The following is a 72,089-nucleotide window of genomic DNA, read 5'->3' on the forward strand; positions in this document are numbered from 1 at the left end:
CCGAACACTAACCAAAAGGGGAAAGATAATGATCGTGAAAGAGCAAATTTCAGGGCAACTGGTTTTCACTATTATTTGTTTTCCTTGTCTTTATGTTTCTTCGCCATAGCAGATATTGCTATTTGAGCATTTTCTCACGTTCTGAAGCACAGAGACCATAAGAATGACACTACCAATCAAAGTTCTGATATTTAAACATGACAAAATAATTTGAACAAGCAATAGCTAATATTGATGCAGGTGCATTGTTTACTAAGCATAAAATGACTAGAAATTCCATCATGTATTTTTTTTTTTAAAGTGAACTTGTTGTACTTAGATGACTGAATAACTAGTAGCAAATATCATTTTACGATATCCATAAAACCATAACGAAAGAATTTTAAAATGCTAGTTCCCATTCTTTTGTTTTACTTAAAGTAAAAAACTATTGATTAATGGAAATTGTGAAATGGGAAAATTTGAATAGCTTCTTACGGTCCGAATCTCGGTGGTGGTTTCTCTCCACTGCAAGATCAAAGAGGTTCCCCAAAACAAAGGCAAGCCGATCACATGCTGTGTCCAGAAGAGGAGCAAGCCACGACCGGGCAGCAGCGCGTGCAATCTCTGCAGCTGCTTCTGTAACTCCTCTACTCCCACCACGGCCAGCATGGGCAAGTAATATATTTGCCACCTATAGCTCGGGATATCAAATTTAATATTCTAACATCTATTCCAATATAAATTGAAAAATAAAAAATAAAAAATTGTTGTTGAAGTAAACATACCTTCTCCCTTGATACTGGGGGGCATTTGATAGAATACGTAGCACAGTGAAATTCATGCATAACTCTTTCAAAAGCCGCTCCTCCATACAGGCGAAGGCTTGCATTGGGAGGTCTTATATTGGCTGTAACGCCAGGCCAGCTCCCAATACCACTATCTGACTGTTCCTCTTCTGTTGTTTTCCCCAATTGCTCTGGGGCAGGATCAGCTGCTCCATCAATCAATGCTCCCTTCAGCAATCGTACAAGAGAAACCATGTGTGCTATTAGTATTAGTTCAAAATCTCGAAATACATGTCCACAAGGAATAAAGTATGAAGTCAACAAATCAATATTTCATAAGCTTGAAGAGCAAAGTAAGTTAAATATTAAAACATAAAATTTTACACACCACATGATTGCAGATGGAAGCAGCATGCAACATTGCAGATCTCCGAAGATGTGCAACATCAGAAGTAGCCTCTAATTTGGAGTCCATTCTAGCCAATTCAGAAGTGACTTCGCTGCAGCGCTGTTCAAGCAAAGCTAAAGTCACCGGTGCTGCTTCTTTGTATCGTTTTTGAAGCTCAGATTCCAAATAATCTCTGAGACAAGCAAAACCAATATGGGACCTGAACTTTTCTTCATCAAATCCCCCCTTAACACCCTCACGCAGATGGCGTAATATTTCTAGGTCCACCTGAGATATTTGCCTGCGGAATTCATCATTTGAAACTGTGTTCCTTTCCTTCGGCAGGGCCACAAAAAATGGTCTAGTATTCTCTCCAAGGTAACCACTTGCAGTCAAATAACGATCAACTTCCCAGCGGTCACTAAACTCCTGAAGTCAATTTTTTTATACTCAAAATCATAAAATTTAAATTGTGCATTGTAAAAATATCAAAAGTGACAAATCAAATCATGTGACAATATGGACATAACGTTTCCAATACCATTTCGTTAATGTTTCCACATAATTGAGTAATTAAGTTGGCATTCAGTAAAGCATATCATCCTTTGTTCTGCTAAGCAATTCTTACATTACAACAACCAGAATCAGGAATTTTAAACTTTCAGTCGATTAAAGAACACATAGAAGTACCAACGATTGATAAAATGTATTCTACATTTCCTTTTATATATTGAAAAGTAGTGCATTTTATACCTTGAGCCGGTTATCAAATTTGGAGACAACAATTACTGTCCGTCTAAATGTTGGGTCAATTTCACGAATGGCATCCAACCACAAAGACGAGCACCATTCCACACTACTCTGCTGAAGGAATAAGACGATACGATGGGGTGGGCTAGCCAATGACTTCACCATTGACAGAATTTCATCCGGCGTGTTCTCTGGTTCGCCCTTCTTTGCCTACCAATGCAGTTTCAAAATTATTACTTCAAATGCAAATAGAAAAGCTATAAAGTTACAGATATTTCAAAACTTCCTTCACCAAATCTTCATTCTCTATCTGCTTACCTTGAGAACAAAGCCCGGTGTATCAATAATGGTGAGATTCGGGCAGTGAGCATACTCAGCTCTCATCACAATAGGTTTAGAAGAAACTGCAGCTTTTGTCTTCTTCAGAAGTGCTTCAGTCCGGGACTTTATAAGATCTGCAATGGCAGAAGCCAAAACAACAGGGCTTCCATATTCTTCAGAATCCTCATCCTGTTTAGGTTAAAATATCTCAATATCTTGTGTATATGAAGCCAGTGAAACTGTGGGTGTGTGGGTGAGCATCTGTAGACCCAAAATAGAACAATTGGCTAAAGCAGAAATTCCGAAAAGGTTCCCTAAAACCAATTGATTCGATGTGAGAAAGAACCTGAAAGCGGCATCGGGGGTCCAATGCGGTTGGGTCATGCACCATTTGGAGGATGAGAGGCCTTCGGGTGCCCATTTCGACCTCGCGAACATTGAATCGGAACCCTAGAAGGGCTTCGAGGAGGGAGCTCTTGCCATCGGACTGGCCGCCGATGGCTACGATCTCGGGGATCGGGAGCTTCTCTCCGAAGGCAACTGCGGCTGCCTGAAGGCGATTGAAGGCTTCGAATCGGGTCTTGAAATCTGAGGCCGATCGGTTCCACATTGATGAGTCTGTTGATTGTTGGTGCTGCCTTCTGGAAACGGAGGAAGAAGACTTGGTTTTTTCGGATGGGGTTTTGGTGGGTGTGGTCATGAAGGTGTTTGTGGCCGCCATTGGAGACAAGACAAACAACTCTCTCAGTGCAGAGAGAGAGAGAGAGAGAGAGGGAAAGAGAAGGGTCGAATTTGAATTTGAATTTCAATTTCACGGTCAAGAATGGAAAGTGTAATTAAGCCGTTAGGAAATATATATTAATGGGTTTGGGCCAACTTCGGAAGATGCAACGGCCCATGAGGATTTAGGGGTGATGGTTCATAAACATTGAGCCTGGGCCTATTTCAGAATTCGCAACAGCCCATAATGAAAAAATTAGGGCAAATTACAAACAGCCCATCGAGGTTTGGTGAAAATATAGATTCTCTCCTGAGGTTTGAGAAATTACATCCCGCCTCCTGATATTTATATTTTCATAACAAATTGCCCCCTGAGGTTTTTATTTTCATACAGATTTCCCCCCTAATTTTTCCTAATTTGTTATGAAAATTTGACCCTCAGGGGACAATTTGTAATTTCTCAAATCTCAGGGAGGAATCTATATTTTTACCAAATCTCGAGGGGGTGTTTGTAATTTGCCCAAAAAATTATCATGACTCTCTAATGAAAAAAAGGACAGAAATATCTCATGTTAATTTGCTCGGCCCGTTTGTTTCTAGTATTAGATGGTGAGACTGGGAATTTGACACCAGTAGTGAGGTGAGATTTAAAAAAAAAGGTTAATTATGCTAATAATTTCTAGAAAAATGCTTGGGACTTCTAATTTAGAGGTACCACTAGTGGTGTGGCAGTGGGTCCCACCCACTGCCACTGTCAGTCATATGTCTTGATTTTTTTATTTTTTTTCCCTTTTTCACCTCATTAGAGGTGTGTTTAAAGGTGTGTTTTTAGAGGTCTCTAGCATTATTGTAATTTCTATAGTTTAGGTTTCGTGTCATTTTGGTTTTTGATTTTTTAATTGTTACACATTTGATTTTAAATTTTGAATCTTGTTCTAAATAAGGATAATGAAAAATATTATTACTTAATTTCAAAGGCAAAATAGTCAATTTGATAAAATATAAACTAATTTAATAAAAATAAATGTCAAAAAAAATTAAAAAAATTATTTCTACCCACAAAAGATAAAATTATGTAAGATTGATAAATCTTTTAAACATTTATTTATTTATTTATTTATTTTACCAAATTAATCTTTATTATGTGTTTGGATGATGATTATGTAATGAGTGGTTATTAGAATTTTAATGTGTAATCGATATATTTAATATATGAAATGTTTTTAATTTTGAATTTTTTTGATTTAATTGATTAGTTTAATAATGATATCAAAATTGTCGCCATATTTGACTTTTGAAAAAAAAATATAAACTAATTTAATGAAATAAAAATAATCACCCATTACGTGATTATCATCCAAACACATAATAAAAATTAATTTGGTAAAATAAATAAATAAATAAATAAATAAATGTCTAAAATATATATTAATTTTATCTTTAGTGTGTAGAAATAATTTTAAAAAATTCAAAAATATTTTTTTGATATTTATTTTTTTCAAATTAGTTTATATTTTATCAAATTGATTATTTTGCCCTTGAAATTAAGCAATGGTATCTTCAATTGTCCTTATTTAAAATAAGATTCAAAATTCATGGTCAAATATGTCGAGGCTTTTCCCAAACTAGGCCTAGATACTAACTTATTTACCAAACTAAGCCTAGTTTAGCCGAATTTCCCAAAATAAGCTGAAGCGTTTTTACAAAACACGTTTTCAACATATTTCTGGGTCAGGTGGACAAAATAAACAAAATCATAAAAGTGTGATTAGAAAACACGACTTTAATTAAGAAAACGTTGTTGCTATTAGCATTTTCAGGCTTAAAACAGAAAGCGTGATTTGTAACCACGTTTTTAAAGAAATATTTACTTTTAACAAAAAAACGTGATTTGAAAGCATGTTTTTAGCTGGAATAGCTAACACCCTTTTTACTATTATTATTATTATTATTTTGATTAAAATCACTAACACCCTGTTTACTATTAGCTGAAAGAATTTTCTTCTTCTTTTTTAATTTTTAATTTTTAATTTTTAATTTTTATTTTTGTCCATCATCGATCTCTTTTATTTATGATTGTTTATACATAAAATTTATGATAATTTATTATTGTTTAAAAATTTTATGTATAAATTATTTATGAGTGGTGGAATTCAATTTATGATAATTTATTTATAATTATTTATGATTATTTATACATAAATTTTTTTAAAAAAATAAACAGCATGAATTGTTTAAAAAATAAATTATCTAATTTCACCATGTGAAACATTTAGTTAAACATTTGGGGTCCCTAATATTACTCAAAAAAAAAAAGATAACCTTTGACATAGTGCACAAAGTAATTATCCCGAGACTAAGATTTTAGACTAGGATTTTACCATTGAATCAATGATCACCGCTTATGATTTTAAAAATATAAAAGCAAAAAAAAATATGAAAAAATATAAATTAAATATTTGCTTAATTTACATTATTATTTTGTTTTTTTTTTAATTTTTATTTAAATTTATAATTCAAATATAATTTAAAAGAGATTGATGATAAACAAAAATAAAAACAAGAAATAAAAAATTAAAAATTAAAAAAGAAAAAGAAAAGAACGTGGTTCTTTTAGCAAATAGTAAACAGGGTGTTGGTAATTTCAATCAAAATAATAATAATAATAGTAAACAGGGTGTTAGCTATTTTAGCTAAAAACGTGGTTCCAAATCACGTTTTTTTTTTGTGTTAAAAGTAAATATCTCTTTAAAAGTGTGGTTACAAATCACGCTTTCTGTTTTAAGCCTGAAAACGCTAATAACAACAGCGTTTTCTTAATTAAAGTTGTGTTTTCTAACCATGCTTTTATGATTTTGTTTATTTTGTCCGCTTGGGTCAAAAACATGTTGAAAACGTATTTTGTAAAAACGCTTTAGCTTATTTTGAAAAATTTGGCCAAACTAGGCTTAGTTTGGGAAACAAGTAAGTACCTAGGCTTAGTTTGGGAAAAGCCTCAAATATATCACAATTAAAAAGTCAGGGATTAAAGTGGCATAAGTTTCAAACTATAGGGACTGTTAGTATAATTTGCCCTTTAAAAAATTGTGTTTATTTTGGAAAGTGACCATGAGATTAAAAGTTTTATGGGACTATGAAAGGCCTTGAATGGGGGACTAGTAGTGGCTTAGGAGAGGTGGGTGGTATTCAAAAATAAATTTCTTGGGACTATGGGTTAATTGACTATTTTACTTTTGTTTTTCTTACTAAATTTGTTATAATACTTGGAATAAGGCTCATAATATGGCTCATGTAATATTAAGCACAAATAATTGAGTAAAATTTTATTGATAGTTGGATTCATTAATATTATAATAAAAAAGAAATAAAAAAAAAAGAATAACATTGAGTAAAAAAAATTGATAGTTGAATTTTTTTAATATTTAAAAAAAAAAGTAGAATAACATTGAATCAAAATTTATTTATTCTTGGTATAAGCCTAAATTTTATAATAATGCAAATGGTATTTGTGGAATTTTACATGATTAATCCCTCTCCTATCTCTCAAAACAAACATGAACTATTACTATTCCACTAGTTATCAAACAAAAATAATTTTTCTTAATCCCCTCACTAATAGTCCCTCCACTAACAATCTCTTCCATTCTATCTCTGAAAACAAATGGGCCCTTAATATAATATGTTAGGTTAACACAGATAGAATCGTTTGTTTTTAGAGGTAGGTTGGGTAAAATTTGTTAGTAAGGGGATTATTAATGAGAGGACTGCTAGTAAGGGAACTAAGAAAAATTGTATTTATTTGATAAACAATGGACTACCAATAGTTCCTGTTTATTTTGAGAGATAAGAGTGTGATTAACTATGTAAAATTTCACAAATACTCTTTTTGCATTACTATTAAATTTGGGCTTATATCAACTAATAAATGCATTACATATTTTAATATTAAAAATATATTTTATAAATATATATATTTTGGGTACTATTTTATTTTTTTAATATATTTTTTTCCTATAAATATTATTATACTATTATATTTTTATATTAAATTATTTTGATATAAATAATGGTGGAGTAAAAAATGGTAGAATAATTAAAAAAAAAATGATAGAAAAAAAGATCATACTAATCAAGTAGAATGAGTAAATTATGTAGGATAATAGAGGACAAAATAGTAAATCTCTCTCTAATCCCAAGGGATTGTTTTTCTAATATCACTTCAGGAGACTACTAATTTCATTCGCGGAAGTTTATCATAGTCCCACTATATTATGAATCTGCCTTCCTATTTTACAAACAAACACGATATTAATAAGCCTCACATCTATCTTAATTAAAATCTCATATCCTATAACCCAAAATAAATGGACCCACATGGGAGCGATGTTTCTTCATAAACCCCAACTCGAAAACTCTCCCTAGAAATTTATAAGTATAGCCATTTGAGCTCCGCTGAAGTTCTGACTTGGATTAAACCTAGTTAAAATGACTTTCTAGTTTGATTTCATTTTTTTCCACTTTATGAAGAAACAAGTAATCCAAAACTTGATCATATTTTAAAATTAATTAATTTTTTGGTCAAATTCAAACAATTTTTTTCTCAATTCGATAAACATACATATTATAAGAAAACAAAGTTAGTCGAACTCAATTTGTATTCAATTCGTTAAAAATTTATTTAAGATTAAATTAGAGACCTACTATTTATTTTTACTTTTTTTCTTTGACTCCGCACTTTTTTAAACCCCCACCCAACTAAATGACTCCCCTCCATTTCTTTTTGAACCCTCACCTTAATTCCAACTATACCCTCTCCCTAACCCCCCTTCAATCCAACCACTACCAGCTCTAACCACACCCTCATTTGCCATCCCCACTCCGATGACCAACCCATTGCCCTAACTCCTCTTAACTCCGGCTAGCATTGTTGCCGATAACACCAATGTATTCAAGGTTAGCCTATATTCACCAAATCCCAATAAAAAATGGAGTATTATTTTTCAACAATATGATTAATGAACCAAGCAAAAGGACTTGAACCTAAAGAAGATTAGATTTAGTGAATTGATTAGCGTGAATTAGACTGGAATTGAACAAGCAGTGAGGGTACAAGAAAGCCGTAACCCGTCTCAACTTCGATCGCGATGGCTACCGCAAGTTTTGATCGGCGAAGTGAGTATTGATGTTTCTACGAACAACCATGGCTTTTCTCTCCGATTCTTCTATTTCCTTTGCCCCTTTCTTCTCTCTAGATTTGGATCGAGATGGTTAGGTCGCGACAACAAGAGGCGAGCAAGGGTGACAGCATGGCTGGGTCGCAATGGCAAAAGGTGATGGGGAGGTTGTCGTTGAAGGAAGGGGGTAACTAGGGTTAGGTTTAGATCTAGAATTAGGGTTTCAGGAGAAGATGAGAAAGAACAAAAAGAAGGTATGGCTGCAATGATGACGGTTGTTGGGGGTGAAGGGAAGGTAGATGGTGGTTGCCGGAGGTGGAAAATTAGGGTTTGGGAAATTAGGGTAAGGGATGAGGGTAGAAATGAAATTTTATCTTTGGACAAAATTGGAATTAAAAAAATAAAAGAGGAGGATCCAAAAAAATAAGATATGTGTAAATACTAGCTCTCTTAAATTATTATGTAAACAAACTAATATTCAACCTATTTTAAAGATCATTAGATTTTTAAATTAAATTTAAATCAGTTATTACTCGATTCACTCAACTCACTCCTAAACATATCCCAACAGAATTTTCATTTAGGGCTATTGGTGCCATTTTGTGTGGACTATGTCTGTTTTGTTTTTTCATTGGCTTTGTTCTCTCAATCCTTAAAAACTCTTTCGTAACGTGAATACAAAGCAATTCGATTGTATTTCTCTTATCTTTATGGTCGGATACTATGACCTCAAGAAATTCTATTTTCACACATATATTTATCTTTGTGCACACACTTAATGAAATATTATTTTAATGACAATGATATCTTAAAGCATAATTATTATAATGGACATCAAAATACACCTACAATATTATATCCAAAAAAAATTTGTACACATCTTTCAGTGGTGCGTTTGGTAGGAGCATAAACAAGAGTGGTGGTCGGTGGCTTCATAGAGAGAGACGGAGTTGGAGAAGGAGTCACCACTGACTTCGGAGGCGATGCTACAAGAGACTTCACCAGTGATGGTCTTGGAGCTTGAGCGAATATAGATTCGGCCACCATAGCAAACATCAACACCAACACTAACACTAGGACTCGTGAGTAAGCCATTCTTGTCAATTCATTCTCTCTTCTCAAAAGATAGAAAAGAATAGAAATATAATCGACGAAGGTTCAACTATAAGAGAGAAGTGTTTTTAGAGAATTTTTTAGATAGAGAAACAAAGATTGGATTTGATATGAAGCCATAGAGAAACGCAATATATATAGTTCAGGTCCGGTGTATATCCTACTACGGAAGATGCACTAAATAAAATCCTTTCGTTGACGGTTCCAGAAGATCGTAGGAACAGTTTTCGGATTGAGATTGGAAGCGTGAGTTGGTGACGAGGTAGGTCCAATTCTAGCGATGGTCAAAGATTATACTCAATCGGCTCATTCGATTGGCTATGAAGTCTCCGTAAATTCCACACATCGACGAGGACTCTCCGATTGTACTTTTGTTAGCAAGGACTCGGACGGAGTACCGATGGTGGTGAGTGCGCCGTCAGAAGAGAATTTAGCTTCTGAAGTCGTTGGACGAAGCTAAGAGACTACGTGGATCGACTTGCATCAATTTCGTCTTGCACGGTGTCATTTCGTAGCTTCGGTAGGTTTTTCATTGATAGTAGTCGGCAGAGCAACATAGTAGTCACCGTTGATGAGGACTTGGCGGCTAATATTTGATTTTAAACCATGTTCATAGTTGTGTTAAAGTGGGTGAAGGGTTAAAGGTATGTAGAAGGAGGGTGTAGGTGGTGTGTGTACGTGATATGAGTTAGAGTATAATTGGAACATTAAGTGTATGGAATGAGAAGAATAACCAAAAACTAAATTAATAAGTATGTACACTGAGAAATGATGTACACTGAGATAAGTAGGTGTATGGAAATAGAATTTTCCTATGACCTCTTCTTAAGAAACCATTTATTACTTTTTTATCACATAGCTGGGTTAAGGATTAGAAAGGGAGAGCACAAATGACCCATTTGTCCCAATTTTTTTTTTCTTTTTCATGAAAAAAAAAAAAAAAAAAAAAACAACAACAACATTGTAAACATCACTTTTTTTTTTTTTTTTTGGGTACTAAACTTACCTTTTTATTTTTTTTCCTGAAAAGAGAACATTTGACTTTTACGATTTTATATCACTTTGATACATGACAAAATGTTATATTTTCATTATTATCTTGACAATTATTTTCAAATGAAGATCAATCACATAAGCAGTGATACAAAATAATAGTAATAAATTAAAAAATTAGTGACTATTACATTTTTATTTTTTGAAAGGAAGAGGCACTACAAGAATTTACACATTTGGCGACCACTTTTGCCGACCAAAAAAATTTTAGTCGCAAAAAAATGACATTTGGCGACTAAATATTAATTAGTCGCGAATGACCATTGTTTTTGGCGACCAAATATTATTGGTCGCAGAAGGTTATATTTTGGCGACCAAAAAATGAGTTGGTCGCAGAAAGTGGTATACTTTTCCCGACTAACTACAAATTTGGTCGCAGAAGGTCACATATTTTTTGGCGACCAAATTTTTGGTCGCCAAAAATTTATTTTCAGCAACCAAAAAAAATTAGTCGCCAAATTTGTATTTTTAGCGACCAATATTTTAGTCGCCGTTGATTGAGATTTGGCGACTAAAAAAGTTTGTCGGCGAAGGTACTTTTTCTGCGACTAATTTGGTCTTTTGGTCGCCAAAAGTTTGGGAGGGAAATTTGAACAATCAGGAGGGGGGAAATGAAATTTTTTGGCGACCAAAAAAATTTGGTCGCCAATCAAAAAATGACGTCGTTTTGTACCTGCAAAACAGAAAAAAATAAATAAATAAAGGCAAATCCAGTGAGTAGCCTTTGTGTATGTGAGGCCGATTTGAACCCTTCACTACTACAAAAATAGTTAAAGATCACACTTTAATAAAAAAAAATATCTCACTTTTATTGAAAGTGTGATAAAAAAAATTAGATTGATATTTTAATCACACTTAATTTGATTTAGTGTGATAATATTTATTTTTTATGTCACTTTTCAATTAAGTGTGATTATATATATATATATATATATATTTTATCACACCTTCTAATTAAAAGTGTGATTATATATACACTATTACTTTTTAATCACACTTTTTAAATAAGTGTGATTATATATATATTTTTTAATCACATATTCTAATTAAAGTGTGATTATTTATATATTTTTTAATCACACCTTCTAATTAAAGTGTGATTATATATACGCTACTACTTTTAATCACACTTTTTCAATGAGTGTGATTATATATATATTTTTTAATTACACATTCTAATTAAAGTGTGATTATTTATATATTTTTTAATCACACCTTCTAATTAAAGTGTGATTATATATACATTACTACTTTTTAATCACACTTTTTAAATTAGTGTGATTATATATACATATATATATATATATATATATATTTTAATCACACATTCTGATTAAAGTGTGATTATTTATATATTTTTTAATCACACCTTCTAATTAAAGTGTGATTATATATACATTACTACTTTTTAATCACACTTTTTAAATTAGTGTGATTATATATATATTTTTTAATTACAGTGTGATTATTTATATATTTTTTAATCACACCTTTTAATTAAATTGTGATTATATATACATTATTACTTTTTAATCATACTTTTTAAATAAGTATGATTATATATATATATATATATTTAATCACACTCCCCAAATATGTGTGTTTGCATAAAATACTCCAATTTGATTTGTATATAAAATATACAATTCCCATTTTTTTTTTTAAAAAAAAAAGCCCCAATACCAAAACACAAATTATAAAAAAAAAATTCAAAATACATTTAACTCTTTGGCTACTTCTAATCAAAAGAAAAGTATAAGGTTAGGGTTCATCACAAGGCACAAGAGAGAGAGAGAGAGAGAATCAAAAGAAAAGTATAAGGTTAGGGTTCATCACAAGGCACAAGAGAGAGAGAGAGATAGAGTGCATTCAATACTGTTGGGGGCAGAGTGCTTCTTACGGTCGCCGTTTTCGGAGACCTCTCTCTTATCACCCTAAACCAACACTACAAGAAAATGTGACTTTTGGAGACAGCACAACTTCCCGTCTCAAAAAATATGACTTTTTGAGACGGCACAACTTGCCGTCGCCAAAAAAATGTGACTTTTTGATATGGCACAACTTGCCGTCGCAAAAAAATAGAGTATTTGCGACGGCAGAAATTGCTGTCACAAAAAAAAAAAAGAGTATTTGCGACGATACCAGCTGCAGTTGCAAAAAAAAAAAAAAAAGGAGAGTTTTTTGCGATTGTAATACGTACCATTGCAAAAAAAAAAAAAAAAGTTAAAATATATATATATATATATATATATTGTGGCTTTGAGACGGCTTAATATATATATAGTCATAAAATGGTTTAAATAAATGCAACGGTATTTTTCTGTTACAAAAAATAAAAATAAAAATAAAAAAGACGTTGCCTTACTCTTTTGAACATTTCTCTTTTCACCTATTTTTTCATCTTTCTATCTCTCTGTCTCTCTTCTCTTTCTCTCTTCTCTTTCTCTCTCTCACTCATAACTCTTCTCTGTCTGTTTGTCTCTCTCTATGTGTCTCTGTCTCTCTTATCTCTCTCTCTCTCTCACTCATCACTCTTCTCTGTCTGTCTGTCTCTTTCTTTCTCTCTATGTCTTTGTCTCTCTTCTCTTTCTCTCTCTCACTCATCACTCTTCTCTGTCTGTCTCTCTATCTGTCTCTCGTCCATCTTTCTTCTCTTTATCTCTCTTCTCTCTCTGTCTCTCTTCTCTCTCTCTTCTCTTTATCTCTCTCGCTCATCTATCTCTGTCTCTCTCTCGTTTATCTCTTTTCGCTTTTTTTTTCTCTCTCTCTCTTTCTCTCTGTCTATATCTTTTCATCCATTTTTTCATATTCCTTTTTCTCTTCTCTTTCTCTCTCACACTCATCACTCTTCTCTCTCTATCTGTTTGTCTATCTGTCTCTCACTCTCTCTCTGTGTCTCTCACTCATCTATCTCTTCTCTCATCTCTTTTCTCTCTCTGTCTCTTTTGCTCATCTCTCTTCTCTTTATCTCTCTCGTTCATCTCTCTTCTCTTTATCTTTCTCTCTGTCTCTCTCGTTCATCTCTCTTATCTTTATGTCTCCCTCGCTCATCTCTCTTCTCTCTATCTCTCTCTGTCTCTCTCGTCCATCTCTCTTTTCTCTATGTCTCTTTTCTGTCTCTCACTCTCACTCTCTTTCTCTTTTTCTCTCTCTCTCTCTCCCACTATGTTTGCGTTGCTCACTCTCTCACTCCAGTCTTCTCTATTTACTGAGCTCCCTCTCGATTTATCGATCCACTACAAGAAAATGCACTTTTAGCGACCACTTTGTCTCTCTCTTGCTCATCACTCTGTCTCTCTCTCTCTCTCCTCTATCTCTCTCTTACTCATTTCTCTCTCTCACCACCCATCTCCTCTACCACCTTCACCACTACTGCAAACGTCATTCCACTACCACCACTATTTCCACTGTCGCTACTTCACCTTTACGACTACCATTACTACTACTATCGCCACCACTCCACTACCACCACTACTGTCACTACTACTACCATTACTTCTCTTTTACCCCTGCCACTCCATTTACACTACCACTACCACTACCACAACTTCACCACTAATCTCTTTCGCCATCACCATTACCATCACCATCATCTCTTATCCACCACCTTCACCACTACTGCCGCTCATTTTCATCTACCAAAAAAAATTAGTTTATGATTTTTAGTAATAAAAAAAAATAAGCCGCAGAAAAATATTTTTATTGACTACAAAAAATTAACTTTTATTTTGGTAGAAAATATTTTTCATTAAAATATATATTACCCATACTTCTACGAAATAAAAAATAATAATATTTTTTTTCATTAAAATAAAAAGGAAACAAATAAATTTTCAATCTTAATAACTAAAAAAAAAATTAAAAAAAATTCATTAACTACAAAAAAATATATATTTTAACAAAAAATAAATTTATTTATTTATTTATATTTTTTATTTATATTTTTCATTCCCGCCTCTTTATTTTTTTACATTCCCGCTTCCCCCTCTAATTTTTTTCCCACCCCCTTCCCCAACAAAAAAAATCCCCAATCTCAAACCCAAAAAATTCCTAATCTTTTCGTCCCCCCCCTCTCTCTCTCTCTCTCGATCGATCGATCGACGGCGAGCGGCGGCAGACGACAGAGAGCGGCAGACAACGGGCGAGCGGCGGCGGATGACTGAGAGCAATAAACGAGGCTGCTGTGTGAATGGAAAGGGCTCCGGAGTGTAGGAGCAGCAGCAGCGTCGTCGTCGTCGTCGTCGTCGAAGCAGCGTCGTCGTCATCGGAGGAGCAGCGTTGGCCTCCTCTTCCGCCACCTCAACATCTCAAAGGAAGTCCCAAATACAGAGGGAAGAGATCCCACTTGGTCAATATCAATATCAGTAAGTAACTATAGCTAGACATTTCTGTTTTGCTTGAGACGAGTGAAATGGTTAGACCCAAAGCTGATAAGGTATTATGTTCAGCACATGAGTTTAAGGCTTGAAGTGGTGATACTTAGCTTTCTGGCTGCTGAATTTGTCGCAATAAATGTACTTAGATGAGAAGTTGCTGTCTCTGTAGGAGTTTAAGAGAATTTGGGATTTTAAGAGAGAGAAGAACGGACAAATAAATGGTGACCTAGACCCTTGGGACGAAGCATACTTCACAAGGTTGATGAAGTCTTCTGCTTACAGCTTGGACTCCTTGGTAAGCAACATGCTTATGTTTTCTGTTTTCTCACAGTCCACATAATTCTAGTGGATTTTGTGGTCAACCGATGACTTTAGGCAATTCTAAGGTTTTTCCTATGTTTAGAAGATTTCTGGGTTGTGATTGTTGAATAATTTATTTTATACTTTAGATTCAGAAATTGCAATGATTGTTTTTTGCAGGTTGTAGCATCATATTTTCCTTTGACACAATGTATAGAGGGTTTGAAGGTGCTGGTTGAGTTATTATTTGGTGTGACATTTCGTAGTATCCCTCTTGCACCTAGGGAGTCATGGCATACAGATGTGCTTAAAATGTCCCTTTATCACCCCGAAGAGGTACATATAAGACTTCCTTTTAAAAGTTATAGTGCTTTAATCATTTAAGAAACTACTGAGGTATAAATGAAAAGATTATAAGTAAAATGTTTGTGGCTGGTATATAGGAAAGGAGATTTGTTAATTTAGTGAACCAAATTAATTCCTTGAAGATTTGTTGAGATATTTGGAATTAATTTTGTATGAAATGAATTTAGTGCATAAGTTTCTACCTTCAAACTTAGTGTTGAGCATGGTATGATGGAGCTTTCTACCACCATGATAGTGGAATGGCTCAGTTTATTTCCCATAGGCCTTCATAGACAATCTAGTTCACATTTCGGCTTGCAAATCCATGTGAAATGTCCAGTTAGAATTAATAGTCTACAAGAATTTTCCAAAAAAGTAAACTGCTGTTAATTGTGGATGATGTTTAAAATCAAGTCATTTGCTTCTTTTTTTTTTTTACATAATAAGAAAACTGGGTTCATTATGCTTATGATTATATTGAGGTGAGCTAAATTAGTGTTGCTTCTCTTTTTTCTTCTGATATTTATAACATAGTAGAAATTCATAGAGTGTAACTGCCACAATTAAAGAAATACATAATTAATTGTAATCAAAAGACAAACAGCTAATCAATAAACTAATTATTTTATTCATAATTTTTTTTTTTTAATAAAAAGAGACTTTGTAAACAAACAAGTGGGTTTCTGGAGAAGAATCGTGATTTATTACACTTGGATACCATTCAACTATTATCTTCTTGCAAATGCCACCTTCCTCAGGTATTTGCATCGTCTTTGCTTGCTCAATCTGAGAAGCCTGTTGTTGGTGCACTATATAAATCAGGTGGAGCAGACTCCCCAAAGTTAAGTGTTGTAGCAAAATTTAAGGTACATTCACTTTCTAGAGTTTTGTTTGTCCCAAAGTTAAGTGTTTCTTCTTTTATTTTTTTGCTTTCTGTGCGTATGTCTTTTGATTTGCAATTGAAGTAGCAAAACAAAGAAAAGGGTGTCTGGGCCATTTACATGGATAGTAATTTTCTTTAACAACCCATTCTATCAAATTAAAGAGGCACAACATGACTTATTCGAGGACATAAAATTTTTAAATACAAGATAGCGAATCAGAAATGTCACCAAGTAATGAGAGTATTAGTAGCATGGACACTTCTAGGGAGGACCTGTTTCCATTTTGACAACAGTTTTTAGAGTCTCTAATAAGACCTATGTGGTGAATCTCTTAGCATGACAAAGGTTTGACTTTCTTGGGAATGCAACCCACCACCCCAAATATATTTTGAAACATTTCTAAGAGGTGTACATTATATATGGCATTTGTGGGATTTCGTCTTTCATATTTTGCATTTGTATGTAGAATTTTTAGATATTTATTTACATCAAATTTTTCTTACATTATATGCATCAAAAGTATATGAATAGTAATATGATTTGGTGTCCTTATCGTGTGCATGTCCTAGTTTCTTAGGAATTGCTGTGTTAGCATATTTGTGATGTTGTGTTTGTCCCATGTGTGCGCTACATTGATGAGAGAAAAACAGATAGTATTCCTAAGCTGTACTATAGTGGGTACCAATCCTGCATGGCTAAGACTTTTGGTTTCAACTCTTGTTAAGAATGCTTCAAGAATCGAAAGTGGTGTTAACTCAAAGGCATCATAAACCATAAAAGGAACTTTTTGGACAAAAGCTTAAGCAGTGGCAAGGATGGATTTGAACTTCTTAGGTGAACTTCAATCATATTGAAAGCGATATTTTACTGAAGTTTAAAATAGTGGTGACTGATGAACCACTTATGGGGTGTATTGTTAATTAAGATCATGTACAAATTGATTACAGAGGTTTGGCCCATGTTTCTATGACTAGTCTTATTTATGATCCAGATGTAGATTCCAAAATGTAGGAATATTTCTTTATAGAATGTGAAATATGAATATTTTTCTATTTATTTTTCACATGACAAAATTGTTAATCAAAATTTTGTGCCTTGTTAATTGCCTTGTTAATATTTCTATGTACATAAGGCAGATAATAATTTTCTCAAGAAAGAAAAAAAATTATTATTTGCATATAAAAGCATATCATGCAAAATACCATTTGAGGGACATCTCTTTCACAACATCACATTCATCCAATTTTGTATCACACCGTAGAAAATCAAGCAAACTGCTAGAATATTCAACAATGTGCAATGTGGCTAAATAGGGACCCATGCACGTGCACACAAAAACCGAGCATATAGTCATGTGAGAGCATGCTAACATTAAGCATCCATGTCAAGAATCTCAATACGTCCCCTGCAAAGAAACAGTCTGGTTTATGCCTCAACAAATCTTTACACCTAAGAGAACTCCTACTTGGCTACAGAAAGTAGAATACAAACATACCCCACGCCCATTGTCAGTAATGCTCACTGAATTATCCGCATGTAAGATGACATCTATCTTTGAAGCAAAACCTGCTTGTGCCTCATCAACAGCATTATCTAATATTTCATAAACCTAAAAGAAAGCAACATCAGTGAATCTTGTAACTCATGTTTAGATAAAATAGACTTGGCACAATGAGAAGTGTTAATGTAGAGAAGGCAAAAAAGTAAAGAAGATACCAAATGGTGCAAACCACGAGGTCCGGTGCTTCCAATATACATTCCTGGTCTTTTCCTAACAGGGTCTAAACCTTCCAGTACCTGAATAAATCAGGTAGCCATCATAGGAAAATAAACCAGAAGTAAGCCAACAGGAGAGCTAAAACAAGATTACAAGATATGTGTATATGCATACGTCTATAGTATCTTCAAATCGCTTCCATAAACACCTAAATGAATTGCATTGTGCAGTTCATCTGCTTCTTTATGACAAGAAATGTGATTTCAAAAAGGCTACTGCAAAATTTAAAAATGGAATTATGCATCTATGAACAATACATGGTGATTTTCATGGCATCTGTCAGTGTTGACGATTTCTTTTAGAGAATCAAAGAAAACTCCAAAACTATGCGTTTATTAATAATATGAATCTGCCCACAATCCAGAACATAAGTTCATAGGCCTGTCGGGAGCAGTGGGTCACACCTCATGAACATTACTTAAATCAAACAAATTCCACATGCCTTAATCCTAATCAAAGTTTTAAAAGGCATTATTGACACTAGCATTGAGGTTTTGATTTTTAGGCAACACTTCCAGATTTTTAGGCAACAAATTCCACATGTCCCAAGAGTCTTATTTATGATCCAGATGTAGATTCCAAAATGTAGGAATATCTCTTAACAAGGCAATTAACAAGGCACAAAATTTTGATCAGCCCAATTAGATCCACTTGGTTTTTGAAAATTAATTTTTTTATGCTTCTTTTTTACCTTATATATGCGTAACTGTTTTAAATCACATATAGTAGGTTTAACATCTATGACTCTTGGGACATGCACGAGGAAATGATAACGAACTTAGAAGAGTTTTACAAGACGGTATAGAGCTTTCTTGCCCTCAGAATTGTAGGGGAATAATGTGTATAATTTTTGGTTATTTCTTCGTTATATTCATTTTTTTTTAAGCTGGAGATGCTTGATAATGTTTCTTATAGTACTCATATAGATTATTTTGCCAGGTTTTGTAATGTCATGTAAGATGAGTGATTTTGGAATTGGTTGTTTTGTTTGGTTAATGCTAAAAAGTCTGCCACTTGACGCCAAAGAAATTCGAGGGTCCTATATATGGGCTCCTGCTAATGACGAATTGATTTTTCTCTATTTAATTATGCATTTTTCTTTCCTACAAGTATGACATAATTCTCTCTATTGCAGCTAAAACTACCCTATCAAATTGTGGCTATTGTTTCCGGTGCTTTGAATGATGTAGCTGCAAAGAAGTATGATTTGGAAGGATGGTTTCCTGCATCCAGCACTTACAGAGAACTTGTTTCCTGTTCAAACTGCACTGACTATCAGTCCAGGAGATTAGAGATTCGATATGGGTAGAAAAAGGGTAGACTAGTAGTTATATTTTTGGATACAATAGTAGTTATATTTTTGGATGGGTGTGTATAGAAAATATTTAGTAGACTACTAGTTATATTTTTCGGTTGATGTACATGGATAAAAATTTTAAACATAATAACAAGTATTTGTTATGTCTTAAATTTTTATGTTAGATGAAATATGTAGTTTGGAATTATTTGTGGATGAAAACTTATAATAGTTGCTGATTTTAATTAAACAGGTTCAGAAATGGTTGATCTATGTATTTTGTTGAATGTTCATGATTCAATTTATTTGTTGGTTTGAATGATTTTTGCAAATTACAGATTATATTGAATAAATTGGATGGATTATTATAAATTATAGGTTTATTTTGTTGGATGTTGGCGACCAAATGTGACAATTGGCGACCAAATTAATTTTGGTCGCAGAATGTGACAATTGGCGACCAAAATTTTTAGTCGCGGAATGTGACAATTGGTGACCAAAATAATTTTGGTCGTGAAATGTCACAATTGGTGACCAAAAATTTTGGTCGCGAAATGTCACAATTGGCGACCAAATTAATTTTGGTCGCAGAATGTCACAATTGGCGACCAAAATTTTTGGTCGCGAAATGCCACAATTGGCGGCTAAACTAATTTTGGTCGCAAAATGTCACAATTGGCGACCATTTTTTTTGGTCGCGAAATGTCACGATTGGCGACCAAAAAAATATTGGTCGCAGAATGTTACAATTGGCGACCAAATTTTTTGGTCGCGAAATCCAACTTTTGGCGACCAAACAAATTTTGGTCGCGGAATGTCACGATTGGCGACCAAAATTTTTGGTCGCGGAATATCACGATTGGCGACCTAACTTTTTGGTCGTTGAATGTGATAATTGGCGACCAAACTTTTTGGTCGGGAAAATATTACTTTTCGCGACCAAAGTGTTTTGGCGACAAAATAAATTAGTCGAGGTAATTACGTATTTAGCGACTAAAAATTTAGTCGCAAAATCCAACTTTTGCCGACCAACCACAATTTTGGTCGGGAATTACTTTTGCCGACCCTCAATTGGCGACCAAACTAGCGACCAAAAAAATTGGTCGCGGATAACTTTTGCCGACCAAAAATTGACTTTTAGCGACCAATTTTTTTGTTGCCAAAAGTGTAAATTCTTGTAGTGAGGGGTGAGCACAGCAGTCACTATTGTTCTTTCCAAGTGTCTCACTTTGGACCCTACTTTAATAATTTGAACTGTTTATCTTTTAAAGTAATCGAATAGAGCATATTTGTAAAAAAAACTAAGATAATTGAATATCAGTAGTCTTTTTATCAAATAATATTTGCCTTACTTCAATAATTTGAACTGTTTATCTTTTAAAGTAATCGAATAAAACATATTTGTAAAAAAACTAAGATAATTGAATATCGGTAGTCTTTTTATCAAATAATATTTGCCCTACTTCAATACTTTGAACTGTTTATCTTTTAAAGTAATCAAGTAGAACATATTTGTAAAAAAATTAAGATAATCGAATATCGGTAGTCTTTTTAACAAATAATATTTGTATTCAATTTTATACTTAAAATCTATTTACCATTCTTTATATATATATATATATATATATATATAAATGTGATTTGATATTGATGTTCAATTAATTTATTTTATTTACAAGTATATTCTATTTGATATATTCTAAAATGTAAATAATTTAAATTATTAAAATCAGACTTAAAATGGATCATAGTGATTATTGTATTGAAAGCACAAGAGCCACCTATTTTTCGTTTTGAAATTGAAGAGAATTGAATTAAATTAAAATTAAATATTTTGATTAAAAAAATTATAAGTTTTGTTAATGAGTGCATTTAAAATAATTAATAAGAAACTTGAAATGCTTGAACATAATGCATAAAAATGCATACAATATATAATGTACAATTAATTTAAATATTATTAATCAATATTCTTAAACTGTAGTGATCCCGGTTTCGATCCTTCTTTCATGTGTTTGCCACTTCGACTGAGCCGGTCGGGGGTCGAGCTCGCGGGGGTCTAGGGGGCAGCGCCTCTTGGCGGGTTCCTAGGGCAGCGCCCTGGCGGGGGCAGCGGCCCTCAAAACAAAAATGCAAAATGCATTTGAAGTTGTTTGTCCACTCGAGCGGCCGTTTATGCGCTCGAGCGAAGAATGTTTATAACGATCCCGGTTGTCCCTTTACTACTCTGTTATGTTCCGGACTCAGTTCCGTGAAGTTGGTAGTGGTATTCATCTTGTTGCCATCCTTTAATTCCATTTGATTGAGTTTTAGGATGTTTTGAGCAGGGTTGTTACAGGTTGGTTACGCCTTGGTTTCAATTCTGTGTTGTCCAGTTTTTAGGCGATCCGCTCGAGCGGGTCTTCTTGCGCTCGAGCGGGGATTGCACACTTCCAGTATTTCGTGTTCCTGCAAAACTTCTGCAGGTATGATTTTTACGCTCGAGCGGGTTTGTTTACGCTCGAGCGGTGGCGCTCGAGCGGGTACTTTGGCGCTCGAGCGGGTGGTACCTTTTCGGGGTAAGTTCTGGGAGGGGGAAATCTACGCTCGAGCGGACTGGTTTTCGCGCTCGAGTGGAAGTGCTTTATTCTTGTGTCTTGGAGCTTGAGCAGGCCTTATTACGCTCGAGCGTGTCCAGATTTTTGTTCTTGGCGCTCGAGCGTTGTGTTCTCCGCTCGAGTGGGTCACACGTATATGAGTTATCCGCTGGGTGATTTTAAATTACTTTTTACTTTTCTTTCTCTCTCCTACTTTTTCTAAAACTCATTTTTGAGAGCCTCTCTCTCTAGAAACTCCCTTCTCTCTAGGGTTTGATCTAGTTAGAGTGTCCTCTTTCTCTTCGGCCTTTGTAAAAGTTGTGTTGATCGTCGAGGGCGTCGTTTTGATCTGAAAATCTTGGTCTTTGGAGCACTTTGGTTTTGGTCTCTTCTCCATCCGAGCTCTAACTTCGAGGTAGGGATAACCTACTCCTCACTATGGGCTTTGTCTTTAAATTTTAGTATTTTGAGATGTTGGGGTTGGTTTGGTAATTTTGTGAAAGTTTGGGGGCTTTTGTGTAAATTTACAAAAGTTAGGGTTTTAGCTATATAAAATCTAGATGCATGTTTGGCATGGAAAAGTGAAATTAATGTTAAACCATTAATGAAAATGAAACCGTGAAGGGTTGAAATGTTAATTATGGAAAATGCCCTAATTACATTGGTTAATTAATTTGCATAATTAATTATGAGAAATGAGGAATTGATTTGGAAAGATATGGGATTAAAGGGTGTAGTTGGATTATTTATCATTCACCTAGTTGAAATGTTGATTATATATATCCATTGTTGCATTTATTTTCTGTATAGAAATAACTGCCTTGGGCTATCGGTGGAGGATAGTCTTGATTGTTGTAGACAATGCATGATGATTAGGCAAACTAAAACTAATCATTGGAATGTGCTATTGAGTATGACGGTTGAAAGAATACATTAAATTTATGTGTTGTGTGATGATGTGTATGATTATTGTTTATATGCATTGTGTCGTGTTGGAGGAGATTGGGGATGTACTCCACGGTTTAGGGGAAGATAAGGGATGAACCTCTAAACCGGATGTTGTTGGGAGGAGATAGGGGATGGACTTCATAGATAGAGCTCATATGCTTATCTATTAATGTGTTGACAAAGCTCATATGTTTGTCTTTGGAAGTGTGATAGTGCTCTTATGCATATCTATGGAAGTGATGATATAGCTTGTATGCTTATCTGTTGTTGTGTGATATAGCTAGTATGCTTATCTATTATGAAATGGGAAAAGTGTTTAATATGAGTTACTGTCTCATATAAATTGTTTGGCCAGGTTCTGAGCCATGGTTATAAATTGAGAATTGAAAAGAATTGGAAAATGGGTTGTAACATGGACTTGTATTTCATGAAACTGTAAAGTGTGATAAGGAGAAGTATCAGTGTTGACCATCTATCAATTGCTAATCTTTTAGTCATTGTTCATATTTGGTTTAGTGTATCTCTACTGGGCTGTGGCTCACCCTATATGGGAATATCATTTTCAGGTACAGGTAGCATGCCACCTCCAAGGACGTAGCTTAGGAGGCTAGAGGCGGGCAGACTTTTGTTGTTTAGTTTCTTTGATGTATTACATGTATGTTCAAGCCAAGGGCTTAATGTGTAAATGAGATAGTACTCTTTTGTTGTAACCAAGTGTTAACTTGGAAAGCTGTAAGCCTTTAGGGCATTTGCTTTTGTCGTTAACATGTAATACTTTTTGTAATGGAACTCTGATGAATAGAAGAAAGTGGAAATTTTTATATATCAGTGCATGTCTATATGATGGGTTTATTATTATTATTTCGAGGGTGTTACAATGTTTAATTTCAGAAGTTTGACCTGTCTGCAAAAGTACTGGGATAGTATATTTGACGCTCGAGCGGGGCTTTCCACGCTCGAGCGGACTATGTATTATATCAGTTCGTGAATTTGATATTTCACATCACTTTTATATATCTCTCTCTCTAAAAACATTTCTTCTCCCTTCTCTCTACATTTCCTACCAAAAACCTCACAAGGTCTTTGATTTCTCTAAATCCATTGGGATTTAGATCCAAGTCCTTCATCAAAGTTGGTTATCTAGGCGAGGGCTATGTTGTGTGCGGTGGAGATCGAGTTTAGGCATCGTTGATTTTGGGGTTTCAACTCGTTTCTTCTTCAAACTTGAGGTAGGGATTTTCTACACTCTAATATGATTTTTAGCTTAGTTATTTGCTATTATGTATAGATAATGAGATTTGGTTGTGGTTTGGACAAATCTAGGATTTGAGTGTGAAATGAAAAGAGGGGTTTTGATGAATATGAAGTAAACGAGTATGAGGCTTGAATATAAGATCATGTTGTGCCAAAATAGTTGATTTTGGTGTTTGGGTTGATATTTGGTGAAAGGGGGATTTTGCCCTAATTTTGATTAAATTATTATTTTGCATAAATAATTGGGATTAACATTGAAAACGTGAAATTGGAAGGTTGTGATTATAAATGGTGATATTGGATATGTATTATCTCACCTATGGAAGTTTTGAATAAATTATTTATTTTGATATTGAACATTTCTTTAGAAATAATTGCATTGGGCTATCGGTGGATGATAATTATGATTGTTGTAGAAATTACGTAAGGATTAGGCGATTTAATGCTAATCCATTGTTGGTGTCATTGGATATGACCATGTTATAGATACATTGTGTATGTATGTTTATTGGGAGGAGAAGGGGGATATACTCCATATGTGATTATGTTTATAAATACATTGCATATGTATATTTGTTTGGGAGGAGAAAGGGGATGGACTCCATTTAAAGCAAGTTGGCCAGAGTGTCCTGGGTGAAATACTCGAAATTTTATATATAAATGGGTACCGATTCCTTCGGACGAAATATCCGTAAAATGACAGGTTTGAAGTGTTTATGTGAGTTTTGCATAATTGGAAAATCATTGAGTTGTAGTCTCATTTTGATTGTTGAAAAATAACGAATTTAACTCATGAATTGAGTAGCATATATGAACTGGAAATGAAATTAAAGGAAAATGGAATAAGGTTGGTCTTAGTGGCATATGGATATGCAGGTCTTGTGGATGTTTCAAGATCGGTATTGTTTATGTATATGGTATTTATACCTTTGTTAAACCTCATAAATTGTGTTAAATTATTTCTACTAGGCTGTTGGCTCACCTAATATGGGAATACCATTTTCAGGTACAGGTAAGATGTTTCCTCCAAGGCAATAACGTGCTTCTTAATTATGCCTTATGTGTGTATGTTTGTTATTTGTAATGCCATGGGCTTAAGAAGTAATAAGTGAGACTCAATTTGTGTAACCAAGCAATGACTTGGAAACATGTAAGCCTACATGGCATTTAACTGGTTGTTAAACAGTGAACTATGATATATGAAAGTATGTTGTTTCTCATATTTATTCCGCATATGAGTTATCTTTATTGTATTATTTTGGGGGCGTGACATAAACACTCGTTAACCAAATCCAAAAATTATTAAGTAAAAATTGTTTTAATTTTGGCAAAAGAATTAAATGGCCATGACGAGACAATTAAGAAAGGCACGTGCGAGAGTAGGGGTATTTGAGGAACATGGCATGATGAGAGGGGAATTCTATTTTCACACACTTTTATTTCTATGTATATAATTTTTCAATGCACATTCTTATGAAATTAATTTTATGTTTTTGTTCTCAGACCACACCTTACATGTTCTAATTATACCGTAAACTAATATCCTTGTACACACACCACTTAAACCATTTGTTCCACAGAGAATAAATGGTGTAGACCCATTTTTTATTCCACCCATCTTGAAAACGCAGCAACATCTTTCACAAAAAAATCCCTCAGCAAATCGCTCCATGAATTTTCAGATTATACAACAAACTACCTCCTTTGATTTCCAATTACATCATCAAACTGATTACTTCAATCAACAATCTAGTCAACATTGAAAAAGTCATTAATTGGCATCAACTCGTATCAACATAGAACTTGAAACAACCTTGTTTTATATCAAACTCCATTGAAGACATACAACTTCATACATCTCTTATTTTTCACAAACTCTCATTTTTTTCTGAAAATTTTGCTTATTCGATACTGGTTATTCAAATGAAAAAGATTTATTCAATTTTTAACTTCCGAAACATGTCAAAAAAATTCGGAACTTGGTTTTCAAAATAAATTCTTTAATTCGATAGTTGAGTTTTGAATCCAAATTCGAAACTTGATTATCGAATAGAATTAATAATTTCGGTAGTTGATATCCGAAAAAACTAACATGTTTCGGCATTGGTTTACCGAATTAAAATCGTGGAAAAAAAAATTGCACAAAAAAACTTGCATTTTCATAATTGCTTTTGTTGTAACCTGGCATATTGTTATTTGAATTTGAATTTCCATTGATTTATAATGCTTCCATCACAAAAATCAAGAATTATGGTGGATTCTAATGACAAAACGATATAATGAATGGAATATAAACTTATAGAGTAAAGCAAATAATGGTAAAACTAGGGCTTTTTTTTTTAAACTCAAAAGGTGTGTATTAAGATTTTTTTTATTCTTAAAATATGTGTACAGAAAATTTTTCTACATAATATTATAGGTGTTGCTGGATGTCTATTATGGTCATTTTTATTTAGGATATAATTATTATTAAATTAATGTTTCATTAAATATGTGCTCTGAGTTAATTAGGTGTGTGGAAATAGAATTTCTCATGATAAGACCCAGTAAAACGGGTGTAGGATATTAAAATTAAACAATAATTCTTTGTAATCTAAATTTTCATAGCCCGAATGTCTCAAAACAATGTCATTTTGAGTGTAAAACAATATTGTTTTGATATATTTAAACCATTCAGACCACACAAATTCAAACTACCAAACATTTTTAAGAATTAAAATGGGCTTTGGTTGAGTTAACAAGCGTAATCTTACTACCAAGGGGTCATCCTAATTGATAAGGGAGTATGCTCCTCTCCTTACTAATTAGGGTTCGAACTCCCTATTATTCAAGTGAATATCCGACAATTTAAATGGATCGACTAACTTTTCCTAGTTTAACTTGCAAGAATAAATCCTTAAAATCCTGTGTTGAAAGTGTTGTGAGTATCAAAAACAAGCGTAATCTTGGCTTGAATTGCTCGATGGGATTGGCACGTCGAGGCACATAATGGACCACGTCACATAGTAATCTGGTTAATTATTAAACCCCCATCACCAAGATTTGAGCGGTCCTAATTTCTAATTTTTTGAAAACTCGGATTAGACACCATTAACCATTTGGATTCTTACACGTATACACATCCCAATTCATTAGCCCTGTGAAACCCCGTATTTTTATATAATAAAAATAATATATATATTTTTAATTTTCTTAAATAATTATTCACAATATTTTGAATTTAATATTCTGTATATTTTTATACTGAAAATTTATTCAAAATAAAATAAAATAAAATATTTTTGACTTTATATCATTACTCAATATTAATTTCTGAGCCGTATGATATTTTTACTATATTTTTCTCTATTTTTTTTTGTAATCAAATTACACTGAAACCTAATACATTCTGCACTAAAATCCAATCAGAAACCATGGGCTTGCTCCCCATGTTTTCTCACATCCCACCTTCCACGTGCAATCATTTCCTATAACAAAAGAAACGTGGTGAACATGCTGTGTTCAATGTCTTTTTTTCTTTTTTTTTCATTGATCATCTTTTACTCTTCCTCATTTTGCTTCTCTTCCAATTTCATAGCTTTCTCTCTATCCGTTTCATCTCCCTTTCTCTACACCTCTCATTCTCAAAACTATTTCTTCTTCCTTATCTCTATTCTTACTCCTCCTCCCGACCTCCATAGCTACGGCTTTAACCCACACTATCGCCAACCCGCAAACTTCACCACCATTGGCGCACCGTCGGACCGCCACCACCACCATCACCTATTTCTATTATTATCTACAACCACCATTCACAAAGTGTTGTAGGTGAAGAAAGAGAAGAAGAAAGAAGATGGAGGAGAAAGAAACAAAGTTCGAGAAATTTAATTTGAAGTTCAAAAGTTGGTTTTCGGCTTACTTTCGGCATGCCAAAACCATCCATTCTGGAAAGAAGTGAGACAAATAGGCCTTGTAAGATGAAGTACGAAGTAAGTTGAAAAGATTGGCGAAAGAATGAAGTAAAACCATTAAGAATTAAGAAAGTTATGGGGTCCGAAAGATGGTTCGAAAAAAATGTCTGAGACGGTAGGAAAATAATCTTATTTTTCGTCAAATTTTGGAGATCCGACGGCATGCAAAAAAAGACGGAACGAGGCGTGTGAGCAGTGAACCAAAAACTAGGTCGTAAGTTAAATCCAATGACAGAAAAATAAGATAAAACGGAGTTACGATGAAGAAGATACAGGCATTTGAACTGGTGACATTGAAACTAAAATTCTGGGTCTTCTGTTCATGCATGCTACGGCGGTTGGAGAAGATAAGCTTAAATTTTATCCAATGTTTCTCGGCCCATGCTGCTACGGTGCACCCTAGTACCTTTAGGTTAATCGAGTGGTCCTATGACTTTGGGGATGACCACCCTTAGGTTTTTCGACATGTAGAATCCATTTTTGGGGTTAGATCTTGCAAATTCTGAGTCTAAGATGATGATCAACAACTAAAAATTCTAAGAGAATCCAATGGCAGATCAACGGTGAGATCGCGTCCGATTGATGTGAAATTTCAGCAAAACGATCATGGAGCCAGGACGATTATATCTTACGATTAGAATCATAAATCAAATTCGGACGATAAATCGTTAACAACCTAACATAGTAAGAAAACTCTCATAACCGTCTCATTCTTTTTAATTGTTAAATATTTAGATTTGTGTTCATATGTTAACATAGCTAAAACTTTAGATAAAATTTTGTTTATAGTTGTATGTAAATTTGTGATTGGTATGTTAAATATTTGAAGGTCATTTCTTTATTAGTAGCCTTAAAATCATGATATAATCTTGGATTTAGACTTGCATGTGTAATTTGTGCCATTAAAGAGATGATTAAAGATTTTATTTGGTTTGATTATATAACTCTTCAATCTGCCAGAAACTTGTACGAATTTTTAGACAATTTTATGCTCAAAATTTTGAAATGATTTCTTCTACAAAGTTGTTGAGAATGATGTCTTCTACAAAGTTGTTGAGAATGATGTCTAGTTCATCTAGGAATTTTCTTAACAATTATTGAGCTTGGTACGAATTTATACAAATTTATAATTAAATCTACTATTGTAAGACAGATTTTAGTATATGTTTAAAAGCTTATTAAAAATTCTATATTAAGCCAAATCTGGTAATTTCTAACTAAAATATGAAATTTGAGAAGTCTAATTTCATACTAAATTTTTAGATTGTGGATCTGATTTATAAATTTAAGTATGGAATTAATTTAAAAAAATGTGATAAATCTGTGTCATAAAATTTCTGAGAATTTTACAGAATTATTTATAACTTATTTTTGGGAATTTATTTCTGAAAAATGACCCAAACATATTTATTGAATATTTTGTACATTTTTACGAATTTTAGAACTGTATAAATAATTTATTTATAATTTTTATTACCTAAGGTATAACCTGAAAATTTCTAGACAGGTTTAAGATCATGACTTCAATTATTTATTCGGATAAAAATCAGTTATTGTGTTGGTCCAATTCATCAAATATAGTAAATTAGTAATCAATGTATGGGTGTATTGTGGTTTATTTAATATTGTGGTAGTCTAATCTTGTAAATTAAAGATCCATGCACATGTGTGACTTTGGTTTATTTCTCTGTATCTAAATTATTATTTCATACCATGGTTTAAATAAATTGTTTATTTAAATGCTGTACATTTATTTATTATTGTGTGACATGTGTAATATTTTATGTTGAGAATTTTAATGAGTTGGTATAACATCAATTGTGATTAAAATTTGGAATTATTTGTGAGTAATATCAAAATTAACTGAAATGATTAACGGCATATACAAAGTTAACAATTGACGGTTAATACCAGTTGTTCAGAGTGAGTCTTGGTTTTAAAAAGTGTACGAAATTAAGGGTTGACGGTTAATACCGGTTGTTCAGGGTGAGTCCTGATTTTAAAGAGTGTATGAAATCAAGGGATTGACGGTTAATACCGGTTGTTCAGGGTGAGCCCTGGTTTTGAGAATTCTCACGTAAATTGTGTTGCGAAACTCTAAGATGGAACGAGACTTATTTGAACCCTTTTCGGTATTTGGTTTTGGAATAAGGGTGGATGTGCTGGTGGCACACAGGGAGGTTACGTACCCCTGGCAGACCGTTTCCTTGGGGCAGACCACGGATGCCACTACTTGGGTATATCACTCCGGACGTGGGCATCCCTGGTAGTTACGGTTGGTAACACTTGAATATTTGACCAAGGGAGGGTTTCAAATTAACCGTTGCCAAGCTTAGTGATTGTAAGTTAAATCTCTTTGGTGAGATTTCGAGTGTCACCTAATTTATTAAAATTATTTTAATGGTTGTAATTTATGCTTACAATTATATTGTTACCTCATGTTTATAATCTTATTATTTTTCTCTTAAAAAGAATGATAGGTTGGTTATGTTTTCTTACTGTGTTGCAAAACTCATGGCATATATTTTTGTTGCCCTGGCGTTTTATGCCAGGTCTTGGCGAGAAAATAATTGAAGCTGAAATGGAGTCAACGCTAACGTAGAGCCTTGGCTGACCTGAAACCCCGAGTAGAGCCGAATAAATTATATTATTTTATATAATAGCTATTAAGGACTTTATAATTTCATTTGATGTTGTATTTGGATAATTTTAAGTTTTTATCTATTGTTATTTGGACGTTTGGTTATGTACAAGAGTTGGATTACCCTATTAAGATGTCAACTTTTTAGTTTATTAAGTCATTTTGTTTATTTAATTTCCCTTGATTAAAAAAAAATTTGGGGCGTCATAAGCCCATATCCTCCCGAGTCCGGATCCTCGATAGCACTTTCCTGAGGCCTTCCTTGTCGCGCGTCAAAACGACGTCGTTTTGACTTTTTTTTTTTTTTTTCCTCCCATCTCTTATTTTTAGCCCCTTTTGATTGTTCAGTCCTAGCTGAGAGAGACAAACAGAGCTTCTAAACAGATCATCGAACGTGAGAGGCAACAAATGCGAGACGGCGAGAGATGAAGACAAAGAGGCGGCGGTGAGGCGAGTGGAGCCAGTGAGAGGCGAAAACAGAGAGGTAGCGGTAAGGCGAGTGGAGGCGGCGAGAGACGAACACAGATTTGGTGTTGATTTGTTAAAGTTTGACGAGGTTAATTTCATCTCTCTCTCTCTCTCTCTCTCTCTCTCTCTCTCTTCACTTCTTCTTTGATTCATCCAAAGAGAGCCTTTAAACTAGCTAGAAATTTCATCTCTCTCTTTCTCCTCTTACTTCTGATGAATTTTCTGGGCTATTTTTGTGAAATTTTATTAATCTGTTGAGGTTTTATTAATTCTATCAATTTTTTCATTGAATGGAATGATTTGTTGAGAAGCTTGGAAAATTTGATGTTGTTCATTTGCATGTGAGTTATAATTGTTGAGACTGTTGTTAAAGAAAACAAATCAGGATCCTCGATTAAAACTATAAAAACTACCTAGAAAACTACCTAGAAATTTCATTGTTGTTGAGACTGTTGTTGAAGAAAACTACCAACAAACTACCTGGAAAACCAGTAGACTATTGTTCATTTACTTATGTTGAATTTTGTGGGATGTTTTTGTAAAATTTTATTAATTTGTGAAATTGTGGCCGTTGAGGTTTGCTGAAATTTGTGAAATTGTTAGAAAAACTGATGTTGTTCATTTGCATGTGCGTTATAATTGTTGAGACTGTTGCTCAAGAAAATGGAAAGCCTTATTGAGTGTCTATTAAGCTGTAATAGACAACAAACAAAGATACCCCCTGCTATGCCTAATTCCTCTTGGACCTGAGTTGAGTCAGTTTGTCCCTCCATTAAGCTGTAATAGACAACAAAAGTATCCCCTGCTATGCCCAATTCCTCTTCGCCCTACTAGAAGGCATCAAATTTCTTATGCTGAGATGTAATTATGTTGTTTCTCACATTAAACCTAATAGTTCAAATTACTAAGCCAATGGTTGAAAAATCTGCAATTAACAAAACAATATAGCAGCTAGTTTTATTAAATGTCCAATAACAAAGACAAATAAAAAATCATGTTTGAGCCTATAGAACTGGTAGCCACCTACATTACGCATAATGTAAAGTTTGAGCCTTAAAAAAAATCATGTTTGAGCCTAAAAAATCATGTTCGAGTCATTCCTCACAACCAAAACGTACATTGAATAAGGAGAAAGTCAGGTTCTAGTCAATTCTCCTCGACACCGCAGCTATGTAAATATATGCACATATGTGAAGAGAGTGACAGAGCAAAGTGATATGAAACCATTTTGAAATCATCAAGAATGTATGTCAGCATTTCAATCTCAAGAGGTTCTTTGGGCTGATTCTTCTTGTTTCCATCCACAACTTGGTAGTTTTAGATAACCCCCCAAAGAAAGTAATGACTTGTAGATGTATATATAAGGGAAACTCCTAAACATCTTAGTTTATTGTGCTCTTTGTTTATTGAGCTCTCTGTTTCCTAAACATCTTAGTTTTTTTATTCATATTCTAAATGAACATCTTCGTTTACTTTGGCTCTATATTTTTGCAGATGTCAACTTCAAGTGTTAACGGCAGTACGTCAAATCAATTGACATTTTTGAACAAGAATTGTCCTAAATGTCATAAAAAAATAACTATTCGAATTTTCGAGAAGGAGCGAAATAAAAACAAATTATTTTATTATTGTCAAGATTGCAATGGTTTTATTGGATAGTGCTTGCCTACAAATGCACAATGTAGAGCTAAAGGAAAAGTGCAAATGGAAAATATGCTAACTGTCACCAAATAGCTTCGATTTATGAGCGAAAAACTTTGCTTTCAAAGCGAACAACTTCAATTTCAAATCGCGGAGATGATCAAATTGGAAGCAAACATAAATTAAAGTTCGTGTCGTATGTATGAGTTGTTCCTATTGCTTGTAATTGGTATTGTATTAGTTATGAAGATGTAATAATATATATGCAAGTTAGAAGTAGAAGTAATGTATTTGTCTTTGTTTATGCATGTAATGTATATATTGTAAGAATGTTGGTATCAGTAATGTATTGCGGGTTGGTTGGTGCCCCATTTATTTGAATGTAACTATTAGTTATTCTTCCATTTATTTGAATTTAAAAATTGTTAGCATTTATCCTCCACAAAATTCATCTATTCTCATCTTCCCAAATGCACTGTATAGCAAAATTCACCTATTAGTTATTCCACCAAATTCAGAGATAATCATCCACAAAATTCATCCTCCAAAAAATTCACCTATTAGTTATTCCACATGTTCTCATTTTTGCTCCCAGATAGCAAAAAGCTGGAACATCATCATCTTAAACAAGAGGACTTCCAAACTATGACCCTGGATCTGCATTAAGCAAACAAGAGCCACCTAATTTGCTACCCCTGTATAGCATGAGAATAGATGGATTAATAACAAGCTCAACCAACCCATTAAGCAAACCAGGAATTCAAGATGAAGTAAGCCAACCATTCCAAACTCAACCAATGAATAACAGAATTTGCTTGTCTTTAAATGGCCAATAATAACAACATATCACATAACACATGCAAGGGGGCTACACAAGCTGCAAGGATGACCATCTACACAATTTGTGTTCATATCACAAACTCAACCAACCCATTAACAACATATCAGTAGCTACTTCCAAACATATCATTTCCAAACATTGTTCCCATTGCAAAAATAACATAAAAATTGACCCAAATCCGAACAACATAAAAAAAGACACCCAAATCTCAAAATATAATAACATCATCGTTCGTTCAGGGATGTCCATCTACATGATTGTCAGCGAGACTATGTGAGGCTTGCGACATTTGGACTGCAAAGTGTTGAACACTAGTATCTCGAAGCAACTCCTGAAACGATGTCTGAGTGGGATAGACTAAAGGCATTGACTGAGGCGTATTATTTTCCTGCAATAGTGCTAAATTTATTAAAATATTGATACCATGTATACTGCCATTTGAATATAAAGTATGTAAGCATTTATAACTTACATCATATGTAGGATACATGACATGATGAACACTTTTACAACCCATAGCAAATGGAGGTTGATTTTGAGATACAGGTCGAGATTGAGAAATATAGAGACCATGACCATGACCCTAAAATGCATTGAAATAAAGTAAATAATATGTAAAATGAAAAAAAAAAATTAATAATGCATTTAATTTTACAAAAAACACACAATATGAATTATTACCTGAACATAATTACTGCTCATGCCGAAAGGAGGTTGAGATTGACCTTGGCGAGTATAAACAGCAACACCCTATACAACCAATGCAAGGAAAAAAAAATTCACATGACTACATTGCAAGAACAACCAATGAAGATATGTAGGAATCTTAGTTATCCAACAACATTAATAAAGTAAAACAATGGTTCCGTATGAGGTTCAATTTTCCTAAGGTCTATGCATGTCAAATGTTGCATACAATATTAAATATTACCAATATGGAACGATTACCAATGGCCGAAGAAGGTTCAGATTGATCTTGGGAACCACAAAAAGAATCATCCTACATACATAAAAAAAAGACTAAAATAATTAATATCACCCAACTAGATGACAAATGATAACTAATCCTATAAGATTAATACAAGGTTGCACACAATAGTAAATATTACCTGAATAGAATTATTACCTACGGCGACAGGAAGCTCAGATCGACTTTCGAGAGTACAAAAAGCATCACCCTACAAACGACCAATTTATTTAATTCATTACTTTTCCAACACACATAACACAAAATTGGTAACATATATCACATAACACATAACAAAATATCATTTAATCATATGCAACAATTTTGTGTAATTAGCTGCTTAGACTGCATTCTTTTCTTCTTTGCAATAGATTTTTCCATCCCGCCCTTGATCCTCCTTCTTCCCTTACTAGTTGCTTGTCTTTTCTTGAGTCCCTTAGCTTGGATTAGACAATCTACTTCATCACTCTGTGGGCATGTGTTAGTTGAGGAATTTCTCAATTCAGTGACGTCCACTTTACCATAACTATGCACACTTAATTTGTCTTCAACCAATACACTCAATTCTTCACCTTTTGCAAGTGACAAATGATAAGTTTCTTCACTTTCAGTAGCTCCACTTGCTATTGCTCTAAACATATTCATCAATGACCTATATCGATCACTTTGATGTAGTTTCACATCAACCTTGGCATCATACCCACGGCTATCTTTCACACTTTCAACCCTTGCTTTTTTAGTCCATTGTTTCAGTATGTATTGTGCAAGAAGGTCCGTTGCATTGAATATATCTCTAAGCACCTTCAGACAATGTCGACACACTATGCCCTTCACTTTAAACTTCTTGCAACTACAACTTAAAGAACCATCTCTATCCATTATCACATTCTTATTTTTTTTTTCCATCTACCACCGTTTGAATTGTGAATATGGTACTCTCACCATCATTAATAGTGCCTACAATGGACGCTTCAATGGACTGTACGTACTCATTTTGGAATTCCTCAAAAATTGTTTTGGTGTAAATATCTGCCATTTGCTTTAACATCAAAGTTGGAATGGAAACCTTTGGCAATTTTTAGGACAAATTATATTCGGCTTCCAATTCTTTATACCTCTTGTCATAGAGTACCCTCTCAAAATACATGAAAAATTCCATCAAGTTATGATCACAATTAAGATAATCCTTCAAAAATGTATTGAATGATTCACTTAGTTGAGTAGTACTCATTCCAGCTGCCCAAGAATTCATAATATATGGCCATCCTCATTTGTCCTTCACACCAAAAGTTTACTTTAACCAATGATTGTTGTGTGCATCATAGCTATCGCAGCATCTTGATCTGTGAAAATAGTTTTTAGAGCTTTGTTTGACATTGCCTCCAAAAAAATCTGAAACAACCATGTGAATGATTCGGCAGTCTTATCATACATCAACGCTGCACCGAACATAACTGTTTCTTGATGATGATTAAATCAACAAAGGTTCCAAAAAGTCTATGCTCGTTATTTAATTTGTAAGTAGTGTCAAGGGTCACTACATCACCAAATTGAGCATAGTCCATTATCATTTGAGCATCGGCCTAAAATATATTACTTAGCTACTTTTCACAATCTAATTGGACTGTATAATAAAAGGATGGATTTTTCACAGTTTTCTTACGAAAGTACTGTAATACACTACCCGCTTCTTCATATTCCAAATCTTTTTGTCTCTTCGATCTCAAATAATTTTTTTGGTCCAATTTGGTTAAGCCAAGTGATGCTCTTCCACCAGATTCCCTACCGAATAGCTCATAAGCAGACCTAAGAGGAATTCCAGATTCTGAAGCCAATTCTACTTCAATTGCTTAGGTGGTAGATATTTTTCTTTGGGATGGCAACATATGAATGCACTTTTGAGGCACAAGGTCATGATTATGATGTTCAACAAAATCAATTGCAACATATTTCTTTAAATTTCTATCTAACTTGATACTTAATCAGGCACCACAACCACATCTCACCTCTTGTCTCGGAAATTTTACTAGTGAATCTCGCTTGTCAATACCCCAAGTTCCCTCTGTATAACATACAAAAGTCCGTGAAGTTATTTCCTTAGTTTGTTTGTTCTTGTGTGCATACAACTTCCTAATACTAAAGCTCACATTTCCTCCATAGTTATTGTAAAAGTCATACACAGCTTGTTCAGAGTCAAATGGCATGTCCAATTTCGGCTTCCAGCCACAACTAGCCAACTTATCAACAACATTATTTTCTTCCATTACCTACAATTCAGTACCATACAAATAATATAATAAAAAAAAAGCTAATTCTCAAAAATTGATGGATAGGATTTTTGAAAAGTGGGCTTACAAATAAATTTTGTAAAATTTTATCCGTTCATGTGCTTTCTGTCTTAGTAGTGTTTGGTTTCTGTCCTGTGTTTGTAGCAATGATCATCACAAATTAAGCTAATTCCCATCAATCGCCAAAGTTTCCAAAGATATAAAAAATATATATAACAAATAAGCTGATAACAGAGGAATTAACATTCTTTTAAAAAAGCTAAAAATATGAAATCAAAAAAATTAGGAATTCCAGATTCACAAAATTGACACTCAACCCACGAAAAATGGATGATAAAGAATAACAATTTTGATCCACAAATGGAAAACCCACTATCCAGATGTGTACATCTAACTAAAATCAAGCAATACCCAGTCATCAATCATGAATGCAGATCACAAATATGCATGTATATATTTTAGTTCTCTCTCTACTGAGTAATTTGTATAACATTTTCCTATACATATAATATGCTAGTGGAACTAATGACTGGTGGAGCTCTTGTATGAATATTATTATAGTATTAAAATAATGGATTATATGCATAATTATACATATATATGCTTGAGCTTTGTTTTTCTTTTCTTTTTTTTTTCGGTGGATGACTGTATGTGTTTAGGCTTAATTCAAATGGGAAATCACAATAAAATCAAGCAATACCCAGTCATGAATCATGAATGCAGATCACAAAGAACACAGAAATGCACACATAGCTTTCGAAATTTTTGAAATTTCAGACAACAAAGATGTATATATCAGCGACAAAAATCTGAAATGATGATCCTAATTAATGTCACTTATTTTGTGTCACTTATTTTACCTCGTCATGGCCGCAATCTCGCCTCGCCATCGCGTCGCGTCCCTCCGCCATTCTCTGTCCTTCGCCATCGTCGTCTCCTCCCTCTGCCATCCTTCATTCTTCGCCATCGCGCCTCTCCACCATCCTTCGTCCTTCGCCTTCGCCGTTGCCGTCGCGCCCCTCTACCATCTCTCAGTTCGTTTCTATGCCTCTCTCTCTCTCTCTCTCTCTCTCTTCGTTTACCGTCTCTCTCTCAGTTCGTTAGGGCTAAACAAAACAGAACACAGAGCTGCTGGTAGAGGAAGATGATAGTCAAAGAAGCGGGAAACTCAAATTTTGGGGGAGAAATAAATAATAATAAAAACAGTAATCAAAATGACGTCGTTTTGGAGAGGACGGCAAGGAGGGCCGTAGGAAAGGGCGACCGACAATCCTGATTCATATGGTCCCAGTGTTATGTTGAAAACCGTTATCGACCCAGCTATTCTTTTGTAGGGCCAATTTGGGTCTTCATTTTTTAATACATTTTTTAAAAAAACAATCCAAAAAAATTTAAAAATTAATTTTTAATTAACTTTCCCAAACAATTCGTATTATCCGTCAACTCGTATTACTCGCCGGAAAAGAAGATCCATACACATGTACCGCCGCTATTATTATTAGTTTTATTTATTTATTTAAAAGTGATATTTATATTCTCTTTCATTATAAATGCAATGTGCTTTATGGTCATATTTGTTTTACGACTTAAATGGTTGGATTGAACTATTATTGTGGGGATATATTTTTGAGTACCGACACATGCAAGGTGACGCCGACGTGTCGCCGAGGTGCCACGTGTCAGGGTCATGACGCCGAGGTGATCTCGGTCAAGCCGAGGTTATCTCCGAAGATATCGAAATCTGAGATAAGTGGATAAAAGATAAGGGACAAGAGTCCTAGAATAAAGAGGAGACTTAGTCAAGATAAGGATAAAACTCTTAGGGAGTTTATCTTTATCTCTGAAGGAGTCCAAAGTAAGTACTGAACAGGAATCCATAGAAGTCAGGCTTTTATTGAGATTAGGATTGAGGTAATTATAAAAGAGAGACACCCACATGGATCTAAGGTACGCAATTTTATGCTTTAAGCATTGAGTTTAGCATTATTGATTATCTTTGAGAGATATTGAGTACTGACTTGATCGTCGGAGTACCCCCGGGTGGCGAACCACCCTCGGAGTCTTCTCTTTCTGTTGCAGGCCAGCCAGGAGCCATCTATTCTGCCACTGTTCTCCAGCTGAGTACTGAGTTGGACAGTGTGATCGAAAAATCACTCACACAATTTGGCGCTGTCTGTGGGAACGAAAGTAGAATAGATGGCCAGTAACGAACAGAAGGAAAAGATTGGGGACGACACTCCTACTGGGAATGGGAGACCTATTGACCTTGATGGCGAAGGAGAAAGGTCGAACGCAGAAACTCATAAACAAAATCACGGAGCGCAAGACGTTGGCCAGACTAGCGACGCACCAAAGAAACCTGATCAAAGCAGGTATTACAACGAAAACGAACTCCAGGTTTGGAAGGATAGGTGCCTACGGAGGGACGAAGAGGTAAAAGAGATGGCAAACAAATTGGCAGACCTGCAGTCGGTCGTCAATTTCATGATGCAAAATAACGTCATGCAGCCACCATACTCGCTGCACGGCACGCCGATTCCAGCGGCCAATACCCAGAAGGGAGGACAGAAAACAATCCCCGTAGCCCCTCAGCACAACGAAGACGAGAGATACTTTCACCGACCTTTCAGGGAGGACGGACGAAGAGAATCAAGAAGAGAAGGATCACGGAGGACGCATCGCACAAAGGAGGCAGACCCCAAAGGACATTGGCATGTTCAGGGGCAGGCACTGTGCTTCGACACAACTCATGGAGAAGGATCGAAAAGGGCTCACCACGAGGCCGAGAGTAGTATACCGAAAAGACTGAAGTCGAAAGATAGCTGAGCTCTTGGGCAGAGAAAAGAAGACTTAAGAGATTACCTCAAAAGGAAGCAACAGAATGCCTACGCCGAGGTAACCTCCCCAGATAAGCCGAGGACACCATTCTCGGCGGAATTAGACAGATTTGAGGCACCAAAGCGGTTCAGTATGCCGAGGTTTCAAATATACGATGGTAAGTCAGACCTCAACTTCCACGTTGGACTCTATTTGAACTCAATGGCATTGTATAGTGGGAACGAGCCGTTGTACTGCAAAGTGTTCCACTTATCCTTTGGGAAGATTGCATCAGATTGGTTCCACAAACTACCGAAGGGAAGCGTGAAGACTTGGGAAGGCCTGGCCGAGATGTTTGTGGCCAGGTTTGTGACAAACAAGTTGCAGCCATTAAGGGTGGACGCATTGATGGCTCTGAAGATCAACAAGGATGAAGGCCTTAGGGCCTATGCAAAAAGATACTATGAGGTGTTCAATCGAATATCCGAATGTAATCAAGAGATGGTAGTCGTATCTTTTAAGAACGGATTAAAAGACAACTGTCCACTACGAAAGTCTTTGGCAAAGACATTGCCAAAAAGTATGGAGCAGCTCATGGCGAGAATCGAGAAGTACGCCAGAGCCGAAGAAGACACGTCAGGAACCAAGGAGATAAAACAAGAGAAAGGAAACGGCTCGCCGAAGCGAGGCCGAGGTAACAATGGAACGAGCAAGCAAGAGGCAGAACTGAGGGCCACACAAGCAGTAACAACTGTGTTCCGAATCCCAATTCCCAAAGTCCTGGATCAAATTCGGAACCAGCCCTATTTCAGAACGCCAGGAAGGACTCCAGGAGAGTTCATGGGAAGAAACATTTGAGGTATTGTGCTTACCATAATGAAGATGGGCATACAACTCTGGGTTGTAGAGCCCTGAAAACATATTTGGAAGATCTGGTGAGACAAGGACATCTGAGAGACCTTGTCGATGAGACCAGGACAAGGGAAGAACGGGCAAGATTGCCTCAGGTAGCAGCAACCCCACCTCCCCCAGCACAACAGCCGCAAGTAGAAGGACCTCAGATAATCAATGTAATCCACTCGAAGGTCAACGAAAACGAAATCCGAGGAGAGACCCAGAAAGTGAAGCACCTGCAACATGTCTACCAAGTCGGGGAGAAAAGACATCGGGCAGAAGAATGCCAAGGACCAATGATAACCTTTACTGAAGCCGACCTAAAGATGGTCCAGCATCTGCATAATGATGCCTTGGTAGTATCCCTCCAGGTTGGGGAGTGCCAAGTGAAACGCATCTTGATTGATCAAGGCAGTTCTTGCGACATCATGTACGTCCGATGTTACAAAGAGCTCGGCCTTCACCCAGATGATATGGAACAGTCCAATGGCCCAATGGTTGGGTTCAATGGAACGCCGACATGGCCTCTGGGAGCAGTAAGCTTGGAGGTGCAGGCTGGCACCAGGAAGATCAAGATAGAATTCACCATCATCGACACACCTTCCCCTTACAACATCATCTTGGGAAGGCCATGGTTGCATGCAATGGGGGTAGTTCCCTTAACATTGCATCAACTATTGCGATTCCCAACAGAGCATGGGATAGAGGAAATCAGAGGCGATCAGCTGCAGGCGAAGAATTGTTCCATGGAAGCAATGAAATGTACCTGCAGCGTACGAGAGCCAGAGAAGGCAGAAATTAAAGATGAGGACGTGGAAGTCCTAGAAGACGTCGGCAAAGAGCCAGCCGAGAAGAGTGAAGAGGCACTAAAGAAAATTCTCGTCCAGGATGGGGATGAAGAACGCTTCTTTCTTCTCGACTCGGGCTTAACCGAAGAAGAGGAAAAAGAGTTGGAAACTTTTTTGAGAGCAAATATTGAAGTGTTCGCTTGGACACCTTACGAAATGCCTGGCATTGACCCTGAGGTCACGTGCCACAAACTGAATGTTGACAGGTCGGCCAAACCTGTAATTCAACGAGCCAGAAGACCGACATTGATGCACGTCGAAACAGTAGAAGAAGAAATAGACAGACTTCTGGAGGCCAGGGCTATTAGAGAAGTACACTACCCAACATGGCTATCCAATACAGTGGTGGTAAAGAAGAAGAACGGTAAATGGAAGGTCTACGTAGACTTCACCAGCCTCAACAAAGCCTGTCCCAAAGACAGCTTTCCTCTACCCAAGATTGACCAACTAGTAGATGCCACTTTAGCGCATGGAAGAATGAGCTTCCTAGATGCCTACAGAGGGTACCACCAGATAGCCATGTAGCCCCCAGACAGAGTAATGCCTTTCGGGTTGAAAAACGCAGGAACAACTTACCAAAGGCTGGTAACCAAAATGTTCAAGCACCTGATTGGCCGAACAGTAGAAGTCTACATCGATGACCTGGTCGTTAAGACCAAGGAGCCTGAGGGTCATCTTACCGATCTAAAAATAGTCTTTGAAATCCTTAAAACATATCGGTTCTGACTCAATGCATCGAAGTGTGCATTTGGAGTTGGATCTGGTAAGTTTTTAGGATACTTGGTGACTAGAAAGGGCATCGAGGCCAGCCCAAATCAAATCAAGGCCATCCTAGAGTTGAATAGCCCGACATCGGCAAAACAAGTGCAGATGCTAACTAGAAGGTCCGCAGCCCTAAACAGATTCATAAGCAGAAGCTCAGATAAATGCAGACCTTTCTTCAACTTGGTGAAGAAAGCCACAGACTTCTTGTGGTCAGAAAAATGCAAAGCCGCTTTGGCCGACCTGAAGAGGTACTTGACCACAGCTCCAGTTCTTTCAAATCCAGAACCTAGGGAGGAGCTGTTTCTGTACTTAGCCGTTTCAGAACATGCGATAAGTGCAGTACTAATCCGAGAAGAAAAAGGGGAGCAAAGGGTTGTTTACTATGTAAGCAAAACCCTAGCCGATGTAGAAACGAGGTATCTACCCTTAGAAAAATTGGCACTAGCTTTAGTAATGGCTTCAAAGAAGTTGAACCATTACTTCCAGGCCCATAAAATTGTGGTACTAACAAAACACCCCTTGAAGTCCTTACTGCAAAAGGAAACCTGACAGGAAGAATAGCCAGATGGGCAGTCACCCTAGGCCAGTATGACCTGGAGTATAGACCAAGGACAGCAATCAAAGGCCAGGTTCTGGCTGACTTCGTGGCCGAGTTCACACCATAATCCATCGAACATCGGGCTCCGTTGAGCCAGGAAGAGCGATGTCTAGCCAAGCAAGGAGAAGCACAGCCAAAGGCAAAAGAACAAAAGAAAGAGGACAAACTCAAACCCTGCAGCATTTACATCGGCGACTCCTTTCGGCTGTTTGTTGATGGGAGTTCAAACCGACAAGGAGCAAGGGCAGGAGTAGTATTGATATCCCCAGATGGGCAGGTACTAGAACAGTCAATTTGTTTGGGGTTCAAGGCCTCAAACAATGAAGCAGAGTATGAAGCACTCATTGCAGGACTGAAGTTGGCCGCAACAGTGCAAGCAGATGAGGTAATAGTTTTTTGTGATTCACAACTAATAGTTAACCAGACAACAGGTGAGTTTGCAGCCCAAAATGAACGAATGTCGGTCTACGCAAAAGAAGTCATCAGACTGTCAGCCTTATTTCAGAACTGCCGACTACTTCAGGTAAACCGAGATGATAACAGCCATGCCGATGCATTGGCCAACCTAGCTAGCGTAGTATAACCTGGAAAAGCAAGGACAATAATAATTGATTACCTGTCGGCCCCGAGCATTGAACCAATAACCATGGAGTATGAAGCAATGTGCGTAGACATGAGACCAAGCTGGATGAATGCAATTGTTGCGTTCCTAAAGGAAGGAAAACTACCAGATGACCGCAAGGAGGCACACAAGATCAGATTGAAGTCGGCAAGATTCAGTCTAACAGTAGAAGGACATCTTTACAGAAGGTCCTTCACTGGACCCCTTTTAAGGTGCGTACACCCTTTACAAATTGAAGATTTTCTATATGAAATCCACGAAGAAATTTGTGGAAGCCACGCTGGGGGCAGATCACTAGCTCACAGGGCCATTACCTAGGGGTATTGGTGGCCTTACATGCAAAAAGATGCAGAAGCCTACGTGAAGAAGTGTGAACAATGCCAAAGGTTTGCACCCTTGATACACCAGCCAGCTGCTAACCTGAATCCTGTATCCAGTCCTTGGCCATTTGTCCAATGGGGCATGGATCTCGTTGGGCAATTACCCCAAGCAACTAGACAAAGAAAGTACTTGCTGGTAGCAACAGATTACTTCACAAAATAGATAGAAGCAGAACCTCTTGCCAAGATTCGAGATGTGGATGTCAAGAACTTCATATGGAGAAACATCATCACCAGATTTGGAATTTCGAGAGCCATTGTTGCAGACAATGGAACTCAATTTGACAGCAAGTTAATCAAGAACTTCTGTGCAAAGTTCAAGATCAAGAACTACTTTTCAACCCCAAGCTTTCCACAAAGAAATGGACAAGCAGAAGCATCCAACAAAGTAATTTTGGATGGAATAAAGAAGAGGCTGCAGGCAGCAAAAGGCAAGTGGGTAGACGAATTGCCCAATGTACTCTAGGCATATCGGACTATGCCGAGAAGATCAACAGGAGAATCCCCCTTTGCCATGGCTTATGGCACAGAAGCAGTCATTCCACTGGAAGTCGGCATCCCTGGGATCAGAACTCAGGGAGTAGAAAACGGGACTAATGATGAACTCTTAGCCCGAGATCTGGATCTTTTAGAAGAAAGAAGAGAGAAAGCTGCAATCCAGCTTGCAGCATACCAGCAGCAACTTGCAAAAGCTTATAACAAGAAGGTCAATCCAAGAGAGTTTTAAGTCGGTGACCTAGTCTTGAGGAAAGTCGTCGGCAATAAGAAGGATTCCAGAGAGGACAAACTTGGCCCAAATTGGGAAGGATCCTACAAAATCATCTCGGTACTGGGCAATGAGGCATATCAGCTTGAAGATAATGAGGGCAAAGAGTTTCTAAGACCTTGGAACACTTGTAATTTGAAATTTTTCTATCATTAGAATTTCGGTTTTTTCCTTTGCCATTTGACGAAGTAAATAAATAAAGATTTAGTTCTTTTTTCAAGATACTTAATATTGTCTCTAGAATACATGCATAATGAGAACCCAAGTGGAACTCAGGTTCACATTAGGGGACAGAGAGAAGAAGAATATGTTTAACACTTGTTGAAATTTGTAGACAATTTACAAGTTGAAGTTAAGTCGAAATCATTGTTTAACGCTTGCTGAAATTTGTGGACAATTTACAAGTCAAGTTAAATTGAAATTATTGCTTAACACTTGTTGAAATTTGTGGATAATTTACAAGTTGAAGTTAAGCCGAAATCATTAACACTTATTAAAATTTGTGGACAGTTTACAAGTTAAGTTAAACCGAAATTATTGCTTAACACTTGTTGAAATTTGTGGACAATTTACAAGTTGAAGTTAAGCCGAAATCATTGCTTAACGCTTGTTGAAATTTGTGGACAATTTACAAGTCAAGTTAAACCGAAATTATTGCTTAACACTTGTTGAAATTTGTGGACAATTTACAAGTTGAAGTTAAGCCGAAATCATTGTTTAACACTTGTTGAAATTTTGTGGACAATTTACAAGTCAAGTTAAACCGAAATTATTGCTTAACACTTGTTGAAATTTGTGGACAATTTACAAGTTGTAGTTAAGCCGAAATCATTGTTTAACACTTGTTGAAATTTGTGGACAATTTACAAGTTAAGTTAAACCGAAATTATTGCTTAACACTTGTTGAAATTTGTGGACAATTTACAAGTTGCAGTTAAGCTGAAATCATTGTTTAACACTTGTTGAAATTTGTGGACAATTTATAAGTCAAGTTAAACCGAAATCATTGTTTAACACTTGTTGAAATTTGTGGACAATTTACAAGTTAAGTTAAACCGAAGTCATTGTTTAACACTTGTTGAAATTTGTGGACAATTTACAAAGTTGAGTTAAACCAGTATGATGTTCAACACTTGTTAAAAGTTTACAAGCTAAGATTAAAACCAAGACGTTTGTCTATCCGAGGTGTGTCACCCAGGGAAGATTGTACAAAGAAGGAAAAGTATGTGAAAGACATGCAGAATATTCTAAGTATAGAATCATGCAGAAGCAATGAAGAGAAGACAAAATTGCAAGCACTTAGAAAAGAAAAGTTGTATTAGCATTCACCGAGAAAAATGCACATTGGCCATACAAAAAGCTTACATTGTTCCAAAAGATAAAGAAGAAACAAAATACAAGTAAGCAAAAGAAAAACATGAGGCTAAGACTCCTCTCCACTAGCTGGTTGAATTTGAAGATCAGATGATTGTTGAGAAGACATCTCAGCAGCCTTATCCGCCACGAGCTCGACGTCAATTTCTGCAAGAGTGTCGTCAAGGCTCTTATCAGCAGGGTGGCATCGGCTGATTCCTTCTCATAAGCAGCGTCTTTGGGAACCTCATCGCCTTCTTCATCCTGAGTCAAGTCTAGGACTTGCTCATTCTGAAGAGGGGACTTGGCCCCACCAGCATCTTTGGATTTTCTCACCAAGGCCTCATCCTCATCCTCATCCTCATCACCATCCTCAGACTCAGATTCGCCGACGTCTTGACTTGGAGGTTGAGCTGGAGGGAATGGAAGAGGAATGGCATCAGCTTTCCTCAATGGTGAGTCCTCTGGGACATTAAGTTTCTTTAGAAGGGACATCCAACCAAGGGTAAAACCCTTGTTGCATGCCTCATTCACCGGTTGTTCTTAGGCATCTGTGACGTCGGCCATGCCTTAGGCATACGCCTTCTTGTCGGCGTCTTTTATTTCGGCTTCTTTTGTGGCCAGTGCCTCCTGAAGCTCCTTTTCGGCTTGGACCATTTTTTCCTCGGCTTCTCTCTTCTGAGACTCAGCCACTTTCCTAATAGCCTCAGCAGCCTCAGCCTTCTCTTCGGCATTGGTCTGAGCTTTGATTACAGCCTCGGCTTGGTCCTCCAATTTTTTCATCTTTGATTGAAGACCTTTGTTGGTCTTTTGGAGGGAAGAGAACTCCCTCTTCATCTCGACAAGCCTCTCCCGATTCTCAAAAGACTGCACTGAGAAAGAGTGGACATGCTGGATGGCCTGAAAGAAAACAGAGGTATTAGAGAATATTCAAAGTACGAAATAAAGAGAAAGAAAGAAGAAAATTACCAAATAGAAGACATCTACCTGAACGAAGTGCTGAAGCATTAGAGCGTAATTCTCATACTCACTGTACTGGGCGTTTCGCTCCAGATCTCCTGGTAACAGCAGAGCAGTGCTGAGCGCAACGCCGACATTAATGTCCTCGGCACTGTTACTTGCCATGACAGGCTTGTCCCCCAGAGTAATTGCGGGGGCCCGGGGGGCATCAGGCTTTTTTGATCCCGATGTTGTTGCAGAAGAAGACCTCGACTTTTTTGGTTTTTGGGATTCTGGTGGTTGAGACTCAGAGCGCCTCTTCCCAACGGAAGGCTGAGATTTATCACTCTCAGCCAACTTTGAGATAGGCAAAGTGTCCTCAGACTCAGTTTGAGTAACTTTAGCCTTTGGTTGAGCCTTCTTTATTCTTTTTGGCTTCAAAGGAGGTTGGGATTGTGCTGGTTGATCATCGACAAATGACGGAATGTTGGCCAGAAGGTCCTTGGCAACCGGTTTTGGGCGACCCATCTCGGCAGAAGAAGTTGTTCGGCGTCGACGGCGGCGTTGGGAAATTGGAACCAAGTATGGAGCTGAAGTTGACAGTTGCTCGGTTGGATCAGAGGTTGACCCCTGGTTTGTCCGAGATGTGGATGCGGTCTGTGGCGTTGTGGCAGAGGGAGAAGAAAGGCTTTTTTTCTTCCTCTTAGGGACGTCGGGCAAAGCTGACTTGTACGTTGGAATAAAATTAAGAAGCAGAGGCGCCGTTCGTTTATGAACTGGCAGGTCCAAAAGTATCTTCAAATCCTTGCTAGGAACGAAGGATTGACGAAAGTTCTTTGGTGGCTTAGGAACAGTTGCAAGAAAAGCAAACACTAAGAAATAGATAAAGAACGCAAGACTTTAAAAAACAAGCAGGTATGAATGCAGGGCTCTTACCATTGCCCTCTACAAAGGCTGATCGAAGGAGAGGGAAGAGATGGAGGTCTTCATCTGGGGCGAACTCCCAGTTCCCCGAAGTAATGAAATAATCATCCCCAGCTCCCTTGTTGGAGTCAGGGAGGTCGGCGACAATTTTGTATTCAGTGGACCTCGGCTTGAGGTAGTAAATGTAGCCGGTGTCTTTTTTGAGGCCACACATAGTGTAGCAATACTGGATATCGTCTAATGTGATCCTAGAGTTCTCTTGTTTTGCTAAAGCTATGATACCATTGATGGTTCGATAGGAGTTGATAGAAAGTTGCATTGGGTTCAACTTGTAATAATAAAGTATTTCACGAAAAAGGATGTTGAGTGGGAGCTGAAGTCCACACTTAATGAAGGCTACCACAGGGAAGGGCATAGAATCATCAGTAGACATGATGGAGTTATCATCCCCAGTCAACCTCAGATGGACGTCAGCTGGGATTTCAAACTCTTGTCTAAAGAATTCTAGTTTGGATGGGGTGTTTACCCTATGTTTCCACATACCCATGATGTCAGATTAGATGGAGATATCAGATTTCAGGAGGAAGTATTTTTGAAGGTTTAAAGGACCTCGGCCAAAAACCTAAAAGAACACTTTGATAAAGATTTGTATGGATCTAAAGGCAGTTTGTTTTAGTTTTTCCCTAAAATGTGGGTTCTACAAACAAATCCCAAACCTAAAGCTATGGAGATGAAGATCAAAGGCACAGATCTGGAAAAGACACAAAAAAACAGAAACAAAAACGAGTTTCAGAATCAAGAACAGAGATGGTCTATCAAGAGCATAAAGAAAACACGAAGTATAGGGCCAAGAATAGTGGCAACAATACAGGGAAGTGGTGAAACAATGCGTATGTTCAAGATATGGACAAGGGCAAAATCACACACTCAAATATATGATTCACAGGTCGAATGTTTGAGCAGTAATGGCAACAAGTTCAAGAAATATTAAGAAACTAGAATAAGAAGGAGTAAGTGTATTACCAGAGGAAGATTGAAGCCGGTGTTGAATATTTCCGAGGTCAGACGATGGCGGCGGACGGGAGAGTCAACACGAACTTAGTCGAAGAAAACGAACGATGGTGGTTGCAAAGCTTTGGAAGCTTGAGCAATGGAGGATTTCGAAGGGCAAAGCAAGAGAAAAAGCTTCAGACGAGAAAGAGTAAAGTGAAAAGACGGGGAAAAGAAAAAGTTTTGTTAAAAATGGAAACGGCGGCAAAAAGTAATCAATACACCTGGAAGAACGTATGCGTCAGACAGCGCACGTGAAAGAGAGACGGCTTACAGGCGCATCACAGGTACGAACCAATAAGAAGGAAACGCGTGGTTAAAAACGGTTGAATTATGGTGTATGACAGCTCATACGCGTGAAAGGGTTCTTGAAGTTCTTGTTCTTCAACAAAGACATGTCGGCCAAGATAATGATCTCGGTTGAGATACTGAAAACCGACGTACTGGAAAAACGGAATGATATAGGTTCCATCACCTCAGAATACCGAGGTAATAGAACCTAGGAGGCAGTTGTGGGGATATATTTTTGAGTACCGACACGTAGCAAGGTGACGCGGACGTGTCAGCCGAGGTACCACGTGTCAGGGTCATGACGCCGAGGTGATCTCGGTCAAGCCGAGGTTATCTCCGAAGATATCAGAATCCGAGATAAGCGGATAAGAGATAAGGGACAAGAGTTCTAGAATAAAGAGGAGACTTAGTCAAGATAAGGATAAAGCTCTTTGGGAGTTTATCTTTATCTCTGAAGGAGTCCAAAGTAAGTACTGAACAGGAATCCATAGAAGTCAGGCTTCTATTGAGATTAGGATTGAGGTAATTATAAAAGAGAGGCACCCCTGTGGGTCTAAGGTACGCAATTTTATGCTTTGAGCATTGAGTTTAGCATTATTGATTATCTTTGAGAGATATTGAGTACTGACTTGATCGTCGGAGTACCCCCGGGTGGCGAACCACCCTCGGAGTCTTCTCTTTCTGTTGCAGGCCAGCCAGGAGCCATCTATTCTGCCAGTGTTCTCTAGCTGAGTATTGAGTTAAACAGTGTGATCGAAAAATGACTCACACAATTATGATTGTAGGCTCCATTCACAATATATTTGGTAGTGAAATAGGAGGGTGAATTGATAATTTAAGGGACTTAGTAATCCCTCTCAGTAGGGAGATTAGCCCCAGTTTGACATTCTTTTTAGGGCTAAATAATCACAAAAATACAAAATTGATTATAAAAACCAATAAGACAAAATATTACTTTTTACTCATAATCATTACACTATTTTTTTCACAAAATTCAAAAAAGTCCCAAAACAAAAACCAAATGAGGCTAAAAAAGTCTCAATACAAAAAAGTTGGCTATATTAGATAATGTCAAACAACCCCTTAGCTCAACATGATTTTGGGTGAGATTAAGAAAATAATAAAAAGATTGAGTCTATTTTATATAAAAAAAATTATTTTTTTAATTTTAATTTTTTTTACCAAGTACACCTATTTGTTTTAATATTTTTTTTAAAAAATTAATATAAAAATAATTTAGTTATTTATTTTATATAAAAATAATTTAACAATCCCATCATTAACCATCTCTCATACTAGGAGTTTTCTTAAGTGTGCAAGTGCACACCATGTGCCACTTACACAAAAAGTGTAAATGTAAGGTGTAAGTATAAGTATAAGGTGTAAGTGTAAGGTGTAAGTGTAAGGTGTAAGGTGTAAGTGGGTTGCACATGGTGTGCAACCTCAAAAAAGGTGTAAGTGTAAGGTTTAATTTTTTACAAAAGGTGTAAGTGTAAGGTGTAAGTGTAAGGTATAAGGTGTAAGGTGTAAGTTGCACACCATAACCAAACCCATTATCAAAATAAATATACTTTTATTTAATTCCTTACTAACAATTGCATCCAACTTAATCTGCCAAACAAACGTGACGTATACTCTCATGTGTCTTTTTGATTGAATCATGGATAGTTACTTTAATATCTTCTCATAAAACTATATATTATATAATTTTGAATAAATTACACTTACACCCTTAAAATTTATGTTTAATACATATTATTTTTTGATGTTTGAAAAATTATGCTGACTCTCTATTATTGTAATTATTTAGACGGAATTAATGTTGGTATCAAAAAAATATTAAATTCATACACACTTTTTTCTTTGCTTTACTTATTCTGTTTTATTTTTTTATCTTTTTTCCTTCCTTTGCTTTACTTTGTTTTTTTTTTTTTTTTTGCAATGTAATTTCTTCAATTTTCTTATCAAGAGCTGTTGCCTTTTATAAGTAGGGGATTTGTGAAAATGAAACTATTAATTACAGATGTGGGAATGCAATTTTTATAACATCAAGGAGTGGGATGTTATCGAACCAAATATTAGGAGGTGTCTATGTAATTTATCCTATAATTTTCAATACAAATTGAATAATAAAATTTTAAATGCAGTTTTTTGAAAATTGACAACTGGCACAATTTCAATTTGGAGGGTTTACCATATAAATAATTTTTTAAAATCTCTAATTAATCTTCTTCGTGTTTTTTTTTTTTTTTTTTTTTTTTTTTTTTTTTTTTTTTTTTTTTTTTGGCGCTCGTCGATGTGTTTGGGGATGGAACCCAACTATGAGCTGAGAGTAAGCAAAGCCTTACTGTTGGGTCAATTCGCTACTCTAATTAATCTTACATTTTTATTTATTTTTTGATATTATAATAAAGTTTAATGAATTACACATAAAGATCAAATACAACAAATACGTGAAAAATAAAATTTATTTTTTTATAATTAATACAATAAACTTTTAAAGTGAAAGACAGAAATGCTAACAAATACGTGAAAAATAAAATTTAATCTGTAGGTGAAGAGATTCGAACCACTTGCCTCCTAATGAAAGTATTGAAATTCTAATTAATATTAATAGTTTGAACTTGAGTAACAGTCATTTAGTAATGACAAGACAAATTCAAATACAATAGTTGATCATGAGAACGATTTGCTAAAAATTATTGATCACTTTTCTATTTTTTTAAACAAAATAAAATTTAGGTAGTATAGAAAAGACCACATTTGTCAATCATTTTAAAATCACTTCACCGGCAGTGATCTTAGTTCAACTATTCTATTTTGATAATTTAAATTTGATTCTTACTCTTAAATTTAAGTGTATAGCAAATGACTTAAAATTAAAGCATTCAACGTTAATTCAGTTGTTAATATTTAATTTTTAATTTTGTCAAATAGCACATAAGTCTTAAGTAATGGATTGTCATTTAACCAAAAATCAAAATCTACCTGCTATAGTTTTTTTTTTGTTTTTTTTTAGGAGCTAGCTAGATTATAGTTTAGTTTATAGCTTAGTCCATATGGGTTGTTAATGAACTCATAGATCTAGCTAATAACTACATAGTTTACGAGTTTTAATATTCCAAGAATCTAGAGTTCTGCAAAACCCCAATTAACTATTCCAAACTAAATTAATATGTGGAGTGGCTTATAATTAAAACTTGTCAAAACAAAAATAATAAAAAATTGAATAGTTTATGAAGAACTCACAACTTAAAAACACTCGTCCACCACCTTCCTTGCCTCTCACTCACTCACTCACTCACTCACAACATCCCTCAACCCCAGAGAATGAATGGCCACTGAAAGGGTAATTTATATAAAAATTGGACCGAGCTAGGTAAATGGGCTGTTATGGGCCGCAGTACGAAGGGCCGAGTAAAATGGCCGTATAAGTCACTCCGGTCGTATGGATATTCCGAAGATAGTCCGGTCCTAAGACTGCGCAGCTAGTTCGGTCTGACGTAAGAACGAAGTTAGATCGGTCTAACAGTACCTTTGCGTTAGACCGGTCGTGGAGTTATACCGGTCACGACTTGTTAGTTCGGCCTAACCACGCCGTGTGTTGCGCATGAGAAGCCGACGTACGAGAAGTAAAAGAAAGAGTTAGTTCGGCCTACTCTGAGGCTCGGCATAGCCATAATTACTTCGGTCATATCGGAGTTCGGCCATGATATAACCATCTCACTTGGTTTAAGCAGTAAGGGGGGTGTTAAAGGATAAGCCTTATCCTACAGGAGTATGAATCCTAAGAGGACTCTGCATGGAGGAATAGAAGTCCTACTAGGATTGTGCCACACGAAACCTATGAAAGCTCACAAACATCACCTTTGGGGAGGTAACACACAACTTTGCTTTCTGAATACACAGAGCTTTTGTTTATTTGTCAAGTTTACTGACTTAGGCATCGGAGAGGTTTCCGGCACACACCCGCCGGCTAGCTCACGTTTGTGTTTTCAGGTGATAAAGCGACGACGTACGGAGAAGAGTAGACTTGGTCAACAGGATTATACGAGAAAGTTTATTTCTTTCCTGTACAATTGGCGCCGTCTGTGGGAAGTACAGACAAAACAAAACCTCTTGACTAAAAGCTTCTCCTCTTTACAAACAATGGCGCACATTAAAGAATTGCCACATTCCGCCATCGACGGGCAAACCCCAGATGGGGGAACAAGGCGTGAAGGATTACCTTCTATCCCTCCCATGGTAGATTTGGAGCCCCAACGACATAACCCCAGGAGAGATACTAAGGGAAGACGGACTCACAGCCCCCGTCAATCTCGCTCGCAAAGTCCTGACAGGCAAAGACAGAGGATTGATCCTCAAGCTCTGGAAGATCGCGTGAAGGAGCAAGACGAATTGATAAGGAAGATGGCGGCCGACATGGAGGCATTGAAGCGCCAGATGAAGAATAAAGAAGTGGCGACAGGAGAGGGGCGCAAAAACAAGACGCCCCCTCGCCACTCAGAAAATCATAGTAGGAACACCACACCCTCGCAAGGAGAGAGTGGAAGCCTCAGGACAGGCGATACTCAATCCTGGTCTTCCAGAACTCGTCACTCCAGGTCTGAGAGAACGAGATCTGAAAGATCATACACTGAAGGAAGCACGTATTGGCCCTCACATACGCACCAAACCAGATCTAGACAGACAGAGTTGCCCAGATCATCCGACTTACGAACTGTGCTCGAAGAAAAAGCACGATGCAAGGAGGATGCCAGGACACGGGATCCGCACAGAGTTTCTGCCTTACAGCGGTTGGCTCCTCGGACGCATGGAAGCGTCGAGGTTGGAATGCCAATACCGCGCCCCGCCTACGAACCAACGGACAAAGCATTAGCAAGGCTACAGACTTCGCCGTTTGTTCCGGCGATTGAAAACGCGCCCCTACCATCAGGCTTCCTTCAGCCCAAATTCACTACATATGAAGGGAAGACGGACCCCTACTCACACTTGAGCCACTCTCACCAGGTCATGGCCGTGTACAGGCGAATCGAGGCCTTAATGTGTATACTCTTCCCATCAAGCCTTGGCGACCTAGGCTTGACTTGGTTCAAGAAACTTCCAGAGGGCAGCATAGCCTCCTGGGCACAATTGGCAGAGGCGTTCGTAACAAGGTTCCGAACAAACACTAAAACCCCGGTGGAGATCGACCAGCTACTCTCCATCGACATGGGCGATAAAGAGACCGTAAGATCCTACAATAGTCGCTACTGGGAGACATTCAATCAGATTGGTGACTGCCCCACCAATCTCGCCATTGCACAGTATAAGAGAGGTCTTCCAGTCGGGAACAGACGAAGGGACTCGATCACCATGACGCCACCCCTCACCATGGAAGCCCTGATGGAAAGAGTGCATCAGCACATCAGGGTAGAAGAGGATGGCGCATGCCAAAGCAAAATCTGCAGCGACCGCAGTACCAGAAAAGAAAACATCAGCAAAGGTCAATACAGTAGATCGTCAGAACAGAAACGGACGTGGCAGACGAGATAACGGAGAAGACCCGGATAAAAGATGGTTGAGAATCCGTACTGCCATAACCACGGTGTTCAAAAAACCGATATATCGGATTCTGAGCAAAATAAGAGATGAGCCTTTCGTCAAGTGGCCAGCCAAGCTAGGAGAAGCTCAGAAGGACTATGACGAAAGATCATGGTGCACCTTCCATAAAGAAAAGGGACACCGCACCGAGAATTGCACACCATTGAGGCAACACCTAGAGGAATTGGTGGCAGCAGGACACTTGGATAAGTACATTGAAGGAGGGACGCAACCAGCCCCCCAGGATCACAATAACCCCAACGGGATGCCAGTCGACGCCCCACCTCAAGGCGTTATCAATGTTATACATGGGGTCTTTGAACCTGAGCGTGTATGCGAGCTCAGAGGATCAATCAAAAAGGCTAAACACTTACGAGAGGTGCTAAGTGCCCAACCTGCCACGAAGAAGGGAAAGACAGAGGCAACAAACGTCATGTCTTTTTCGGATAAAGACTTGGAACGGATATATTGCCCTCACAATGATGCCCTGGTCGTCACTCCCCAAGTCAAGGATTTTGAAGTCAAGCGGATTCTGATTGACCAAGGTAGTTCATGTGAAATCATGTACTACGAAACATTTAAACAACTGAAGCTACAAGACAAAGACTTGGCGCCTGCTGTATCACCTCTAATTGGATTCAACTCTATGCCAGAATGGCCCGTCGGCAAAATAATTCTTCCAGTCAGAGCAGGAAGCGTGACGAAACAAGTGGAGTTCTGGGTATTAAAGGTCCCCTCCACTTACAATATCATCTTGGGCAGAACATGGTTGCATGCTATGAGATCGATGGCGTCATCCTACCACCAAGTAATGCGGTTTCCCAACGACACCGGAGTAATTGAAGAAGTCTATGGAGATCAGATCATGTCGAAGTAATGCTTCGTCACGGTGAATGGCAGCCGCGCTGCCAAAGGATACGTTCATTCGGTGGAAGAACCTGAGAGTAATGAGCTATTCACAGATGTCGGCAAAGCAGCGGATCAAAAAGCAGTGGAGAACTTGGTAGAGGTAAAAATAGATGAAAAGAACCCGGATAAGTTTTTTTTGCTCGGTTCGTCGTTGTCCAGCACTGAGAGATTAGAGGTCTTGGAATTCTTGACCTCTAACATCGAAGTGTTCGTCTGGACACCCTACGACATGCCAGGCATTGATCCAAACTTCATCTGTCACCAACTCAATGTCCACCCATCCGCCAGGCCAGTCATTCAACACACTCACCGATCGGCACTTCACCATGCCGAAATAGTGGCGGAAGAAGTAGGTAACCTACTGGAGGCAGGAGCAATTAGAGAAGTGCACTACCCAAAATGGATCTCCAACACGGTCGTAGTACCAAAGAAGAATGGCAAATGACGTGCCTGCGTCGACTACAAAACAGTCAACAAGGCGTGCCCAAAAGACAGTTTTCCTCTACCACGGATAGATCAACTGGTAGACCTAACGGCGGGGCACAACCGACTTAGCTTTCTGGATGCATACAGAGGCTACCACCAAATCGCCATGCATGAACCAGACCAGGAGGTCACATCCTTCACAACTCCAAGAGGACTATACTGTTACAAGGTCATGCCCTTTGGCCTGAAGAACGCAGGGGCAACATTCCAACGAATGGTCACCAAGATGTTTGAACCATTGTTAGGGAGAACGATGGAGGCTTACATCGACGACATGGTGGTCAAAAGCAAGGCTGAAAGTGACCATCTTAAGGACCTAGGTGAGATGTTTGAAATTCTGAAAAAGCACAAGTTGCGCCTCAACGCATCAAAGTGTGCATTCGGAGTAGGATCCGGCAAATTCCTGGGCTTCCTTGTGACCAACCGGGGTATAGAAGCGGACCCCTCCCAGATCAAAGCCATTCAAGATTTGGAGAGACCAAACTCAGTAAAAGAAGTACAACATCTCACCGGCATGGCGGCCGCGCTCAATTGATTCATAAGCCGGTCGTCAGACAGACTACGACCATTCTTTCAAGCTTTAAAAGCCAAGTTCGAATGGGACGAAGAATGCGACCAAGCACTGGAAAGCCTGAAAGAATACATGTCTTCTCCACCATTACTGGTCACCCCAATACCAGGAGAAGAACTCTTCCTATACCTTGCAGTCTCTCAGCACGCAATTAGCGCAGTGTTGGTCCGTGCGGAAGGAATTCAATATCTGCCTATCTATTATGTCAGCAAGACATTGCTGGGAGCCGAAACAAGGTATTTGCCACTGGAGAAACTGGCATTAGCCTTGATGATGGCCTCCAGGAAATTGGCACACTACTTTCACGCCCACACCATAGTCGTCCTCACAGCTTTCCCACTAAAAGCTTTGTTTGAGAGGGCGAACTTTTCTGGGCGAATTTTAAAATGGGCAGTAGAGCTGGGACAATTCGACGTCAAGTTCCAACCTAGAACCGCAGTAAAAGCCCAATCCTTGGCAGACTTCGTCGCAGAGTTTACTCTTGGAAGTCATCATATCTGCCCAGTCGACCCAACTGACACAACCGAACTAGGGATGGAAGTTGATGCCGGAATAGCGCAACCCCTAGCAGAAGGTACTCAGTCAGACTCCAAGGCAGACCGGACTATAAACAGCAAGGAAGAAGCAAACCAAGCTACAACAAACCAAAACTCACCGCAAAATAAAGACTTGGTTCAGTCAGATAGCGAGGGGCAGGCAGCAAGCATGGACCTTGAAGAAAACACCAGCAACATTCTTGACCCCACGACATCATCCGACCCCTCCATTTGCTGGAAGTTGTTCGTTGGTGAGATGTGGAAGCTCTTTGTAGATGGGGCATCCAACTGGCATGGTGCAGGACTTAGCATAGTCCTCATCTCACCAGACGGCGTGGTTGTGGAGCAAGCAATCAACCTTGGCTTCCCAGCATCAAACAACGAAGCGGAATATGAAGCGCTTCTTGCAGGACTCAAATCAGCATACTACATGAAGGCCATCGAACTAATGGTCTACAGCGACTCACAACTGGTGGTAAATCAAATTTCTGGTGACTAGGAAGCAAAGTATGACAGAATGGCAAAGTACCAAGAATTGGTCAGAACAGAGATCAAGAAATTTGAAGTAGTAAGGATAGAACAAATCAGCAGGGAGGAAAACAGCAGAGCGGACGAACTAGCAGGCTTTGCCTCAATGGCAGATACATCCATCCCTCATCCACTACTGATCAACTACCTACCAAGACCAAGCATTGAGGACCCCGAAGTAGAAGAGGTATGTTGCACAGAACTAGGCCCCTCATGGATGGATCCCATCATACTATTCTTAAAAGATGGCGTCCTACCGGAAGAAAATAAAGAAGCCAACAAAATTAGAGCAAAGTCACAGCGATTTTGGCTCTCCCCATCTTTGGCATTATACAAAAAGTCGTTCTCAGGACCCTATCTAAAGTGTGTCCACCCTAGCAAAGTGGAAGCATTCTTGTACGAAATACACGAAGGGGTGTGCGGAAGCCATCAAGGAGGAAGATCGCTAGCTTACAGGGCCATTTCACAAGGATACTGGTGGCCATACATGCAGGCAGACGCAGAAAAATATGTGAAGAAGTGTGAGAAATGCCAAAAATTCGCACACCAAATACATCAACCAGCAAGAGAACTCCTACCATTAACTAGCCCATGGCCTTTCGTAATGTGGGGCTTGGACATAGTAGGACCACTTCCAACAGCACCCGGCAATAGAAAGTTCTTTCTCGCAGCAACAGACTACTTCACAAAGTGGGTGGAAGCGGAAGCATTGGCATCGATCAAGGAAAGAGATGTGAAGAAATTCGTCTGGCAAAACATCATCACTCGGTTTGGCATACCAAAAGCCCTTATCTCAGACAATGGCACTCAGTTCAACGGCAGAATCTTCAGAGGCTTTTGTGAAGAATACAAAATAGAGTTCTATAATTCTACACCGGCATATCCCCAAGCAAATGGACAGGCAGAAGCTTCAAACAAAGTAATCTTGGATGGGTTGAAGAAAAGGTTGGAGAAAGCCAAAGGCAAATGGGCGGAAGAACTTCCTCATGTGTTATGGGCTTACCGCACCACACCGCGACGATCAACAAGAGAAACACCATTCTCCTTAGCCTATGGAATGGAAGCAGTAATCCCACTGGAAATTGGCCTCCCCACAATTCAAAGCGAAAATTTTGACCCCGACTTAAATGGAGAGGCCATAACATTTGAGCTCGACCTCGCCCAAGAAAGAAGAGAAAAAGCACTAGTCCACATTGCCTCGTATCAACAAGAGTTAACCAGGAAATACAACAAAATGGTGCATCCAAGACAATTCAAGATCGGAGATTGGGTACTACGCAACGTGATGGGAAGCACCTTGATACCAGGAGATGGCAAGCTAGGGCCAAACTGGGAAGGTCCTTACAAAGTGGTTGAGTTAGCAGGCAAAGGGGCATACCACCTAGAAGACAAGGATGGCAAAGCAATCCCTAGGCCATGGAACACGGCCAATCTCAAGTTATTTTATTTTTAGCTTTTTTTCTTTTCAAACATGTGTAATTTCTTTTTCTTCAATAAAATAATCGATTCTTTTCAGCATGATTTGTTCTCTGTAAAAGATAGCTTTGGTGAAGTCAGGAATATTGCAAACATTTTATTCTAAGTTAGCTGGAAAAACTAACTTAGAGGTTGGCTGGATTAAACCAACACCCTTCCTAAGCCCAGGATAAGGATCCAGGCTGCAAGACGTTTGGTCGAAATAACCAAACATTATTCTAAGTTGGCTGGAAAAACTAACTTAGAGGTTGGCTGGATTAAACCAACACCCTTCCTAAGCCCAAGATAAGGATCCAGGCTGCAGGACGTTTGGTCGGAATAACCAAACATTATTCTAAGTTGGCTGGAAAAACTAACTTAGAGGTTGGCTGGATTAAACCAACACCCTTCCTAAGCCCAGGATAAGGATCCAGGCTGCAGGACGTTTGGTCGGAATAACCAAACATTATTCTAAGTTGGCTGGAAAAACTAACTTAGAGGTTGGCTGGATTAAACCAACTCTTTGTACTCTTCAGCCGAAGTAAGGGTATGGCTGAAGAGTGGTTGGCTGGATTAAACCAACTCTTTGTACTCTTCAGCCGAAGTAAGGGTATGACTGAAGAGTGGTTGGCTGGATTAACCCAACTCTTTGTACTCTTCAGCCGAAGTAAGGGTATGACTGAAGAGTGGTTGGCTGGATTAAACCAACTCTTTGGACTCTTCAGCCGAAGTAAGGGTATGCCTGAAGAGTGGTTGGCTGGATTAAACCAACTGTTTGTACTCTTCAGCCGAAGTAAGGGTATGGCTGAAGAGTGGTTGGCTGGATTAAACCAACTTTTTGTACTCTTCAGCCGAAGTAAGGGTATGACTGAAGAGTGGTTGGCTGGATTAACCCAACTCTTTGTACTCTTTAGCCGAAGTAAGGGTATGGTTGAAGAGTGGTTGGCTGGATTAAACCAACTCTGAGTACTCCTCAGCCGAAGTAATTATGTCGGCTAAGGAGTGGTTGGCTGGTAAGCATAGTTAGTTTGAGCAGCAAAAACCGAGATAAAAGTTGGAAGTGTTAAACATACAGACCAACCGAAGTGAGAGTTCATGAAAATTTTCATTCATCAGGAAGCAAATACAAAGGAGGGGCCGTAGCCCGGTTACAAAAGTAAAAAAGGTAGCAAAAAAGAAAATGTACAAAATCAAGAGAAAAGATCATCAATTTCAGCATCAAACGCAGCATCGGCATCAACACGAAGACCGATTTCAGGCGGGAGCTCGCTCTCGGTCACAAGGGTGGTTTCGGCCGGAACCACGGTTTCACCTGGTAGTTCAATAGTCAGGTCTTCCACCGTGGGCTCTAGCCGAACTGACTGGTCTGCATTGACAACCGGAGTATCCTCAGAGGCAGAGCCTTCGTCAGAGTCTGAGCCTTCAAGAAATTGCTGCTGAATGGCATCAGCATACTCCACTAGGGAATTCGGTATGAAGTAGGATGGAGGGTTGAAGACCTCGGTCTGTGGATCGTGACCGAGCTTCTCAACAGCTGCCCTCTAGCCGCACTTAAAGAATAGTTCCTTGGCGGCTTCGCACTGCTGGGTATAAGCATCCTCTGCCTTCTTGAATCCTTGCTTTTTGGCTCTTTTTGCGCTCTCCTTCAGCTGGGTTATCTCGGTATCTTTTTTCTTTTCAAGCCTCGCCAGCTCGCGCAGATACTTATCCTTTAGCTCAATGACGGCCTTCTGCTTTTCTACTTCGGCCGAACTAACCAGCCCGTCCAGCCGGCCGTTCTTAGATTGTAGCTCGGTCATTTGCTTTCTGGCCTCCTCTAGCTCGGCCGTCTTCGCTTTGGCTTCTGCCACGGCTTGCCTTGTTGTTTTTCTGAGCTCTAACAGTTTCCTGTGACTGATGTTGTTCTTCTGAATGGCCTGACAAAACATAGACTTCCCTTGAGCTGAAGTGAAAGTTGGAAAAATTAGACAGAAAAACGGACAGAGCTACTTACCAGGATCATGGATTTTGTTGAAGACCGAATGGCCTTCAGTTCGGTGTTTAGTTGCTTTTGGTAGTGCTCCATATCTTTGGGGAGGCACACACTCTTGGCCAGGTTGAAGGCCAACTAGTGATCCTTATCAGCAACAACCGAGTCAAAGTCCTGGATATCTCGGTTGTTGAAGGTAAGTTTTGGTACCCAGCTGGTGGTAGTTCGGTGGGAAGGCTCCGGTTGGGGGCTCGGTGGCGGGCTCGGTGGAAGAGCAGTTTCTTCTTCATCAGCCAAACATTGTTCAGTTTCAGTAGTCCGGGCGCGCTTGGTTCGGCGGGATGAGGACGGTTGTTGAGTAGGAAGGACCACCACCGTTTCTTGGGTTTGGCTTGGTGGCAGTACTTCGGGTCTGTTAGTTTGGGTTAGAAGTGCCCTTACTCTGTTCTTTTTAGCCATTTCTTCTTCAGCAGTTAGTAGGATTAGTCTGATTTCGGGCAAGGTTGGGTCCGGTTCTGGGGCCTCCTCAAGAAGAAAGTCGGTCACTCTCGCTTTCCGGCGACCGCTATATCTGTAAGTCGGTTCAAACTTTAACAGCTTAGCCCAACTACGTTCTGGATACCGTAGTGCGGTGCGCAAAGTCGCTAGATTGGGGTAGCTATATAAAGAATGAAGGTGGGCAGAATCTGCGAAAAAAAAAAGAAAAAAGAAGACAACTGTTAGTTCGGCTGAAAGATTGACAAACCAAAATATAAAATAACAAGCAAGAAAACCGAAGTAAATTTACCAGGTTCTCCTTTTTTCCAGTTTAGACGTCGGCCAGGAATCTGGGCTTGATGATCCTCAAAATTCCCAGACACCCAGAAAAAATCGTCGTCATTTAAGTCCTTATCCGGTGTGTTTTTTATTATTTTCTCACGTCGGCGGCGTATTCTGAGGTAGTATACCCAGCCCTCTTCCTTCGAACCAATGGAATATTGGTGAAAGATTTCGGCCAGACCAAGGTTGAGACCGGCTTGCCGGTTTAGTTCGGCTATTCCCATTATTATGCGGTATGAATTGGTGGATAGTTGGGTAGGGCATAGTCTAGTTTGCCTAAGAAACTCGCAAATTAAAGGTTGGACTGGAAATCGTAGTCCGGTTTCGATTATGGATAAGAGAGTGAAGGGGACAAAGCCTGCATTACCCCAAGGAATGACATCCTTTCCGGCTAAAATCAGGTGAACGTCATCAGGTATATTATAGTCTTTTCTGAATTCGGCTAGGTCGCCCGGAGTGTCTACTAGATACCTATACTTCCCCATTTATTGTATAAGTTATTAATAAATTAGTTCGGTCGGAAGAATGTGCTCAGTAGCTCGGTTGAGCGCGCAGAAGAATGTCTGGGCAACCTAAGTCTGCAAAGTGGAAAACAAAGGGGTTAAGCACAGATCGCAGACCGTGCTACAAAATCAAAGCAAAGATAAAAAGTCCTACTTCGGCCTATGGGGGATGCTGTATCTCGATTCAGCAAAATGCTTGGTAGCTCGGATTGAGCATAGGGTTCGCAAGATCGGTTTTTGTATGAGGTTGGTTATCTCGGTTTGAACTATGGGTTTTGTTATTTCGGTTGAGCCTCTAGGGGCAGCTTTCTGAGTTTGGTTTAGAAACTAAGGTAGAAATAACAGTAGTTTTGTTATCTCAGCTAAAGTGAATCAGGAGGTGGTAACTTACTGAAACTACTGTTATTTCTACGAGTTCTAGTTCGGTTATTGTCTAAATTGATCTACATATATATAGCCCAAACAGTGTCCTAGTTCGGTTGGGACAAGTTTCTGGATCAAAACTACGTTCTACAGGTTGCTTCAGGATATTCATAGTTTTCTTATGAAGATTTTTTTCAGAAGATACAAGACCCATGAAAAGTAGAAATAGAAATGCGTTTTTTATTTTGCAAAAAACACAGAAAACAAAACGCATAGAACAAATACGAAAACAAACAGAGCAAGTAAGATGTATAATACTAACCAGGTAAGGGAGCAGGAGCTGAAGACGGAAGCAAAAAGCGGCAGTTCACGAGCTCTTTCAGAAAAAACGAAGAACAAGGAAGAGCTCGAAGAAAAGGAAGAAGATAAATGGCAAAAAGTGAAGGGACTGGCCTCAGGGTTTGTTTTTGTTTGAAAGCCCAAAAATTGGGCGGGACTGTTCAAAAAACACGAAGTACGAAGACAGCGTGACAGCCGTCCTCAGGTAATCAGAGCGTGCCACGTGTCACTGGAAAAGGAAGCGATTCAGTTTCTGTGATTGAAGCGACGTTCTGACCGGATAAGGATAGTTTGGCTTAGTGCTCTCCCGGCTCTACAGGCTTGGAGTATTAGCTCGACTGGAAAGGCTAAAACTTTAGCCCGGTTTATAGACAGGTAATCCCTATCAAGCTACGCAGATAGAATTAAGGGGCAATTGAGAGGGTAATTTATATGAAAATTGGGCCGAGATAGGTAAATGGGCTGTTATGGGCTGCAGTACGAAGGGCCGAGTAAAATGGCCGTATAAGTCACTCCAGTCGTATGGATATTCCGAAGATAGTCCGGTCCTAAGACTGCGCAGCTAGTTCGGTCTGACGTAAGAACGAAGTTAGATCGGTCTAACAGTACCTTTGCGTTAGACCGGTCGTGGAGTTATACCGGTCACGACTTGTTAGTTCGGCCTAACCACGCTGTGTGTTGCGCATGAGAAGCCGACGTACGAGAAGTAAAAGGAAGAGTTAGTTCGGCTTACTCTGAGGCTCGACATAGCCATAATTACTTCGGTCATATCGGAGTTCGGCCATGATATAACCATCTCACTTGGTTTAAGCAGTGAGGGGGGTGTTAAAGGATAAGCCTTATCCTACAGGAGTATGAATCCTAAGAGGACTCTACATGGAGGAATAGAAGTCCTACTAGGATTGTGCCACACGAAACCTATGAAAGCTCACAAACATCACCTTTGGGGAGGTAACACAACTTTACTTTCTGAATACACAGAGCTTTTGTCTATTTGTCAAGTTTACTGACTTAGGCATCGGAGAGGTTTCCGGCACACACCCGCCGGCTAGCTCACGTTTGTGTTTTCAGGTGATAAAGCGACGACGTACGGAGGAGAGTAGACTTGGTCAACAGGATTATACGAGAAAGTTTATTTCTTTCCTGTACAGCTACCTCTCTACTCAAGCTCACCACCATTCTCTCTCTCCTCACCACTCTCTTCCTCTCTTCACTCTCCCATACCGCCTTCTCATCCGATTTCGATGACGACAAAGACTGCACACTCGACGCACCATTTTCGAGTCCAAGATCACTTCGAACCCGGTTCTTGCTCAAAATCAAGAAAGGCACGCGCTGTCACCCCAACGCCAACGACAACATCTGCAACGGGTTATCGGCCAACAACGGCACCAGCCTCCTCTACTGCTGCAAGAAGCACTGCCGCAACGTCCTCACTGACCGAAACAACTGCGGGCAGTGCTTGAACAAGTGCGAGTTCGGGGAGATCTGCTGCGGTGGTATTTGCAGCAATATAGCCTATGCTTGCTTGCCCCGGGTCAGGGTCAGGGCCGGCCCTGAGATTTGTAGGGCCTAAGTGAATAATGAAAATGGAGTCCCTCTAATATATTTTTGGGAAATTTGTCAATAAGTTTCATATACAAAGTTCAAGATCTATCTAATCCCTAAACAAAACACTTACAGCAATTAGTCCTATATATTTTTAATTGTTACCAAAAAATCCTTTTTTTTTTTCAATTTACAGATGCTGTTACATTCTACTACCGTCGAACTTCCATCAAACGGTCACCGGAGACTCGTCGGAATATTCAACATCATCGGAAAGCCACCGGAGTATCGCCGAAAGTTCACTGGAGTGTTAAGAACGTTAATGAAAGTCGCCGGAATGTTCAGAACGTTCACGGAACATTAAGAACATCATTGGAAATTTACCGGAATACTCACAATATCGCCGGGAAAAAAATAATAAATAGAGAAATTAGAGTGAAAAAATATAGCAAAATGTGCTAAATATTAATAAACTAAAAGAAAAAAAATGGAACGACAAAAAACAGCAACAATGAAAAAAACATATGTTATTTTTCAATTTTTGTCAGGTTTAAGCAAATAATCTCTAATATTGATCAAACTGAAAAGTAAGTTTTGAAACTGTAAAATATTACAGTTTCAAAGAAAAAATTTATTAAGTATTTATTATTACTAATCAAACTGAAAAACATGTTATGAAACTGTAAAATTTTACAGTTCTAAAGATTGTTATGAAATTGTAAAATTTTACAGTTTTATACCATGAGTCATTTCAGAACCAAAAAAATTTGAAACTGCAAAATTTTACAGTTTTCACCGCTAGGGATGGCAATTTGAACCCGGCCCGACGGGGACCCGACCCCCCGACCCCGATGAGAATGGTTTTTCCCCGAAAAATACTCCCGTGGGGACGGGGATGGTATTTAAAATTAAATCCCCGAAGCATTTCGGGCCGGGGACGGGGATATCATTCACAGCCCCGTACCCGGCCCGTCCCTGTCCCCGGCCCCGTCCCCGTATCTCCCCCGAAGTGATAATTCTGTCGTACCCCTTTTTATATACATGTTACATGTATAACCCAATCCCAAAAAACAAACCCAATAGGCTCACACGGCTGTCATCTCTCTCTCTCATCTCTCTCTCTAAAAGTCTCACACATCTGTAGCTGTCCTCATTCCACCTCCGTCGTTGTCCTCATCTCCTTCACCGCCGGCGCCGATCTCCCTCTCTCGGCTGTCCTCCTCTCCCTCTCTCGGCTGTCTTCCTGCCTTCCATCACCATTGAACTCAAATCTGCAAACTCACATATCTCTCATTCGGCGACCTTTGATTCGACGATCTCTCAGATCTACAAACTCAGATGTTCAAACAGAACTCAGATCCGCCAGGTCCTCTCATTCGACGATCTCTCCTTCCTCCCATCTCGCCGATTTCGCCGAACTCGCCGATCTCGCTGAACTCACCGATCTCCCTCCTCGCCACCGACACCATCTCTCTGACTTTTCTCTTTTTTAATCTGTTGTGTATGATGATGTTGATGATTTTGTTGTTGATCTGTTGTTGATGAGTTGATCTGTTTGATGATTTTGTGATCTGTTTTTTTTTTTTTTTTTTTTTGCACCGGGGAGTTTTCGGGGTCGGGGAAACCCGATCCCCGTTGGGGGCGGGGATGGGGATGGTGATAGGTTCCCCGTCGGGGATCGGGACCGGGGATGAAGAAATTATCACCGTCGGGGATCGGGGACGGGGAGGGTGATCCCCGGCCCGCCCCGCCCCGTTGCCATTCCTATTCACCGCCTGTAACTAAAACTCAAAAATAACTTGTTCAGAACTTAAAAATTTTCTCTATTAGAACAGAAAAAGAGAAGTGTATAACAAAGAAAATGTAAAAAAAAAAAAAAAAAAAAAAAAGATCGAAGGAGAGAGGTGAATATAGAAAGATGATTGTACTCCAGCAACTATTTTTTGTTTAGATCTAGCCGGATCTGATGTAGATTTACTTAGATCTGATGTAAATCTACACAGCACCAAAAGAATTTGAAATTGTAAAATTTTACTGTTTTCACCACCTGTAACTAAAACTCGAAAACAACTTGTTCAAAACATAAAAAATTTCTCCATTAGAACAGAAAAAAAGAGAAGTGTAGAACAGAGAAAATGTAAAAAAAATAAGAGATCGAAGGAGAGAGACGAATATAGAGAGAGGATTGTACTCCGGCAATTATTTTTTGTTTAGATCTAGTCGGGTCTAATGTAGATCTACTCAGATCTGATATAGATCTACATTAGATATCATGTAAATCTACTCATCTTCTTCGTCGGAAACATATCTTCTTTATTGTCGGTGAGAGTGAAGTAAGTAGTCGGCGGTCGGTGGCTGCCGGTGAATCCCAATCGATGGTAGTCGTCGGTCGCCGATGACTATATATTGGAAAAAGAAAGAGAAAAAGTAAGATATGGTTACCCATCAACGATCGCCGGAAAACACAAAGAGCAAAAGAGACAGAATAAGAGAGATAGAGAAGAAGAATAATAACGTTAAAGGACTTTTGGGTATAAGCAAAAAGTTATGGGACTAAATAGACTACACGTTTTTCAAACAAGACTTCCTGGTAATTTCCCCTATATTTTTTTTAATAAAAAATTTATGCATAAAATAATAAGGTGCCGTTTGACAACAGTTACGTTTTCAGTTTTCAGTTTATATTTACAAAAATTTTAAAAACTCAAATAAAAACTTGTTTGGTAAATTTTTGATTTATAAATCAATGGTCTCAGTTTATAAATTTGGCCAAAAAATGTAAACTCAAAAATTGAGTTTACAATTTGAGTTTTCAGTTTTTTTTTTTTTTTACCACCCAACACTAGCTACCACCTGCCACCATTTTCCACCACCGTTTTTCGCCACCACCACCTACCACCCACCCACCACCACCACCTACCACAACCACCCACCTGCCACCCACCCACCACCACCATCATCCACCACCGGCCACCACCAGCCACCTGTCACCCACTCGCCACCACCACCAACACCCACCACCCACCACCCACCTGCCACCACCACCTACCACCCGCCACCACTACGACCACCACCACCACTACCACCCACTCGCTACCACTCACCACCCGCCACCGTCACCCACCCACCCACCCACCACCTACCCGCCACCACTACCAGCCACCTACCATCCACCCGCTACCACTACCCACCACCACCCGCCATCCGCCACCCACCTGCCACCGCCACCATCACCACCACTCACTCGCTACCACCCGCCACCGTCACCCACCCACCCACCCACTACCACCACTCGCCACTGCCGCCACCACCACCCACTCATTACCACCCACCACCTGCCACCGTCACCCACCCACCCACCACCACCCACTCGCTACCATTTTCGACCACCACACGCCATCATTTTCCACCACTGTCTTCCGTCGCCACCACTCGTCTCCACCTACCACCCGCCGCCACTTGCTATTTCTCACTCTTTTTTATATTTTTAAATTTTTTTAAACATTTTGTCTAAACCAAACGCGTTTGTAATTTATGTTTTTCTAAAAATAAACAAAAATTAGTCTATAAAATTTTTGTAAATATAAACTGAAAACGTAAACGTTACCAAACAGGCCGTAAGTATTCACAAATCATAAACACTTCAATCCACAAATACTTCAAATACTTCAATCCACAAATCACAAACACTTCAAATCAATCCACAAATCACAAACACTTCAATCCACAAACCACAAACACTGCAAATCAATCCACAAATCACAAACACTTCAATCCACAAATCACAATCCACTGATGTGATAGCAAATAAATTATAAAAAAATAATTTAATGAAACAAAATTAGGGCAAAAAATTTATTCAATTAAAACTGATAAAAACCTAGGTAAAAAAATTAGGGCTATATTATTTATTCCACTAAAATCTAATGGATAAAGAAGGTAAAAAAAAATTAGGGCAAATTTATTATTCCACTAACTGATAGAGAAAGAATGTAGAAAAAAAATTAGGGCAACTTTATTTAATAAAATCTGATAGTGAAAAAGAGGACTTACCATGAGAGAGAGAGTGTGTGAGAGAGAGTGAGTCGCCGAAGGAGTGTGTGAAAGAGAAAGAGTGAGTCGCTCACAACAATGTTGTGCTCTGCGTCTGCGTTGCCTTGAACTCGGTACATATTGTCGTCTTCATTTCATTACTTCGTTAAAGAGAGAGAGATTGAAAACAAAACCAGTGCATTGAAGTGAAAGTGATGTTGTACATGGTGTATGTATGGTTTGGGTTGGGCCCAAACACTTCTTCTGTTTTTGTTTGTTTTTTTTTTTTATATGTTTTCATTTTAATAAATATGTGCCAAACACATTTATAAATAAATATGGGCTAAATTTTACATGGGCCCAATAAAACATTTTGAGGCCTTTAAATTGATCTTAAAAAAAAAAAAGTGTTGGGCCTATACAATTTATTAAATTTGGGAGCCCTATTTTTGGGCCAAAATTTGCGGCCTAAGGCACAAACCTTACTTGCCTTAGGTCAAGGCCGGCCCTGCCCGGGGTTCAGTGTGAGTATGGGTCTTGTGGGTATGCTTGAGAAGTTGGTTTTGAGGAGTTTTTGGGAATAAAATGATGTGTGTGTTGGTTGTTAAAGCACCCAACCCCCATCAGCACAATATTGTCTGCTTTAATCATATCCTTACAGTTTTGTTCTTCCATTAGAAAATGATGTGTGTGTTGTGTTGTTTAGTATCAATGGCTTGCTGATAAAGTTTGGGTGAGTTGAGTTGTAGCTAGGAGGAGAAGATGGGGTATATGTGTTTTTTGTATCTAACATTGTTCAAGTTTTGCATTCCCCTTTCCAGGTGTACTATTATACATACTAATATAAGTCATTATTAATGAAAGTTAGGGTTTTCCATTTTTCTACTATCTTCTCATTTTCTTTTCATTTCATTTCATTTTTGTTTGTGTCATTAGATGATGAATGCACTTAGAATGTGCTCTGCCATTTTGTTAACATATAACAAAGTATATGTGCTTCAATATTCTCATTTCATCTTGTTGTCACCATCTTTATCTTGTCACTAATCAATATAAGAAACTTAAATAGGTGGCACAAGATCCTCTTTCCTCTGTCTTAATCTTGCATCCCAACTATTAGATGATGCGTAAAGATTTATATATGCCTTTAGCCAAGGATTTTCAAAGTATGATCTCAGAGGGAAAAAAAAAAATATCTTCAAAAATTATATGGGTCCCGACACTGTCACGTGGCATAGTTATAAATTATCATGTGTATGATAGTTATCAAATTCTTATCAAACACTGCATTAGTGTTTTATGTTGTGCAAAACTCATCAGGATATGAAATATTATCGATATAGAAGTCCTTCACAGCCAGAGATTGTTTGGGATATGACTTCTGGAACATTCAAATTACTTTGTAAGTAAGTCATTGGATATTATAAATAGGCAACACCCTCATGGGTTGAGGTACGCAATTTCTCTCTATGAATTAGTCCATTAAATATTTTGATAATATTAGAGCACTAACTTGGGCGTCGGAGGGCCCCCGGCTATAACTGGGGGTGTTTTGTCTTGTAGATAACGATCACGTGGTGGTACTGATCATCTTTTTCGTTAGATTTCTTTATCATCAAATACAATATTTTTTTTATGTCCATATAATTGGCGCCGTCTGTGGGAATCGACTGAATTCAATGAATAAGATAACTAAGTGGTCGATATAAAGTTTGTCTTTATTAAACCATTCATTATTACGGTTTGCTTTCTGGAGTAGTCTTTGCTCTATGTTACTGTTTGTATTAAACCAATTATTCAAATTGATGTATTGGGACCAAAGGCAAAAACAAGGATTATAATTCTATAGTATGAATACATCCATCATCATTATGTAAGCAAATTTACCCTACATTGACTTGAATTGAGAACCAAGCAGTGTTGACATGATATAAACCAATCACCGAAAACTGTGCGAACCACCGATTCAATAGTGTGATTAATTCTTGTGTGTGGGCACATCATGCTCAAATACATTTTGAAGAACAAGTGATGAGTTTCCACCATCTTTACAAATAAAGCAGGATCATAATATATATATTGTTCCATTTACTACCATGCTTATTGGGCTGGTTTTCGGCATATTTGCTACACTCTGAGATGGATGCAAATTAGCACATTTCATATCTCATCAGCAGCTTATTCTCATGACTGGTGTTTTTAGGAGCAGAAAAAAAGAAGTTGAGATTTGGCCAAATGACTAAGAGCACAATTAGTCTTGGCACTACTCAATCATGGCGGAGTTATTATGTCGGATTTTTATCTGTGAAGTATGGATTTTATGTATTATTATTCTCGGCATAGAAATATTATTATCAATTATGAATTTTATGCACTATTATTCTAATCAAGGGGACCTGGAAGATCAAATTATTATATCAGATTTTTATTATCTGTAAAATATGAGTTTTTATACCAAACGTGGATGAAGACAATTATTTGGGTCAAATATGCTGAGATGGAGTTCGCGCTTTATGGATCATGGGGGCAATATGAATTATGCTACCATTTGGTTACAAGTTTTATCTCTTTGCTAAGCTGGTTTGGGCAAGAGATAAGTTAACAGGTTTTACCAACTTGAAAAATCTTTGTCGAGTGGGTTTTGCTTGGTGAAATAGATTGGCAGGTTTGACCAATTTTAAAAATCTTTGTCGAGCAAAGTAAGTTAGAAGGTTTGACCAACTTGAAAAATCTTTATCGAGCGGGTTTTGCTTGGTGAAATAGATTGGCAGATTTGACCAATTTTGAAAATCTTTGTCGAACAAAGTAAATTGGCGGGTTTGACCAACTTAAAAAATCTTTGTCAAACAAGTTTTGCTGAGTGAAGTAGATTGGTAGGTTTGACCAATTTTGAAAATCTTTGTCGAGCAAAATAGGTTGGCAGATTTGACCAACTTGAAAAAATTTTATCGAGCGGGTTTTGCTTGGTGAAGTAGATTAACAGGTTTGACCAATTTTAAAAATCTTTGACGAACAAAGTAGGTTGGCAGGTTTGACCAACTTGAAAAATCTTTGTCAAGTAGGTTTTGCTTGGTGAAGTGGATTGGCAGGTTTGATCAATTTTGAAAATCCTTGTCGAGCAAAGTGGGTTGGCAGGTTTGACCAACTTGGAAAATCTTTGTCGAGTGGGTTTTGCTCGGCAAAGTGGGTTGGTAGGTTTAACAAATTTTGAAAATTTTTACAGAGTAGGTTGGTGGTTTGTCCAATAGTGAGATTCCTTGCCGAGCAGGTTTTGCTTGCCAATAAGCAAGTTGGTGTTTTGGTAGTTCCTAACAAGATTAAGCATTCTTGCAATAAGTCCTAACAAGGTTAGGCATTCTTAG

General features: G+C 37.9%; 3 protein-coding genes across 4 annotated transcripts in view; 1 reads left to right on the forward strand and 2 right to left on the reverse strand.

The window, feature by feature from the left end:
- LOC114316540 (dynamin-related protein 5A) overlaps positions 1–3,051 on the reverse strand; it is a 5,591-nt gene extending 2,540 nt beyond the window's left edge. The window contains exons 1-6 of the mRNA XM_028263212.2: positions 2,573–3,051; positions 2,224–2,415; positions 1,909–2,115; positions 1,156–1,584; positions 768–995; positions 478–673 (exon numbers count right to left, since the gene is read on the reverse strand). Coding sequence (XP_028119013.2) covers positions 478–673; positions 768–995; positions 1,156–1,584; positions 1,909–2,115; positions 2,224–2,415; positions 2,573–2,947 — 1,627 coding nt within the window. The 5' untranslated portion in view covers positions 2,948–3,051. The remainder of the gene's footprint in view (positions 1–477; positions 674–767; positions 996–1,155; positions 1,585–1,908; positions 2,116–2,223; positions 2,416–2,572) is intronic.
- Positions 3,052–14,310: 11,259 nt separating this feature from the next.
- On the forward strand, positions 14,311–19,542 carry LOC145797344 (uncharacterized). Of its 2 annotated transcripts, XM_082884218.1 has the most exons (5): positions 14,311–14,650; positions 14,832–14,957; positions 15,143–15,298; positions 16,066–16,173; positions 19,104–19,542. In XM_082884218.1, exons 2-5 carry the CDS (start codon positions 14,925–14,927, stop codon positions 19,275–19,277), a joined length of 471 nt encoding a protein of 156 aa, XP_082740344.1. In that variant the 5' UTR covers positions 14,311–14,650; positions 14,832–14,924; the 3' UTR covers positions 19,278–19,542. The 2 variants fall into 2 exon arrangements, with proteins under 2 accessions (XP_082740344.1, XP_082740345.1); XM_082884219.1 differs by lacking the exon at positions 14,311–14,650 and having other exon boundaries at positions 14,714–14,957.
- Positions 19,543–36,533: 16,991 nt separating this feature from the next.
- On the reverse strand, positions 36,534–37,789 carry LOC145798322 (protein FAR1-RELATED SEQUENCE 7-like). Its single transcript, XM_082885838.1, has 2 exons — positions 37,700–37,789; positions 36,534–36,818 (listed from the first exon to the last, which is right to left on the reverse strand). The coding sequence occupies exons 1-2, from the start codon at positions 37,787–37,789 to the stop codon at positions 36,534–36,536; spliced, it is 375 nt and encodes a 124-aa protein (XP_082741964.1).
- Between the last annotated feature and the right edge of the window lie 34,300 nt (positions 37,790–72,089).

Source organism: Camellia sinensis, chromosome 8 (assembly GCF_055761805.1).
Source record: "Camellia sinensis isolate YWXY chromosome 8, ASM5576180v1, whole genome shotgun sequence".
Taxonomy (NCBI): Eukaryota; Viridiplantae; Streptophyta; class Magnoliopsida; order Ericales; family Theaceae; genus Camellia; species Camellia sinensis.

Coding starts and splice junctions, on each gene's coding strand:
- LOC145798322 (XM_082885838.1), bottom strand. CDS start 37,789: ATGGCAGAGGGAGGAGACGACGATGGCGAAGGACAGAGAATGGCGGAG. Junction 36,819..37,699: donor GAGATTGCGGCCATGACGAG/GTAAAATAAGTG, acceptor ACTGAATTGTAG/GTAATGGAAGAAAATAATGT.
- LOC145797344 (XM_082884218.1), top strand. CDS start 14,925: ATGAAGTCTTCTGCTTACAGCTTGGACTCCTTG. Junction 15,299..16,065: donor CCCTTTATCACCCCGAAGAG/GTACATATAAGA, acceptor CACCTTCCTCAG/GTATTTGCATCGTCTTTGCT. Junction 16,174..19,103: donor GTGTTGTAGCAAAATTTAAG/GTACATTCACTT, acceptor TCTCTATTGCAG/CTAAAACTACCCTATCAAAT.